The following is a 72089-nucleotide window of genomic DNA, read 5'->3' as shown; positions in this document are numbered from 1 at the left end:
AACTAACATTTATTGTGAATGTAAACGTCAACAAAGCGTCCTCAATACGGCTTGATGCTGAGTTACTGCGTTGTACATATGGACGGAAGCTTCTATGCAATCCTATACCAATGAATCTGGCGAACTTAATCCACATGTATATTAGCGTGGGACACAAAAAGACATTTTACTCCTGTATACTTTTTGAGTTCCATTTTGGCCCCATATCAACTGTGCAAAATTTCAGCTCGATCGGAGAAACTATATTTTAGCGCCAGCCATTTTAAGTTTTCATACGATTTAGTATGGGGAAAATCACTTCTTCAGAGAAAATTCGCCACAGGTTGCCCCTTAACCCCTAAAAATATATCGATGAATGATTTCTGTTGGAAATTTTACGAGGAACCAACTCTCCGAAGACCGCAAAGCGATCTGAGGCATGTGGAAAAAGTTATTGACTGAAAACTGAATGGCATGCAAATGCTGTTTAACATGTAAGGAATAACAATAAATAATAAAATCTCGTCATTTTATCGATCGGGTGAGGGCTAATAACTTTTTCCACGAACGTCGCATCGGTTTGCTGTCTTCGGAGGTCTGATTCCTAGTGAAGTTTTCTACAGAAATCATTCATCGACTTATTTTTAGGGATCTAGGGGTGACTCCTAGCAATTTTTCTTTGCAGGAGTAAAATTTACCCATAGTAAATCGTATGAAAAATTAAGAATGGCGGGCGCTAAAATATAGTTTTTCCGATCGATCTGAAATTTTGCACAGTTGATATGGGACCAAAGTGGAACTCAAAAAGTATACAGGAGTTAGAGTTTTTCCATTTTTGTATTTTCCCATATAAACCGTGTACCAGGCTAATGTATATGCTGTGCGAGCAGCTTTTATGCCACGAAGTCATAGCTCTTTTCTCGGCTCCTATATAACCACTAACTGAATAACATCTTGAGAAGGCGCTTTTTCAGCCTTTTCGCAGTCGGTAAATAATATTTATACGACATCCCCAAATTAAATAATTAGGTTATGGATACCGTGACGCAATACATGTGGAACTGGAATTATCACTTTTAAAATTGAATAATTAAAGTATTTGCCGCTACTTGGAATTGAACGTCCGATCTCCGTATCCACTGGTCCCGATGATGTCCTCGCTGCCACACTGCTATATATAAATAGCATAGAAAATAGCCCGTTTTGTTTTACTCCAGACAAGGCTTCATAATTGTGCCACAAGAAACCTTACCCAACTTCATCTTGCTGCAAAAGCTTGTGAAACGTCAAAAGCAATAATGTTTACATTGAACAAGCTGTGTGGTTGCGCCAACAGATTCTTCTTCACAGCTTCTAACTGAAAGAGTGTTCTTTAAACGGCTACGAAGCGCTGCTGTTTTGTGTTTTGGCAACATTACAAAACGTTCTGTATAAAAGCAGCTGTTTTAGTGGCTGGGACTCTTACTCGATTTGCACATCTTCCGGCAAATATTCCGGCATTGAATTAAAGTGCAATAAAAGCAACCCGAATAATTTCACAGCACAGAGATGGATAGCTGTAAAGAAATTGTGTAGTAGTTATAGGGTAATTCGCCAATTGTTGAACGGTTAGTACCGGCATTTTGGTTTTCGTTTAATTTTCCGTGCATAATTCCACTTTACTTGAAAAATATCCAGTGAACGTCTAGATCCACTTATCCCTTATACTGCCCATTGAATTTGTATTCCCTTAAATTCCATTTTCTTAGAGAAAATAGAACATTTGTATAGGAAGTCTGTAACCCAAATGTTGAACGCTTCCTTAAGCTAGCTCATCCTAATGTTGGACGGTTCTCGCTAATTGTTGAACGGTTGAAGCTTTGTTCGTAATTGATGACGTATAACCCGACATCAACCTATCATTCACCTGTTTTTATTTTGGCCACCAAACCCAACATAGACCCAACAGTTATCCGACGTGAGTCCAACAGTGGTCCAAAATTTGACCCGACATCCGATATTTTTTCACTCTGGCGGATTTTTTCCAGGTTTTTCGTGTTTTGTGCCCAGCTAGTCCAAGCTAGTGACAATTCATTTGAATGACAAGTAATCGCACATTTGAAGAGAGCTCTAGTGGGCTGAAACCATTTTAAACATGACTAGATGCAAAAATGGCAGAGAAGATTTGATTACAAGCGAAAACGATAGAAGAAAAGTACGCATTTAAAAGCCTCTGAAACTCTCCTGGAAACCCATGGGACCCACTCAACCCCCAAGAACACTCATGGGCGACCCTGAAATCCCTTGAAAACCGATGGGTTGCTCCTGAGTCTCCTGGAACGCCTAAAAATACTCCTGGGAGCCCCTGAATTCCTCTTGAACACCTCTGGAACGCCCTTGAAACCCATTGAAAACCACTGGAATCTTTCTGAAGCCCACTGGTACACCCCTAGAACATCCCTGGAACGCCCTTTAAACCCCATGGAATGCACGGTTAGGTAAAGTGGAAAAAAATTCTAGCAGTGATGCTAACATCGTAGGTTATGCCAGTGTTCAACAATTGGATCATGGATGCATAATGATAGTGTGATAAGAAAAATATTTTTTTTCAAATTAAATTACAATGAAAATGTGATTTTAAACCATGTTAAACTGTTAATGACATCCTTCTAGTTCTTGTAACTATGGTGTGCCTTTGATATTTATGGTCGATTTGCCCGCAAAGCTTATTTCGTAACAGCAATTTCTTAAAATTAATCTTAATAATTGTGCAGTTTCCGTGTAATCAGCGGTACAAAATTTTCAATCAATTTTTTTGACGTAAAATATGTATAATTTAGTAACTTAATTAGAGCAATATCGTGACCCACATGTATATGCATCTACATCTTACGTTTACGTTGGATGAAAATTACTTAAGTAAGATTTATAATAAAATATTCAGAAACTGTTCAACATTTGGGTAGTGTTCAACAATTAGCGAATTACCCTATATCCCGCTTGAAGTTTGTTTTGACAATAATGTTTACATCCGACAAGCCGTGTTCGTAAACCAACAGTTTCTTTATTACAGCTTCTAGCTGTAATGAAAGCGCGTAACGGCCTTTAAAGCTATGTTCACTTAGAATCCGGAATCATGTCACATTTTCTAGTGGCGCTCTCAATGAACATAATCATCATTATTTTGCAGCACTCTGATCATACACTAATCCTCTTTAAATGGTGAAAATTTCATCGATTTTCTTGCAACGAGTGAAAAGTTATTTCAGATTGAAGACAAGAGGAGGAAAATAATCTTGCACAAACACGTTGAAAATTTAGCGTGGTCAGGTACGACAGTCGCGAAAAATGTTAATATCGTCAAAACCATTATGTGTTATGTGCACAGATGTTGTTAACCATGGCAGAAGGAAGTGTCCTCGGAAGAAAATAGCTTGGGTTCATTGATAAATCTGCTTTGAATTTGAAGATTTGGCAAGAAGTTCGAACTCTGGGCATGGTTTTTTTTTGCAACAAGATGATGAGAACCAATTTATACAAGGATGACAGCCTCAAGAATCGCGTGCTGCTTTTCAAAAACGCACACAAGGGATATGTAGAGGTTTTACCTATTTTGTTGAGCTGCCATGACAGCCGGAGACGTTCGGTTCAGTGGTATCGTCACAGATGGGTAGTGTTTATCAATAAAAAAAAACACTCAAATTTCGCGTTTTCTCAATTCACTGAATTGCCCCTCATTTCGCAATGAAAAAAAGTTTGGCAATTTTTCTTCGGAATCCTAGTCAGACTAGTCAAGGCACTCAGGACACTGCATAGATGACCTGATTGTTGAACAAACGTGCGGAAGGGGTTGTTGCTAAAATTTACCACCGTTGTGCAGATTTTTAGAGAGGTCAACACTGAAAAAGTGAGAAAATTGTTGAAAAATAAAAATAAATAATTTCAATGATAGTTTTCCATGAAAGTACAATAAATAACCTTTGTTTTGAGAGCTTCACCTTTTATGTTTGTTATTCCATCCCTAAGATATACTTGATTTTGTCATTCCGGATTCTAAATGAACATAGCTTTAAAGCGCTGCTGGTTTGAGGATTTGTCAGTATAACGAATTGTACTGTATAGTAGCAGCTGTTTTGTTAGTGGGGACTCCTATTCGATTTGTTCAAGTTTTCACATCTTCCGGGAAATCTCCCGGAGTTGTAATAGAGTGAAGTAAAGGCAGCCCCAGTGACAAGCAATGGATTTCTGAAAACCGAGTTTGGTAGCTGTATGGTGCTTGATTTACAGTCGTGTATTATTATTTTTTATTTTATTTTATCTGTATTAACGAGATTTTTAGCCCTAGGCTAGTTCATCTCGGGACTCACGCTTTACTTCCCTTCCGAAGGAAGCACTCACATTTTTTTGTGAGTTTGTCGGGAGTGGGATTCGATCCCAGGTCCTCGGCGTGATAGTCAAGTGTTCTAACCATCACACCAGGTCCGCTCCACAGTCGTATATTAGCTTATGATTTATATTTGACTAGCTTCCCTTTTATTCAGTGTTGACTGCTTTTATTCGATGGTTACACAACAGAAAGCAAATGACTGAAGTTTATAGCGCTGAAAATGTTAGTTGGGACAGTTTATATTTATAATAGAGGACTGCATTTTCTTATATTTTACCGATTTTTTACCAAATTCCATTTTCAACACAGTTCTAGGAAACATCATAACTTTGAAGAACATAAATATATTTGAATGAATCAAAATTTGTTTTCTAGGTTAAGCTACAAACTAAAACAGAGTCGGTGGCTCACATGTTTTAGACAGGCATTAAATTGTGAAAACATTTCAATTTCAGAAATTAAATCATTTTTGTTTGATTAGGGGCGCACTTTCGCTGGAACTTGAATGCCTATAAAAACGAGACCTTTCTGTCGTCCGATTGCTTGACTCAGAGGTAAAAAACAAGAACTGTACAGAAATCGATGCTTCACCTCTTCATAACAATAATGGAGTAGTACGACATGCACTAAATACTAAGGATCCGGGCACTGCAACAAAATATCTAAATGCATACTATTCCTTCGTGTTCTTAGATATACATATCGTAAATCATCGACATAATGAGAATCAAAATCTGCGCATGAAATAACCAGTATCGACTACCACATGCTAGTAATGAACTTCGATCCAAATATCTTAATCAAACAAACCAGAAAATGCTGTCGAAAGGTTGGATAATGGTACCTGACCGAGCTGAGGGATGAAAGACATTATTCATAAAACGAATTAAATGGAAATTTTGTTTCATGCTCCGTACATCCTTTCGAAGTAAAAGTCAATTTTTCTAATCATGTACCTGTTTAACGATCAACGGCTAACATCTGTGTTCGTTTCGCACTCGCCGGGGTAGGTAAACGCCCCTTTTCAACAGACATTGTAAATCTTTAGCTACCCCGACGATTTGTCTGCCTCCAGGATGTGGGTATTTAAGGATAGGACTCAAGGAGTCCTTACCATTCGAATAGTGTTCTTTGAGCAGTTAGCATCGCATTGCAGTGAAGTAGAAGTTTATGTTTTTCGGAAGAAAATAAGTGTAAATGCACGATCAAGCAATGGAATACAACCAAGGATACATGTACGGCGCTATGCCTCAGGATTATTACTACCAATCGCAGAGTGGACAGATGGGATATCAGTTCCAGCAGGATCCAACGGCCTACTATCAGAATTACCAAGCCGTGCAGCAAACTCCGCAGATGTACCCGTCCGTCCAGTGTGGCAACACATTGGACTATCAAATGACTCCGGCCTTGTACGTGTTAAACCAGCAAGCAAAAATCCTGGAGAAATCGCTGCTGCCCGGAATGATTGATCAACCGATCAGTAGCAAACCGAAGCGAAGGAAGCAAAGGGGACCATACAAGAAGAAAAACGCTACATCCCCATCACCGGCACCGGTGATTGAGCAGTTTGAAAACCCACACGACTTAACGGTGCAAGGATGCATCAGGCGCAGGAACTCTTCGGAGGAATATGATGTGCAGATGTATCAACCGGTGACGAAGCAGATCAAAACGAGTGAGGATAGAACGATGGCGAATAGCAAGAAAGTGTCGATCTTCCGGTGTGTGGAGCTGTTGGCACAAAGCTCGGTTAACAGACCCTGCTAGTTGTGCTTCATTGAAATCAGACAATTTCTTTACTCAAAGAATTAAAATATGAGTGCCACGTTCCTTAGCTGCTTCACTAGTATATATTTATATAACAACAATAAAATAGTCAATTATTATTTCTTACACATAACATTCATTTTTATTCAATTTGAATATCCGAAAGATTTTACAGGGTGTCTACTCATAACTCAAAATAAAATTGCTTGAGTTTTACAGGTTTTTCCAGATGAAATTTTAAAAGTTTATAAGGCCGATACAAATATTTAATTTGTTTTATGTCACCCCCCCCCCCTTCAAAAATCCCAAAATATTGAAGGGGCGAAGAAAAAAACCTGGCGGCCCATGACTCCATTTTCAACAGAAAAAATGTTTACCAGCAACTATTTTTCAAATAAAATTCCTTGAGTTTTCCAGGTTTTTCCAGATGAAATTTTGAAAGTTTATAATTAAAAAAAAAAATAACCCAAATTTTCTAAAAATTATAAAGGGTGATTTAGGGTATCATCGGCAGGTTTGTTCTCTTCGTCATGAGGGATTTATGCCGGCCAAATTGCCCGAAACTTGATCATTTTCAGCTTGGTTGGGAAGGATTTGATGCCAACTCTGAGTTCAACAGGTTTCAAAAAAACCCCCATGACGAGGAGAACAAACTGCCGAAAATACGTAAGTTCCCCTACTCTTCGAAAATTCTTTCAAGATTTCTGAGCAAAAATCCTGGAATTTCTTTCAAAGTTTCTTCCTGGCTTTACGCAGGATTCTTTCGCACGAGATATCTGTTTGAGTACGTCCCGATATTTCTTGCAAAGGTTTTCCGATATACTTCTAGAGACTCTCGCTGGATTCCTCCTGAAGATATATCCAAAACTGTTTAAAGTTTCTTCAAGAATGTCATTGGTTGAACCTCGTAGCCATGCGGGTAGTGTCCGGGTGGATGAGGATTCGATTCCCGCTCCGAGCGATGAAATTTTTCACGAGAATAGCTTCTTATCCGTAGCCATTCCGTGTTAAGTTTCGTTCAATCGGTACAGCCGCCGGCTGAAGCCAGTGTCCATGTCTTTTTTAATGGTTTTCCGAGACACCTATCCATAAACTATTGGATTTTTACTGATAGTTTTCAGATATTCCTCTTATTTTCCTCGCGGAACTTCGTCCGCAGCTGCTTTCAGGATTCTATGAGGTTTTCAGAGTTCCTCCTTGGATGTCCTTAATATTTCTTCTCGGGATTACTATTACCTAGAACTTTTTTCGAGATGTCTCATTTTTTTCTCAGGTTCCTGTCGAGATTTCTTCAATAACACTTTGGCTGAGTTTCTCGCAAGATTTTATTTGAATTCCCTCGAATATCTCTCCATGAATTTCCTATAAGGTATTTCGTAAGTTATCTCAGGAGACATTCTGAGGAAAACCTGTAGAAGAATCCCTGCAATTACTTTGGGAGAAATCCCTAAAGGAGCATCCAGAATCTCGGGACAATTTCTGGTAAAGCTTCCGGGAAGAATTTTGGGAATAATGCACAGAATATCTGTAAAAACTCTCAGGTGGATCACTGCAAGAAATCCGGTACAACAACAAGAAACAGCCTGGCTCTGAAAGAATGCAAGAGAAGAATTCAATGAGAAATATTAGCAATAACTACTGTGGAAATTTCATAAGGCATTCTGGAAAAAAAATCTTAGGAGAAAATCCAGGGTAAATTAAGAAAAACTCTGAGAGACATCTCATGACCAACATCGGAAGGTATTTTCTGAGAGAAGTTCCAGGAGGTACTCCGAGAAAAATCTCAGGTAAAACTTCAAAATAAACCTCGCGAAAACTTTTAACAAATTTCTGTAGGAGACCAGGAAGAACATCTTGAAGAAAGTCCAAAGCAATGGTTTGAAGATATCACAGGAAAAAAGTAAAGAAATCTCTTGAGGGACTCTTGCAGTAAATTCGTGAAAACTCCTTCAGAAACCCTTGGAGGAACTTTATTATAAACCCCAGGAATAACTCCTTTAACAACTCTGAAAGACATTCTGTGAAGATCTTCTGGGGAAGTCCCAAGAGGAACACCGGAAGGAATCGGGTAAATTTTCCGTGAGGAGTGCCGAAAGAAATTCCACGATTTATCCCGACAAATATTCTTATAGAGCATTCGGGATAAATTCTGGTAGAAATCTTACGAAGATTTCTTTGAGCAAAAGACTGGAGGAACTCTGGGAAGAAATAGCATCCCCGTGAAAAACTCCAGAAGAAATCGGTTGGAATTCAGGAATCCTGGAAGGAATCCGAAAGTATACCTTTCCGGAAAAACTAAAAAAGGAATACCAAGAAAAATAGCGTCAAAAATGCGGAAGGAATTTTATAAGAAAACCTGAGAAACATTCCAGGAGGTATTTTTAAAGAAGTTCCAGAAAGAAATACTGACGGAATTTTTGGAAAAAATCCTTGTAGCGCAATTTCTATATGGATTTTTACTACCAGGTTCATACGACCCAATGTTTTTTTTATCGGAGTAAAATTTCCCTGAGTACTCAAGAAATTCCCTGAGTATTCCAGGTTTTGCCTGTTAAATAAAATTCCCAGAGGATTCCCGGTTTTCCAGCTTTTTCCAGGTAGTAGACACCCTGTTTTAAAACACATATCCACTTATCCGCGAGCGGTAATGGCGGCGGCGGGCATAACCAACCGATTCGAATTCTGACGTTTCTTGGGGATCGCAATCGGTTGGCGCCACCGAACGGTGGGTGAAGAGGTGAGGAGGAGAATGAAACTGTTTTGACTTTCCCCCAAGAAACGTCAAAATCCGAACCGGTTGGATATGCCCGCCGCCGCCATTACCGCTCGCGGATAAGTGGATACCACGGTACTACATCTTCTTCTTCTTCTTCTTGGCGTAACGTCCTCACTGGGACAAAGCCTGCTTCTCAGCTTAGTGTTCTATAAGCACTTCCACAGTTTTTAACTGAGAGCTTCCTCTGCCAATGACCATTTTGCATGTGTATATCGTGTGGCAGGCACGAAGATACTCTATGCCCAAGGGAGTCAAGGAAATTTCCTTTACGAAAAGATCCTGGACCGACCGGGAATCGAACCCGTCACCCTCAGCATGGTCATGCTGAATACCCGTGCGTTTACCGCCTCGGCTATATGGGCCCTAAGGAACTACATCCAATGGGTAAATTGTTGCACTCTGCTAAATCAGATTTTTTTTTGCATTACTTTGTACCGGAAAATCATAAATCCAAAGTCTCCTGTTGTTTTATTGTAAACGATAACCTTTTAGTTGCTACTTTACATGAGGTCAAGGATTCTTATTGAAAGGACATGTTATTGAAATGCACAGAATAAAACAACGCAAAAATGTATCATGGAGTGAAGGAGTTAAAATACAGCTGCTATAAAAATTCAAGAAGGTCAATCAAGCCATTCTGATGAACTATTCTTCTTCTTTGTGGTTCTACGTACCCACTGGAACTTAACCTGCCTCGTTTCAACTTAGTGTTCTTTAAGCACTCCCACTGTTGGTAATTGAAGGGCTTCCTTTGCCTGCAATGCATGAATTTGTATATTGTAAGGCAAGTACAATGATACACTATGCCCAGGGAGTCGAGAAAATTTTCCCGACCGGAACGTGAATCGAACCCGCCGTCTCCGGATTGGCGATCTATAGCCTTAATCACTAGGCTTACTGGAGACTCAAATGTTTTGCCTTTCTCGTACACTAAGTGTACTGGAAAGGCTATATGTTCACTCCAAAAATGACTTTTTTATAGAAGGCCCGGAGGGTTGAGTCACATATACCAATCGACTCAGCTCGACGAATTGAGGTGATGTCTGTGTGTGTGTGTGTGTGTGTGTGTGTGTGTGTGTGTGTGTGTGTGTGTGTGTGTGTGTGTGTGTGTGTGTGTGTGTGTGTATGTGTGTGTGTGTGTGTGTATCTGTGTGTACAAAAAACTCACATCACTTTTTGGCAGTAAACCTCAACCGATTTTAATGACCGACGGTTCATTCGACGCGGCATATAGTCCCATTGTTTCCTATTGAAAATGGTTCGGATCGTTCCAGCCGTTCCGGAGTTATGGCCATTTAGGTGTTCCGGATCGGTACCTTAGGGAGGGACCAGACATGAAAATGCAACAAACCCATGCATGCGACATATCAAACCACGGCATTTTTGATCATCTGATAAATTGAAAGCAGAAAAATAGTCTCAGACCATATCTGAACCGGTAGTGCTCCGGAACCGGTTCCGGATGTCCCGCCGGAAGTGGCCAAATATAAAAGAGAACCAAACCCATGCATGCGACACATCAAACCACGGCATTTTCGATAATCTGATGAACGGTAAGCAGGAAAATAGTCTCAGACCAAAGCAGAACCGATAGTGTTCCAGAACCGGTTCCGGATGCCTCGCCGGAAGTTGCCAAATATAAAAGAGAACTAAACCAATGCACGTGACACATCAAACAGCGGCATTTTCGGTAACCTGATGAACAGCTAGCATGAAAATAGTGTCAGATCATATCTGAACCGGTAGTGTTCCGGAACCGGTTCCGGATGTCCCACCGGAAGTGGCCAAATATAAAAGAGAACCAAACCCATGCATGCGACACATCAAATCGTGGCATTTTCGATAACCTGATGATTGGTAAGCAGAAAAATAGTCTCAGACCATATGTGAACCGGTAGTGTTCCGGAACCGGTTCCAGATGTCCCGCCGGAAGTGGCCATACACAAAAGAGAACCATACCCATGCATGCGACACATCAAACCACAGCATTTTCGATAATCTGATGAACGGTAAGCAGGAAAATAGTTTCAGACCATATCAGAACCGGTAGTGCTCCGGAACCGGTTCCGGATGTCCCGCCGGAAGTGGTCAAATATAAAAGAGAACCAAACCCATGAATGCAACAGCAGCATTTTTGAAAACGTGATGAACGGTTAGCAGGAAAACAGTATCAGATCATATATTAACTGGTAGTGTTCCGGAACCGGTTCTGGGTGTTCCGCCGGAAGTGACCACATATAAAATTGAACATAACTCATTCATGCGACACAACAAACAGCGGCATTTTCGATAACCTGATGAACGGTTAGCAGGAAAACACTATCAGTCCATATCTGAACCGGTAATGTTCCGGAACCGGTTCTGGGGGGTCCCGATGGGTGATTGCAAACTTTTTAAGGAGTGATGTGTACGCATATGGTCAAATCTCAACCGTTACATAGTAATTAACTTTAGATGTTTTTGACTTTGCTTGTCTCAAACTGGCTATAACTTGGAAATGATCAAACTTATCGCAGCTTTCTAACCCTCATTCGAAAGTTTATTTAATTTTCTATCAAAAACAGATCTTTTAATCTAATGGTTTAGTTAAATATCTTAGATTTCTACAGAATTTAAGCTCGAAAATATTGTTTTGCCTTTCTCGTGCACCGAAGTGTACTGAAAGGCTATATGTTCACTGCCATATATGGCGTCTCAAAATTCAAGATGGCGGCAAAAACTTCAAGACCGCAGATGTTTAATGGAGGTTTACGCTCTAAAACCATTCAATATGGGTGTATCTGATATGGGGAAGAAGTCTGGAGTCCAAAAATAGCGACCAGAATTTCCAAGCTGCTGGACATAAATCCTAAATGGCGGCTCAAAATTCAAAATTGTGGCTGTTGTTTAAGAGTTCAAGGCTCAAAAATAAAAAAAAAACCAGATATATGATATGATCTCTGATGCCATGAAATGGATTTCTGTTAAACGTATGAAAGTACGATATTCATCAACATGTCACTTGAGTTGTGTTGAAATGTGTTTTCGAAAGCACGAGAAAGGCACCATCACCGCTAGGTGGATTAATTAGGGTTTTTATTTGTATTTTAACTGTCTGCTAGGGTCTTCTAAAATCCGTTCTCAGGTAAGTACGCCCTCAAGACGTTCAGTTTGCTGCCTGGAGTTCTTCTCAATTCCAGTCACCACGCTAGTCCCGTTTGCTACGCTATTTCCAGTCGCCACGCTACTACTTAATCACGTTTGATATGAATTTGGGCGATTGATATTCACCTTCCAGTAAACCGCATTATACCACCGTAGTTCGGTGGTACTAGACTACGTGGACAAGGTCGGCTGACTGGATCGAGTCATCTAGCGAGTTTGGGACGTTCCCGAGAATGTAAGGAAGCAGCTACGTACCGAATTATGACTTTCGGACAAATGAATCGCACAGCAGAAGTTGCATGCATTGATGACTATTGCTTTATTCGAACATGGAGGATAATGTTTATTTGTGGTTACATTTAGATTACTTGGAGTACACAAAAAGCTGTGTAAGTATTCATATTTATGCATCTGCACTACATGTTGCGATGCTGCTTTAAGCAAGGACTAGGAAAGTTGAACCACTGAATAATTATTTTCCTATGCTGATTACCATGTGGGTGGCGCATCAATTGCATTGTTTCAGTTATTTTGTGTTTGTCATATGATTATCATTGTGTAACTCTTTTGTTGTATATGAGAATAGATTTAAAGTCTTACCGCGCCCGGAACGCAACGGAGCCCCTACTTTTCCTGATCCTTGTCCTCCGAGTCGTTTTCCCTCGCCATGAGCAATAGTTGTAACATTAACATAGCCTCAACCTTATCCAAGGGATCCAACACGCCGCGCTGGAGCCATTTCGGTATGGTGGTTCGCGCGTGACTGAATCCCAACTTATTTAGAATGTAATCTATTCCGTACGGTTCGATAGATTTACCTGCCCAAGACAACAGTCTGGAAAAATAGGTAAAATATGTTATGCAAGGAAAAGAAAGAAACACTAACATTTACAACATACCTAACAGTTGGTTCCAGATGCCATGTTTTGCAATTGAAGTGTCGCCAATCGGTCCGGATTGGCAGTTCAACGTCAGCCTTATCCACTTTGATATGAATGTTTTTCGGGTTGGATTGTTTCTCCTCCGGGGTGGTTCGATTGCCGTTCGAACCCGAAGCACCAAGATCGGTCAGATTGACCGCACTCCCGTTGGCAACCGACGCACTGGATGACGAGAGATCGTGCATCGAAGAAGCTCCTAGCTGGCAAGCACTTTTCACCGGTTTCAGTGATGATGAGTGGCTTTCTGGAGTGGGCGATGGGGATGGAGTGGCCGAATGTGGATTGGGTGATGCAGCTCGCGCACTGGTTATCGTGCCCAACTGGAATAAATGAAAACGATAATGATGAAACGTGAACAATCTACTGGCACGGTGCGGCGGCCACTCAAACGAATCGTTTGACGAATCCCTGTTATACACGAAAAAAAAAACACGCCGCTTTTTGCCACTGGCGTACGACAAATTTCCCAATAGCTGTTATTACAGAAAATCCAAACTAGGTGGCCACCTATCGCAAGCTTGCAAAAAATGCTTACCACTTTCTCCTTCTCCTTCAAATAGGATGTAATCAAATCATGAAGGAAGAAAAATGCATCCGCATCAACGGTAACGAAAATGTGATCCTCAAACTCGGTGATGAAACTGCATTCGACCACAGGTTTTTCTTCTAAAAATAAAGAGAACGGTTAATAGCTCCACGATTTTACACTAAATTCAGTGACAACTTACGGGCCGCTTCCGGGGTGCTAATTCCCTGCAGATGTTCAGTCTTAAAATGCAACTGGAGACTTGGCAGGGCAAATATCACCTCCCGGTTGTGATTCGGATCTTGAAGCTTGGGATGAGTCGACGCTCCTCCACCACCGCGAGCACGTTCGATCGAGTTTGTGTGGTGTTCCTTGTCACGTTCTAGTACCGGAAATCGATCGACCGCTGTATGAAGCGGAAATGATAACACAAAGGTGAAATAATAAGTGGAATTATCTAAATAATGCAACAACTTACCATCAATTTCACTGTTGGCGAAAGCGTAATGGAACCACTCGTGCAGCGTCTTGAACTGCGGTGGGAAAATGACGTTCCTCGACATCCGGACCACGGTGGCATTAGAGTGATGCTGCGACGGTTGCTGCGAGTTCATACCCAGCCCAAACGTCAACGTCTGGATGACGTGCACCTCCTCGGAACATTCAACGTGTTGTGCCTCGGTAGCGAAGTTGATACACGGTTCCTTCAGGCTGAATAGGGCCCAGGACTTGGACTTGAAGTTGATACCGTGGAAGCAAGCAAGGGAGATATTTTTCCCGTGGAGTTCCATGGTGCCCCCGAGGACGGTTCCAATGTTAGATAGAGGAACGCCAAGGGTGGACAACCAGAGACCCTTGGTTTGCTTGAGGGGCCGTTGCCAGTGGCGGTGGTGACGGGCATCATGGTGACTTAGTTCTCGTTCAGCTGCCGTCTGAGGCACGGACAGATTCTTTTTGGTGGACTCCTTGCGCCGAACACTGGATCGATTGTTAACAGTGAGGCGGGGTTCGAGATTCGAGAAAACTCGTTTGGATGATTTGAACTGCTGCGAGAAGAACTCCTCCAGCTTGTAGAACATCTTCAGGATATCCGCAGTAGTGGACTTGGAGATCATCATTTGTAACTGATCCCAGGATAGATCACCGTGGATCAAAATTATAGCCGGATAGTTAGTAGGCAGAGTATTACTAAAGTCATGGTCCTTCGAAAACTTCCATTCATCTCTAAGTTGAGCACTCAGGGAACTAATCCGGGTCATCAGAACGCTCGTTCCCATGTAGTCAAATTTCAGCTCCAATGCAAGTAGCTTGATGCCGACCTTATGATCAGGTTCACAACCTGGATCTTCTCGAATATGAATGAAAGTGTCAATCTTACTCAGTTCGATCGTTCCACCAACGATACCTCCTTTCGCATCCAGCGACGATCCTCCTAATCCCACCCCAATATACATATTCTTGTGACCTGTACTACCAATGCTCAACCTTCCATCACTTCGGAAAGCCTTCGTTAGCCAGACAATGTTACCCATCACATTTCCCATGTTCATCTGAACGTTCAACTTAGTAAAATTAACAGCAAATAGCACCAACGTTTCCCACGACGTAACCTGGTTCACATCCGACGGCGATGTGTTCGAATCCATGCTGGACGACTTCCGGTCTTTCAATTTCGCCGTCGTACAAGTCGAACTGGTACTTCCCAAGCTATGCTTCGGCAAGTCATCCTCCAAGCTCAACTTCAGTTTGTCCCGACTCAACGTCTCCGGATGATCCGGTGGCAGTTCTGTATCAGTTCCACCAGCTCTCATACTACTTCCGCCCGAAACGCTTTCCAAATCACACATACTGACCTGCGGTATGCTCAAGTCGCCCAAGAACATCCTTCGTACAATACTTCGCCGATACCAAGCCTTGGGGAAGGCCAAAATCTCCGTCAGCCGGCGCATGTCGTACTTGAACGAAGCCGAACCAATGTCCACAATGGTCGAGAATCGAATCACGGCCTTGGATTGGTCGGACATTTTCCGACTGATACCGGTTTCGTAATTGATCTTCTTCGACCGCGTGATGTGAAACTTGACGAATTCCACATTTATGCTAAGCGAATCCTTTCGTTCACTGTCCGCCAGTGGGCTAAATTGATTCGATTCTTTGAGGTTGGTTTTCTTGCCTGTGGAAGACAATATTATTGTCGATTGAAATGATTAAACTTCATAAACTTACGTTATATGATTGATGATTAAAAAATAGTTCAAACATCTATCAGATTAGGACAAAATAAAATAACAAGTTTACCTCCATAAGGGTGGAATATGTAGACGTTGAAATCCGCCAGACACCCGGTGACACTCAAACCACCTGCCGTTTTTGCATCACTTTCGCTCAACCCGATATTTGAAGGTACATCATCCTGCCGATTTGAGCTGAATATAATATCCAGACTGGGTAGTTGCAACATGCATTCCACTCGCGACACCGGTAAACAGGAGAAGCGGAATGTCGACGGTTGCATGTGGAAGTAGACGACCACATCGACGGGGAAGCTGGCATACACGGCATAGTTATTCTCCAACATTTGCAAGTTAACCGGATTCGATGGGACTGAGATCGTTTTTGATGGAATCGGTTCGAGTGTTTGTTCCAGGAACTCTAGGATATGCGGAGAAATTATGGTCTCTTCCGGAATGCTCTGCAGTGTCATCCAAGCGAACAGGGTTGCTCGCTTCAAACCGTGCCTGCTCCGAGTAGCTCCGAAAGGATCTCCTGTGCTCAGTCTGGGTGAAGCGTCGTCATCGATTATACGCGACTGATACTGCAATTTGACATCCAGACCCGGAATGTGGAATATGGTCAGGTCCACGAGAGCCGTGTGCGGCGAATACTTCAACCTGGCTTTCTCCTTGCTTCTCCTCGGAGGAATCGGACTGCCCCAATCGGTACCAATGCTTCTCTCTCGTTTGTGATGCTTTATGGTTGTACTCACACTTGTGGACATTTTCTCATCCGTGACGTCCTTTGTGTGCAGGACACACTTTCCAGATTTTACCAGTACCTTAATGTCCAGCTCAAAGTCAATGTTCGGTTCCTGTTGCTTCTGCGGATGGTTTGGACTCTTCTTTCGCAGCTCAACCTGTTCTCCGTCAATCTCAAGCAGGTCCGGGGTGTCCAAGGTCGTCAACGAAGATCCATCGCACCGCGGCCAATCGAACCCGGAATCGGAATATCCCGTTTCGGAGTCGGCACTCGGGAGCGAGGACTGGCGCATGGCTTCGGTAAATGTCACTCGATTGGTTTGACTGGGAATTTTGACCTTCAACGAAGCGGTTCGTGATGGTCCCGGGTTGGGGGATTCCTGTAAACTGTTCAGCAAACCGTCGTTACTGGCTATTTCTATGGTGGCTGTGGAGCATTCGCCTTGCTCTATGAGATCTTCCCGGGTAGGGGATGGAGCTATAAAGGACCGAGAACGGTTCGTGGATTTCAGCATGGTTTTCTTGAAGGATGGTCTTTTCCATTTCTGTGGAGAAACATGAAAAAAAGATTATCTTTCAGATGCCGTTTCGCTACAACATTCTCAGACCACTAGAACATCCTTGGAACGTCCCTGAAACCTTCCGGAACCCTCTAAAACGCCCCGGAAAATTTGCCGAAAGCGCTCGAAACATTTTGGAAAGTCTTTGACCCTTCCGAAACTTCCTGGACTTGAGATCCCCTGGAACGCTTCTGGAACGCTCTGAAACTCCAAAAGCTACTCTGAACCTCCCTGTAACGCCCTAAAACCTCCTAAAAACCCTTCAGGTACTTCCAGGTTATTCTTTCAATTATCTAAGAGATGAACTAGCTTCGAGCTGCAAATCTCTCTGATAAAGACACCTAACCTAATTCCCGAAACCCATAAAAAAAAAACCCATGGAGCGCTCCTGAAATCAATAGGAATACTCCTGAAACCTCTCGAAACCTTCTTGAAATCAACAGGAACACCATTGGAATATCCCTGATACCCCCTAGAATACCATTGAAACCCATAGAAAGTCCCTGAAACCTCCTGGCACTTATTTAAACGCTTCTATATCAGCCGTTTGAATTCAGCTAGCAAATTATTTAAGATCGATCAACAAAACGATTTTCAGCAACTGTTCAACATTTGGGTAGCGTTCAACAAATGGTGAACTACCCTGCTAGTAATCCAAAAATGGTCACCGAAACACATTTTCACCGATGACTAGGTATTTTCGCTGGAGGGCGTGATATTTGCAATACTTATTCAAAAGTCAAAGTCACTTGAAATTTGTTATAGGGTACTGGTTCCCTTATTAAGCATGTGGCTCCCATTTTCATCCTACGAAAAACAAAGGATTGAAGCGCTGTTTGTTTTGTTTCTTATTTTTGTATTTTTTGTTAGGAGTGAGCACCAATGAAAACAAAAAGAACGGAATCAATCGGTGTCGTAATCGCTTGTTTTCGAATAGGATGAATATGGGAGCGTGAGATTACTGATGGAACACATACCCTACGTAATTGCACTGTGAGTAGTTTCTTCGGGGAGTTCCACCAAAAAGTTCATGTAGAAACTGCTGGAAGTTATCATTTTATTAGATTTTTTAGAAATTATTTCCAATATTTTTACTACAGCAGATCTTTCAATAGCTGAAGTTTTCTTGGAAAATAAGTAATTTTCCAGTACCTTCTAAAAAGATTCTGCCAGGCAATTCTTTACGAATTTTTCATATAGGTATAAGATATTTGTTTCTCCAGGGGTTTAGCATACACTCCAAAAATTCTTCACGTCCCTATTACCTGAAAACATATGTGGTTTTCGTCCACCATACTTTTCATGTAAGAATGACATGATTCGAAGGTAAGGGAACTCACAACTGAGAGATATGTGGTTACCGGAAATTCATGTAAAACTTACATGGTTTGAACAGTAGCTTTGTTCTTATTTTTTATTCAATTTCTAATACTTTAAAAGAGAAATAACAAACACTGCACATAATTTAACTTTCATTTTATCCATTTTTATTCCAAATATGTATAATAGAAAAATTTGTGAAACAAAACTTTGACGGCAAAATAGGTTCAGCTCTTGGAAGAGTTTTATCAGGCACAACTCCAGTCCAGACCAGGTTTGTTCCTGAAAATACGCTATGTATTCGTAGTAGATATCTTATGAGACATCTAAAATCCAGCTAAGGATGATAATTTCGCGCCTAAAAGCTTAAAACTTAACTATTTATTATAAAAAGCAAGTAAATTGCGACGTCACAATGGCAAAGATAAACAAATCGACGCCATGTTGGCCACTCACGATGCAAAATCACTCATTATTTTTTGCATACCTGATAATCAAGTCACTGTTACATGAAATTAATGTCAATCTGACGTGACCCCAGGTGAGTTTTACATGAATCATGTGAAAGAAGTCAAAAGAGTGAAAACGCAAGTCTACGTGATTTTTCACGTCAATTGGACGTGAAGACTTTTTAGAGTGTAGTTTTATGAAAGGTTTATTTTCAATTTCATTGTTTGCAAGAAAAACAATTTCAGGAAATTTTAAGAAACGCTTTGGATGATTTCTGAGGCAATTCATGATTGAACTTCTTGAGCAACTCCTGGAATCATGGAGCAAAATGCAAAACAATCTTTGGACGAACTAGTGTTGAAATTATTCCATGACCCCTGCAAGAACCTTGGCAAAATCTCATTAGAACTCATTGAGGAATTCATATAAAAACTGGAGGATGATCTTGAAATATTTTTGACCGAATTTCTTGACGAACACCTGAAAGAACTAATGGAGAACTTTCTTTATGATAAATTATCAGGCGAAGTACTGGAAGGATTCAAAATTTAAAGGAGCCATTGGAGGAATGCCCAGAGGAACTCCAAAGGGACGTCTCAGAAGAGCTGGAACCGAACAATTCACGGAGGAATACCTTAAGGAATCTCCAGTGGAACTTTTGGAGAATTTTGAGAGTAACTTTTGGGAAAGTTCTCAGAGAAATCCTGGAGCCATAACCGGTGGAACTCCTTGAATAATTCTTGAACTTCCCAGTGGAACTGCTGCACAAATTTTCAGATAAACCCTTGGAGGGAAAAGGAACTTACCAGAGTGAATCATTAAGAAAACTTTTATAGAAACTGTTATAACCGATAATTTAAAAAAAGACATTCTTTCGTGGTAGGCAAGACGACCGACTGTGTCCATAGTCATAGAAGAACTAACTCCTGTTTATTGTTCTATACACTCAGATTTCTCAGTACTATATTCTGAGAACCCTTACAGTGGGTTCTCCTATTACAGCTAAGATAACTAACCACAACAGAAACTACTGTTACAGTGTTTTAAATTTGATAAAAAAATCTTCGTGTACATTTTTGGAGGAAAGCTTTGAGAAAACTTCAGTAAAAAAACCATGAAAAGCCTACTATGAATAACTAAATATTATCTCTGGAGTTAGTTAAAAAAAACTCCGAATACCCGAAAAAACACCTGCAATAATCTGTAGAAAGTTTTAATGATCCCCTGGAGCACTCTGAAACTCCAAAAGCTACTCTGAACCTCCCTGTAACGCCCTAAAACCCTTCAGGTACTTCCAGGTTATTCTTTTAATTATCTAAGAGATGAGCTAGCCTCGAGCTGCAAATCTCTCTAATATAATAAAGACACCTAACCTAATCCCCGAAACCCATCAAAAACCCCTAGAGCGCTCCTGAAATCAACAGGAATAGTCCTGAAACCTCTCGAAACCTTCCTGAAATAAACAGGAACACCATTGGAATGTCCCTGATACCCCCTAGCATAACCTTGAAACCCATGGAACGTCCCTGAAACCTCCTGGAACATCCTAGTGGCACTTATTTATACGCTTCTATATCAGCCGTTTAAATTCAGCTAGCAAATTATTTAAGATCGATCAACAAAACGATTTTCAGAAACTGTTCAACATTTGGGCAGCGTTCAACAAATGGCGAACTACCCTAGTAATCCAAAAATGGTCACCGAAACACATTTTCACCGATGACTAGGTATTTTCGCTGGAGGGCGTGATATTTGCAATATGTATGTACTTATTCAAAAGTCAAAGTCACTTGAAATTCGTTATACCTAATTGCACTATGAGTAGTTTCTTCGGGGAGTTCCACCAAAAAGTTCATCATGTAGAAACTGCTGGGAGTTATCATTTATTCTAAGATTTTTCAGAAATTATTTCCAATATTTTTACTACAGCAGAGCTTTCAATCGCTGAAGTTTTCTTGGAAAATCCGCTGAGCAGTTTTCCAGTACCTTCTACAAAGATTCTACCAGGCAATTCTTTACGAATTTTTCGTAGGTTAGATTTTAGATATTTTTTTTTCTCCATGGGGTTTAGCATAGTTTTATGAAAGGCTTATTTTCAATTTCATTGTTTACAAGAAAAAACAATTTCAGGAAATTTTAAGAAACGCTTTGGATGATTTCTGAGGCAATTCATGATTGAACTTCTTGAGCAACTTCTGGAATTATGAGGGAAAATGCAAAACAATCTGTTCGCTCACGAAGCGAAGTTTCCAGTTTTTGCCGGTGATATGGTTTCATTTGTTCCTGCGGCCTTCTTCAGTGGGAAGAGCCGGCCAATCTCCGTCCAGTGTCCTCTGGACGAACTAGTGCTGAAATTATTTCATGACCCCTGCAAGAATTCCTATATATGTAGTAGCACCTTGGCAAAATCTCATTAGAACTCATTGAGGAATTCTTATAAAAACTGGAGGATGCTCTTGAAATATCTTTTACCAAATTTCTTGACGAACACCTGAAAAAACTAATGGAGAATGTTCCGTCACACCGACCGAACTGGCAGCACGTCACCGCAGACGGTGACTCACGTACAGAAAAAGACTATACTTTGAAGTTTATACTCTTTGTTTATTTCCGTTTTTCTCTTCATTTTCCATTGTCTTTCTTTGATCGCTGAAACGAGAGCAGAATAAAGTAAAAGTATGTACAGTCCACACGCGTTTTTCTACTAGTCCCGACATTTTGGTCCTACTACGCCGGATTTTCGGTAAAGTTTCGGTCGGTTTCGTAAGTTTCGCGGTCGGAATTTCGCGTACATGACTTCTACACCTACGAATGAATCGGATTTCGCGAAAGACGTTTTCAGTACGCCGGTCGGGAATCAGAAGCGGTCGCAAGCAGAAAAGCAGCGCTTGAAAAAGATGGCGGAGGAGGTTCAGGCTGTAGTGCAGCAGCGGGGAGCTGTCAAGGGCAAGCTCACGCGAATCAAGAACGCCTTGCTACGAGCCCAACAGGAACATACTACTCCGGACGAATATCTGCTCCGCACGCACCTGAAAACAATCGACGCTGCTTACGAAGAATTCAACGGTTTTCAAAACAAGCTCTATGCTTTGGCACCGGCGAATGCACAAGAGCAGGAAGAGAAGTACGTTGAATTCGAGGATTTGTTCAACGAGCTTCGAGCAGCAGTGTGCAGATTGTTGGAAGGCACGAAACGAGAGGCAATCCGTCCCACAACAAACCAGGATGTTGTTCCGATGCAAGCTCCCGTCCAGCAAGTGCAACCAGTTCGAGCGTCACCTCTGCTAAACACCCCGTTGCCAACGTTTGATGGCAAGGCTGAGAACTGGTTCCGGTTTAAGGCCATTTTCACCGACGTAATCAGCAAATACCCGGGGGAGTCCGATGCTACAAAACTGTACCACCTGGACAAGTGTTTGGTCGGCGATGCTGCTGGCGTGATTGATCAGCAAACGATCAACGACAGCAACTTCGATGCAGCCTGGGACTACCTCACGGAACGCTACGAGGATGTGCGAAAGATCGTCGACATACACGCAAATGGATTGCTCAACCTAAAGGCGATGACAGCTGAAAGCGGAAAGCAATTGCGAACGTTGGTGGATGACTGCAAACGTCATGTGGAGGCACTCAAATACCACGAATACGAGGTTAGCGGACTTTCGGATGTTTTGTTGGTCAACATTCTGGCGTCGAAAATCGATTTGGAAACACGGAAGCTTTGGGAAGGTAGTATTACGCACGGAGAAGTACCCACATACGAAGACACGACTGCCTTTCTCGTCAAGCGATGCCAAATCTTGGAACGGATCGAATCGAATACATCGGCTTCGAAACAGAAGAAACCCGCTACTACTACGCCGTCGAAAGTTCCTCCAATGAAAGTGACATCCCTCACAGCGTCGGCGGAGCTCCGGTGCAACTTTTGCGAAGAATCCCACAACAATCATCAGTGTAAGGAGTTTCTGAAGCTGAATCCCAACGAGCGTTTCGAGAAGGCTAAGCAGGCGAAGGTTTGCTTCAACTGCTTGAGGAAAGGGCACATTACTGCGCGGTGCTCTTCTGCGATGTCATGCAAGATCTGCAAAAAACGGCACCACACTACCCTTCATGTGAATGTTGCTACTCCTACGGGTGCTGTTAGTGTGCAGACACCTACACCAGCGCAGAATGTTCCAGATACCAACGCAAGTGAAGCTGCACCGAGTGTCAACACAAACATCGCTACGACGCCTACGATTAGTGCTTCTTGTGTCACCTACCAACCGCGGGCACTGCTCTGCACGGCTATCGTGAATGTTGTCAGTGAAGATGGAGTAATTCAACCGTGTCGCGTCCTGTTGGATTGCGGCTCGCAGGTCAATTTGCTCACCGAAAAGCTAGCTGGCCTGTTGCAAGCAAAGCGGCAACCCGTGGAAGTGCAAGTGGTTGGCGTTGATGGTTCTACTACGAGGGTGACAGCCGCTGTGAACGTCTTCGTCCAAGCAATCAACAACCAATTCAGGAGCAAGATCGAGTGTTTGGTGATGAACAGGATTACCGGAACGATTCCGTCAAGTTACGTCGATATCTCCAGCTGGCCGATGCCATCTGGTGTGCAGTTGGCCGATACGTCATTCAACCGCCCTCAGCGGGTCGATATGCTCATCGGTGTTGGCCATTTCTTCGATCTCCTCAAGAGCGGCAAATTGAAGCTTGCCGAAAAATTGCCTTTCCTACAGGAGACAGTGTTCGGATGGGTGATTGGCGGTCTCGTGGATCCTGTATCGCGCAACTACAAGATGGTCCGCTGCAACGTGGCGGCACAGGAACAAAATCTGGAGAAGCTGGTTGAAAGGTTCTGGGAATCCGAAGAAGTGTCTACGTCTACAAGGCTATCGCCGGAAGAGATGGCCTGTGAGGAGTATTACAAGCAAACTACTACGAGGGATTCCGAAGGACGCTATGTGGTGCGGCTACCATTTCGAACCAACATCGATCAGCTGGGAGATTCGAAACAACATGCTTTGCAACGGTTTGGGTACCTGGAGCGAAAATTCAACAAGTACGTGGAACTCAAGCAAGCATACTGCGACTTTATGGCGGAGTACATCCGACTCGGCCATTGCCGGGTCCTGAGTGACGTGGAGGATTCTTCGGATGGCTACTTTCTACCGCACCATGCTATTTTGAAGCCGTCGTCGTCTACCACGAAACTACGCACTGTTTTCGATGCATCTGCGAAAACATCGTCCGGCCTATCGTTAAACGACGCGCTTATGGTAGGTCCGACCATACAAGACTCCTTGGCCGACATATGCTTGAGGTTTCGTATCCATCCCATTGTGTTCACCGGGGACATTTCCAAGATGTACAGGATGATCACCGTTGCTCCGGATCAAACCAAGTTCCAGCGAGTGTTTTGGAGAGAGGATCCTTCCGCTCCGTTGGAGATCCTCGAGCTCACGACGGTCACGTACGGCACCGCTTCTGCGCCGTACATGGCAACACGAACACTACATCAATTGGCTCAGGACGAAGGGCATGCATACCCCAGGGCAGCGAAGATACTGGTTAAGGATTTTTACATCGACGATGTCCTGTCTGGATCCGACAGTCTGGAAGAGGCTGTTGCAATACGCGAGGAGTTGATTTCACTACTACAAAAGGGAGGTTTTGTGCTGCACAAATGGTGCACAAATTCTCCAGAACTACTAGCGTCCATTCCAGAGGAGTCACGTGAGCAACAGGTCGCTTTCGAACAGCACGGCGTCAACAACATTATTCGCACTCTCGGATTACTGTGGGACCCGTCCAACGACCAGTTGAGGTTCCGCATCGCTCCACCTGACCATGCTCAACAAGTTACAAAGCGCTCCATACTGTCTGAAATTGCGAAAATTTATGATCCGATGGGCCTACTGTCACCAGTGGTGGTGGTAGCCAAGCTGTTGATGCGCCAGCTGTGGAGATCTAAGATTTCGTGGGACGAAGATGTACCAGCGCCACTTCTGGAGGAATGGAGGCGCTTCCGAGATGGTCTGCAAGTGCTACAAGATTTGAAAATCGAACGTCTGGTTGTTTCGCCACGAAGAGTTGCGGTTGAACTACATGCCTACTCGGATGCGTCGATGGAAGCCTTCGGAACGTGTGTGTATCTACGAAGCAGTCGTGAAGATAATACTGTCGAGGTCAGACTGTTGGCGAGCAAATCTCGAGTGGCATCCAAGGCTACGATTCCAAGGCTGGAACTATGCGGCTTCCAACTTATGGCACGGCTGGTCAATCAAGTTGAATCGGCACTTCAGATAAACTTCGACCGCAAGGTAATGTGGTCAGATTCGCAGATCGTTTTGTGCTGGGTACGGAAGGCTCCACATCTGCTCAGCGTCTACGTCGGAAATAGAGTTGCAGAAGTACAGGAACTTACGTCGTCTTACGAATACCGTTACGTGCGAACAGAGGAGAACCCTGCGGACCTCGTATCCCGCGGACTCGAAGCTGAGAAACTAGTTCGAAGCCAGTTTTGGTGGAATGGACCGGCCTACCTACGTCAGAATATCTACGAAGAAGAAGATCCAGGTGAAGTGGAAAACCTACCCGAAGTTCGGGTGGCAACTGTTACTACCGTCAACGATGTGCCGATCCTTTCCAAGTTCGGCTCCTTTAGGAAGCTTCAACGGGTAATGTCGTATGTGATTCGTTTCGTCAACAAGGCAAAGGGAAGGCGAACTACTGGCGACGATTCGAAGTACGCTACAGTCACAGAAATGAGATTGGCCCTGACCGCAATCATTAGGATGGTCCAGCAGCAGCAGCTAGGTGTGGAAATGCAGCATATCAAGAAGCTCCAGAACAACGCACAGGATGAACGATACGTTGGACGACTCCGAACACTAAATCCTTGGATCGACGACAGTGGAATCCTGCGCGTTAACGGCAGAATCAAGTACGCAAATGTAAACTACGAACAGAAGCATCCGCCCATCCTTCCTGCTGAGCATCCAGTTACGAAGCTGTTGATTCAAGCCATCCACAACGAGAATCTTCACGTGGGTCCCAGCGGCACCCTTTCGATTATCAGGCAACGGTTCTGGATCATCAACGGTCGGAACGCCATCCGCCAACAACTCCGAAAGTGTATCCAGTGCTTCAAGGTCAAACCAGCAGACACGAAGATTTTCATGGGGGACTTGCCAAGCTACAGAGTGACACAAGCATATCCGTTCCAGCGTACGGGTATTGATTTTGCCGGGCCCATCTACGTTCGAAAGGGGCATCCTCGGAAGCCAGTGTACGAGAAAGGATACGTAGCACTCTTCGTGTGCATGGCGACGAAGTGCATCCACATCGAGTTTGTGTCGAACCTGACTACAAGTGCGTTCATAGGAGCCTTGCATCGCTTCGTCAGTCGTCGTGGATTACCTTCGGACATCTTTAGCGACAACGCCACGAATTTTGCAGGTGCGAGCTCGGAATTGCACGAACTCTACGTCCTACTACGTCAGCAACAGACTATCGAAGCTATTGAGGAATTCAAGATGCCGCGCGAGATAAACTTTCAGATAAACCCTTGGAGAGAAAAGGAACTTACCAGAGTGAATCATTAAGAAAACTTTTGTAGAAACTACCGTTACAGTGTTTTAAAGTTGATAAAAAAATCTTCGTGTACATTTTTGGAGGAAAGCTTTGAGAAAATTTCAGTATAAGTTTTTGAGGAATTTTCATAAAAAGCCTACTATGAATAACTGGATATTATCTCTGGAGTTAGTTTTAAAAAAACTCCGTAACGAATACCCGAAAAAACATCTGCAATAATCCGTAGAAAGTTTTAATGAAATTTCCAGAGAAACTCCAGAGTAACTCCTACAACTCCTGGAAGAAATCTCTGATGAACTCCAAATGGAATGTTTATAGGAACTCCTGGATAAATGTCTAAAATTATCGAATAAACTGAACAACTACGATTTTTTTTCCAATTAATCCTTACCTGAAGCATATCGCGTCGGAAGTACTTGTAGCATATCGCTTGCAGTCCCTGCAGCCGCCTTTCCTCGTTCTCGATCGTTTTCGACGAAGCACCAAGCGATCGAAGGTCGTTCACCGTCTTCGTCTGTTCAGCGATCTCATTTTCCATCAAAAGCGACCGCTTCTTGGGATCGAGCGTCGTGTCGAATAAGAACGGCGGCAACGAATCAATTGATTTGCGACCCTTTCCACCGGGATACTCTTGGGAAGCTCGATTCTCTTCCGATTGATCGGCATCATCGCTATCCGGAGTGTCAGAGGATATGGGATCTTCGTCTTCGGAACCGGTCAGCATGGTCAAAGTGTGACCCAGAGCGGAGAGTTGTTTTCCTATGTTGATGTCAAGGTGGATATCTACCCCTTCCATTTGCCATTTTACGTTCAGGAACCACTTGGCGTTGTCCGGGTGCTTTGCTGCAATCGTTCGGGAGCACACTTCGTATGTTCCGTCTGAAACCACGCAGAGGTTCATGATGTTCGAGTCGTTCATGTTTGGCTTCCAATCGTCCAGGGAGGAATCGAAATCCTCGGCAAATCGCAAACAGAGACCAACGAAGCGTCCCTTGGACACTAGGGAACCACAACTGCAGGCGGAAATAATTGTATTTTCGAGGGTGATGACTACTGCCCGTTTCTGTTCGAAGTCGTTGACCGATCGGTTGCCCCAGTGCTGCGGAGGTTGGTTTAGTGGTAGACAGATTCCCATGTCTTCGACCGTCAGCTGAAGGAAAAGTGTGGACAAATTTGCGGTGGCCAAGTGTTGACTTAGTTTTTCAAACGGAACTTTCTCGAAAACTTGCTGAGTCGCCATCAGAACCTCTTTGTTGAGATTGGCTCGCTTCTCTGTCCAGTATTCATATGCATTTTTGTAGTTTAGCCAAACCAGGATGGCTTTGTCTACAGCGATTGGTTGCACGTAGATCAGTGGTCGTTTCAAAGTGATCAAGACCAGTTCCTTGTCTTCGTTCAACATTTCATCCTGGAAAGCATTCCGAAGGCCGATTGTCGTGTTGAAGAACGCATACTGCTGGAATTCCGGCTCGGCTTCGTCGAATATGACGTTTTTAATTATTTGACCCAAAGATAGGTTGAGATCGATTTGCGCTTTACCAAACAGTTTGGTATTTGCTCCTTCAGCTAGATTTTTTACACGATTCGAGAGGTGCAGATCTAGCTGACCGGTTTCAAACCTGACCGCCGAATTGCACGGGGTAGTCGCAGTAAGCTGTATTCTTTTAACACGGATGTTCAACGAGAACAGCAATCTCTTGATATGCTGCGCTCCGTTGTCTTCTCCATCTTCCAGCCAAATGGGCACCGGTTTTTCTCCTCCGTATACTTTCTGAACAACTTCGTTGACCTCCTTCATGAACACTTTCTGTACAAACACCAAATGGTTCAACAGATCAGTTGACAGACATCGCTCGAACACTCCTATTTCAGCCGAAGCGGACAGATAACCTCCCTGTCGTAGCACAACCCCGTCGATTGGGGCTTCCTCCGACGAGCTCTCCGGCACATACTCGGCGCTCACGTGCACCGGTGGTAGTGCAATGCACGCCTCCGACGGCAAATTGGCCTCCGTGGCCTGCACTTTTGTAGTGAAACTCAGCGAATGATTCGGGAGGTCCACCGTGAACTTTGCCTTACTGCCCGTAACCCCAGTTGAAGTCACGTGATCCATCTTGTACTGCGCTTGTAGCGACGGCAGAAGTGCGGCCGTCACCGACAAGCTTTGGAGGATCACGTTGAACTGCATCACCAAGGGTTGCAGAAGACCGCTTGGATTCACCGCAGTCGCCTTCGTCGTTGCCGTACTTTGTTTTCGGGCAGTGGGCGCCTTATCACGGGACTCGCGTTGATGGTTCATCGGAGATTCGGGTTCTTCATTTTGGCGGGCTAGCCTTCCGGAAGTTCTGGTGACGCGTAATTCCTGTAGCGTGGAGGAAATCTGCTTGGATCCTCGGGTCATCATGCCGTGCAACGCTACAGGGTGCTGCGGGATATCGATGTTGACGATACCAATCGAGAGCAGCCCGTTGTTCTTGTCCTTTCCTTTGCGGGTTATGCTCGAGTACAGGGTTTGGCTTTTGCCGATGGTCACTTTGACGACGGTCCTACAATGTAGATGTTATTTGAAACAGCTACAGATTCGCCTATATGGTTATACTTACTGCTGATTGGGAGGGACACCCTCCAGCAGCACAATCATGGCCCGTCCAACCTGACCAGTCAACGAACACTCCAACGATGCAGGGCGGGATTTCTTGCGCCATGTCGTGCTACAATGAAGCGCGGTTATTTCCGCCTCCAACTTCAGTCCGCTCAAGGTGGCGAGCAGTCGTGTACGATGGATTTTCGCCACTCCAAACACCACCAGCCGTGTACGTTCTTGCGCCACCATACCGACATCCTTCGGTAGTGGTGTACCCGATCCAACTTCATCATCATCCCGATTGGCGGAGGACTTAGTTTCGGGCAGAATGTTATACTTACGAGCCTTGAACTGTCCAGCGGCATCCGGAGATAGTGATACACTGCAAAGTTGAAGAACTTTAGTACACTTCAAAATCGTTTAACCAACTATCTACTCACCGATGAGAAATGGTCTTCGTTTCCGGCATCGCAGAGTACAGATCCAACAGGTGGTAGATCGTCTTCCAGCATTTCGGTGTGTCGAGCATGCTGTGGATCGGTCCAGTGAATGTCGAACGATCGAATGGAGCGGTAATATCTACAAAAGCTTCATTAACATTGGGCCCTACAGGGGTTTGCGCAGGAGGAGGGAAAACCAATAAACAGATAGGATCGTGTTGAAATATTGTATTTTCTAATGCTGTTTAAAAAACGAAACCAACACACGTAACGTTTATACATAATATCACAAACAAACAAAATGAAACACAAAACACAACAAATGATAATACATCGTCTGACTGCACCGCCTTATTGATAAACGTTCAAAATTTCATTCAAATCGGTTGACTGGTTTCCAAGATATGACTGTTCAAAAATTAGTTGTCTAAAAACAGTGTTTTATCAAAACGGTTCTTACTTTGTGAAAGATTGACCAATCGAGCTCAAATTTATATCAATGATGCAAAATTCAATTTTTTTTATGTACCGTCAAACGGGGTGACTTGCAACACTTTTCAGCTTCAATCAACAAAAAATGTTGATTAAACTCAATTTTAAAATTCAAAGTATTTGTAATAGTTTTAATAGCCAGCCCCTCTATAAAATAGGGTGAACAACTTATAGATTGATTTATTTTTTCATGTTGAAAAAGCCAAATAAGGTCGTTTTTGATACAAGACGTCGTGCGGGGTGACTTGCAACACCTAATGTAAATCCCTTTTTAAACAAGCAGATACATATTTTTAGTTACAAGCATATTTTATAAGTATTGTTGCTACTATTGGAATATCGTTTGGGCTAACATTCATATTTTTGCATTTGTTTTACATAGAAAACTGAATTGTGAATTTTTATATGGAAATATTAAGCTCAAAAACACCAAGTTACTAATTGTTAATTTAACATAAGTTTTAATGTATTTTTCAGTTCATATGATGATCCTCCAGACTTTTGTTGGTGAATTATTAGTAAAACAACAATATTTCGTTTTTCTGGACTTTGAATTGTTAAGAAAATGAATGTTGCAAGTCACCCCGTCTTGGTACAATATTTCAAAACATATGAATATAACAAAGATATTGTAATATTTTTATAAAGTAAAATGAAAATTCATATAGCTCATTATGTATAGAATCCGCATATAGAATATTATTTTTGGGAAATTTTGTTTTCATTCTTTTGCAGTCAACGATTCGAGGGTCACATTTTTGTTACTTTTTCTGACTAATGTTAAATTTATGAATATTTTGTTGGAACTATTTTAATAAAAGTAAAAATCGTGGCTACTACTCAGACAATATGTGCACTTTATAGTTCAACTGAGTTTTGGAATGTAAACGTCCTATTTTTATGTTTTGTTGATAAACATAGACACAAGTCATCAAGTGTTGCAAGTCACCCCGCCGTTGCAAGTCACCCCGTTTGACGGTACTGAATGATAAGTTACAGCTTGTTGAACTTTTTTGTGAGAGATGAAAAAGTTGGTTATCCCAAACATTTGTGCCACCCTCTGTACTTCTGTTCAGATAGCCAGGCTGCTATTGAAGCACTTGCTTCGGCCAACTCTAGGTCAAAGATAGCTATCGCTTGTCGAACTCGAATCGAGGAGCTGAATTCAGCAAACGCTGTTCACCTTGTATGGGTACTTGGCCATTCTTCTTTCGCTGGAAACAAATTGACTAATGAGTTAGCTCGCACTGGAGCATCACATGACTTCATTGGCCCTGAGCCAGCTATTCCGGTATCCAAGTATTGGGTAAAGCTTTAGATTGACAGCTGGGCTGCCACTCAGCACAAACAAAACTGGAATAGTTTGGAGTCATATCGTCAAACAAAATTGTATTTTACCACAGACAAACAGACGTAAAACTCTTCAAAACGGCTTGGCACATGCATTTAACGATCAATTCAAATTTCATTTGATTTGCGCGTTCCACCAGAGGCGCTAGTGTTCGATCGCTTTGACGTTTGCCAGTGTACACTTTGCTGAATGATGCAAACGAAAATTACAGGCAATTTGTGTAGTAGTGTGCGTGTCAGCAAAACGTCAAATCGAAATCCATCATGGCCGACAGTGGCACGCGCGGTTCTTCCAACAGGTGGCAGTGTGCTCATGAAAATGACACCGGGCAAAAGTTTTTGATGAATTTCTGACTTCTGAAACCTGAATCTTCAGGACGTTGACTCGCTGTGGTATAGAGCTATAGGCTCTCTTTAGCTTGCAGATGCAAATCATAATTCGCTGTGTGTAACACGTTGATTCTTTCGGTGGCCCTCGGCCCTCTACGAGCACAAGACGTGGATGTTAAAAGAGGCAGCCTGAGTAGTTTTCGGGAACTTTTGAGAGTACAATATTGTGACCATTTTCGGTGGAAAACTGAAAAATCGTGCGCAGCGTAAACGCATAGATCACGAATTGTATCAAGTGTACATAAGTGAAAGTAAAGCTACGCTTCAGTTATCAAGATATTATAAATATTAAGCAGTCACATACAAAGTACAAGCAAATGATAGTCAAAGCTTGTGAAATACCGTTACGCACGAGTCATGGTTATTGATGTTTACTGGATTTAAGGTTAGTAAAAAAATGGAAAAACAAACTTATTCACAGCATGATAGAAAAACAATAATTTTAATTCAACACAACACAAAAGATGGACAGAAACCGATGGAAGATGTTTTTTTTTGTACTTACCACCATACGTGCTGGACAATCCACCGGTCAGTGAATTCTTCGCCTCCAACGAAGTGCGCGAGAGAGCATCGGCAAAGGTCAAGGCCGTTGGGCTAGCCTTGATCGGCGTCTGTATGGTTTCGTTCAGATTCGTGTAGCCCAACTTACCCTTGACGGATTTCCCGGTACTTCGCAGTTTCTGGGCAAAACTGTGCGGTCGATTGCGGGAACTGGGCGATGGTGTCAGCGGGATCAACGGGCCCAGGCTTGGCATTTTCGAACGACTCACCGAATGGCGCAACTCGTGCCGGAACGGAATGTCTTCGTTGAATTTGTCGTACCGTTCGTCGGCGCAATCGAAGATACTGTTGTCGATGTGCGCCATCAGCGGTTCGTTCAGGGAACCCATCAACGTCGGATCGTTCATTTCCGATGCTGGAAAAGGGAGACAAAAATGTGTAAAGAATTAGAATCTTTTAGGATGTCATTACGATCTCACAAAGATCCCCCTAGATATTCACAGCAATGAAAGAACAGTCAAAACTTACCCAAACTGGATTCGTCCTTCAGGGGTGCACTTCTCTTGCCATGTTCCGGATGATCGCGCATCTCGTTCTGGGCGTCCTTCACATTCTGGTACATGTTGGTGATCTGATGTAACAGCCGTAGCAGTGGCATGTTCACTTGCTGCGATAGATAGCGTACGTTCAGGCTGAAATTGATCACCGTGCTGGTGTGCTTCTTCAGTTGGCCTCTCGAAACGTACAGCAGGTGCTGTTTAGCATCATCGGAGAATCCGTCGGTCATTTTCAGCAATTCCAACTCGACTCCGACGTGTTCGCAGAGGAAAGCCGGTTGCTCGGTCGGCATTATCAGAGTGAATTTACCGTTTCCTTTCTTGGTCATTTTGGGCTTCGGTTTCTTGGAGTCACCCGCTTCGCTGACTACGATGTCGATACGCATGGTATCGAAGGAACAGACCAACGATAAATTCGTACCCAGGCTGTCCAATGACGATACATCCGTATTGGACACATTGTTGATCATCTGCTGGGGCATCACTCCTAGGCATGTGAGCATCGGTTCGAAAATGAGATGGGCATCAAGGATGCGGTTGTTTTCGTTCATGAACTTGATTGAATGAATCTCCGGACGGTTCTTCGATGTTTGACGTGCAGTCTACAATGTTAATGAGAGAAAATGTCATAGTTCGTTTGAAAGTAGCCAAGAATACGCGTTAGTCAAACAAATTAACATTTGGCCAACCTATTCCCGGGTAGAGGCTAATGGCAAACAAAGGACAAAATAATAACTGGTTTTGCCATCATATCTCGTTTTGCCATTCTTCTGTTATTATGAAAAACCTCAAATGTCAAATCAATAGCAAAATATACAATCATAGCAAATCTTGCAATTGATATGTTATTCATGAATAATGCTAAATAACACATAAATAACAAAAAATTACTATCATGGCAAAACTTGCAATTTAGCATCTTTTATAATGAATTGTATAAAATATCAAAACAATAACATAATTTACATTCCTAGCTAAATTTGCCATTATTTTGATATTGTGAGAAATTATTTATAAACATTAGGCACCATAACATATTTTACTCTTAATATACCATTAACTATTATATTGTATATTTCAAGCATAACTTTTCAATTCGACGTATCTCGCAAAAGTAAACAAATCTGGATTCTCAGCTGTGTGTTTGATTCGCAATGGATTCTATTTGATGCACATCAATTTATGTTAATTTAGAGCTCAAACAATTAACAGAAATAGCTCATTTTACCTTTCTTCTGCTACTTTGAAATAATAACTGAATCTACCATTATTTTAAAATAGAGTTTGTACAACTAAACCTACCATTATTTTGATCGCCACATAAACAGCTAAATTTGTTCTTATTCTGTTATCAATAACTTAAGAATGTCATATTTTGTTATTCACCGATAACAGTTAATTTGGGTCTTATTTTGTTATCAATATCTCAAAAATAACTTATTTTGTACTTCAATTTAATCCGCATGCTTTACCATTACTTTGTTATTACAATGGCAAAATAAGTTATTTTTAAGTTTTTCTGCTACCAAAATTTTGTTATTATTTTTGTTATTTTAACTCTTATTTCAAACAAACAAATAACACATTTTGCCATTCAAACATTCTGTTTTAATGGTAAAATTTGCCATTCTTTTGCCATTAAGCTCTACCCGGGTTTCCACTTGGCTTGGTTGGCCTAAGCAAAAATCGAGAATTTGACATTTGTAGTGGGTCCGTAGTTACCATAATAGGTCAGCCGAGGACCGACCCGTCAAGAGTCCGACGGCACACTTATTGCCATACCGGTAAGTCATCGGATAGACAGTACAATTTAAAATTAATTCTTCTCCCGCTCTGACATTCATGCACAATGCGCACGACATAGACATGTAGAAGCGTACCTCTTTTTCCATCCGAAAGAGATCTGAATTGTGAAAAGGAACAAACCATGTGCATTAGTGGAATTGAGTTCAGTTGTACCTTCGAGGGACGGAGATGGTTAAGTGGCTCCGTAGCTTGGAGGAAAAATGCGCCCGTTTAGAGAATTGGGAGTCGTGGGTTTGATTCCTACCGGAGCTCGTGAATTTCTTATCGTTATTCAAATTGTTTTGTTTTCTTCAAATTCAATTTGTTCATCAAAAACGTGTTTCAGTTATGTGCATGGATGTTAAAGCAATCAAACGTTACGTTGTAACCCAAATGTATTCTAATTAAGATTTTTACTTTCATATGGAGAACTTCTATCTCTAGTTTACCACATGAGAACGTAGTGTTTGCAAATTTCAATAAATCAAATGTCGAACTCGCGTATCATGCCTCGAGCAAGTGTGCTTGGCAACAAAACAATAGAATACGGGATTTAAGGTGCATAATAGGATGGTGAACTATTTTAACGAACAGCAGTGTGATTACTGCAAATTTGTTCACTCGATCAGTGGATTTGTTCGCAGCTTCGGCAACTTTGTGTGCTTTCGGCTTGTCGAAGTAAATATGAAACGACTGCTACTTTAGAACGATTTTGTCAAAAATAACACTTTGGATTCATACGCGGACCTGTGTCGACATCGCTTCCAATTAACTAGCACAGATGAATGTGCTCTCACAATGAACTGTTCATGTGTTCACTCGTTTAACTTTTGAGCGGACCCGTAATGGACCGATGTAAGTATCCATTCGTTTGACTTTTTAGCGGTACTGTGTTATCTAGGTGGCCATGGAAATAAGCTCATTTTCTATAAAAACGGTACCGCCAAATGAATGAACTCGTGCACTCTCGGGTCTTCTATAATACGGTACTATCCCGATCAGAAAGGCATAACAAAAATGTAACAAAATTATATCAAAGGTTGATAGATATATCACTGTTTGTTATATTTAGATATATTTGACAAAAATGATTTGAAAACCTGATTTGATTATATCAGAATTATAACAAGGTCAGTTATAATACAAATAAATTTATTTTGATCATCTTTATGTGAACATTATAACAAAGTCAGTTATAGTTTTGAAAATGCCGTTTATGTCAAATGAACATTTTACAGGTGGTGTTTGGTACGTAGTTACGCCGCTGTGCGGTGCTACTGTGCTTGTAAAATGCAGTATTTTTGACAAGTTTGAATCATGATCCAGACCTTTAAGAAAGCTCAGATAGATTCATGGTCGATGTTTTGAGAAAATGCTTTTTATTTTTCGAAAAATGATGACGGGTGCTTAAGCTATAAGATTATCAGTATCTTAGTGATGAGGCCACAATATTTAGGTCCTTGGTGAATGATTCTATATAGAATCGCACAACAACGTAGATAAAAAAAATAAAAATGAGTCTCCCAGCAGTTGTCATTGTACATAGGTGAGCCACACTAGAGTATCTAGTCAAATTGATTTCCCAACGTATGCAGTGATTTAACCCTCCTAAGATGTTAGGTTTTTCGAAGCACGATGGCACAGTGCATGTTCAGCGTGCCTGTCTGGGTCATATTGACCCCAACATCTAAGGTTAATGCAACACTCATATGAAGCTATAATAAATGAGGCAACAAAATGAACATGAAAAGGATGACTTTCATTGAAACTGTTAACATTCCTGAAGTAAGTTTTAAGTTTCAGAATCCTTCATAGGTTTTGCAGTTTGTAGTCCAATTCAAGAGTATTTTAATAAATTATTCTGAAATTAGAAGTTCAATCAATGTTATTGAATTAACATGATATAACTGGATCTATTTGTCGTTTGCAAATTAAAATCATCTTAGTTTTTGAAGAATTGATTGATAACAAATTATTTGTGAAGCTTTGAAATTTATATCTAATTTCATCACACCATGTCGTTAGTCACGTTTCATTGCCATGCAATTAACGTCTATAGAAATACAGCTTCTTACCATCTGCAAGCATGAGGATAACTTTCAAAAATGATGGATGGCCGTTGAAAAATGAGACTAACATCAATGGTCCTGAAACCGATCCTTGTGGCATTCCCGATAGAATACCGATCGGACTTTAATGATTTCTTTTAACTTCCACAATTTGAAAGCGGTTATTCAAATAGGATTTACTCAATGAACCAGAATCTCAACTGAAATCAAATAGGTGTGATAATCTGTGCAGTAGTTCAAAATGAGAAACTCTGTTAAAAGCTTTTAAAAAACCATTCAATAACAGAAGGCTATTTATTTTTTACCAAAATGTTGATGGACATCGTCATGAATTTTGAGCAAATTTCGAAGCATATGCCGAATATGTGAGTGGGGGTATTTCTTGTTTAAACTATTTTTTGTTGTTAATTTTTGTGCCATGTAATGTAATGTTAAAATTGTGCTTTAAACACTTATTTTCTTATTTCCCAAGCCATCTAAATCTGACAATCACTAGAACTGCACACTAATGCCACGAAGCGGTGAAATTTCCAACCACAAAACTACTGCATAACTTTGCCATAGGCAGGAACATCCTTGATGGTGAGGAACAGTAGATAATTATTTAATAACACATGTCAAAATGTTCTAATTTAATTACTCACTAGCACCAACAAAAGGTGAAATTGTACACAACTATTTTCACTGATTAAGAGTCATTAACTATCCCTCCAGTTTGCCTAGTGGTTAAGGCTATGGATCGCCAATCCGTAGACGGCGGGTTCGATTCCCGTTCCGGTCGGGAAAAAATTTTCGACTCCCTGGCCATAGAGTATCATTGTACTATACCGTGTGTGCACCTAACTTTGCGCAGGTCCAAACTTTGCGCATTTTTACAAAATAACGAAAAAAATAACTAAATGTCAATATTTTACACAGTTTAATCATTGCACTAGCATTGTGTAAACATAAACACTATTTTAGGAATATTTAATTGTTATAAAATCTTTGTTTATGCTGATTAATAAACAAAAAACACACAAAAATGTCAAAATTTGCATCGCCTTAACACGGGCGCCAAGAATTAACTCTACTAAGAATCAACATTTTCCTCGATAAAACTGTACAACGATAATTAATTTTGCAAATAATTGACAGAATAGATGCTATTCTAGTAATATCAATCACAGTTCGTGTAAAATTTTTCATTTTAATGAGAAAATAGGGGTGCGCAATGTTTGGAACCATTATTTGCGCTGTGTTCCTAATTTTTGCGCACTTTCAGTAAATGAATATTGCACGTGAATACATGACTTATGAACCATTTACATATTATGTAACACTAGTACTGACAGTTTCAGGCCTCCCGCTTCACAATGTAGCAGAGTTTGTATTGAAATTAGTAGAAAAAATATATGAACCGTAGCTTTATGGAAAGCACTCTGTAGATAGAGTGTGACGTAATTTGTGAACAGTCCTTCATTTGGCTTTTCCAGTGGTCGAAGTTAGGGACGATTCAAATGTTACGTCCGCCATTTTCCAGGATTTTTAGACCCCCTGCCCCCTCTTGTCACGCTTTATCGCTAATATTTACATGGAGTATCACATTTTATCAGAACCCCCCCCCCCTTCCTAAACGATGGACGTCATTTTTGAATGACCCCCTATTGTCCTACCAGTAACGGTTACTTCATTCTCCGGGAAGTTTTAATACATTTAATCCGAGCCACGTTTTGCAGGATGGCCACTGAAAAATCCCTTCTGAAGATATTTTGAATTGTTCACACGGTAGTATGAAACGCGAACGAATTTAAGAACCCCTTCGTTCCCCCTCCCTGCTAGGACAAAATATTTTAATGATGATCACTTAAGGACACAGTATCTCAACATCTCTAGTTTAAAGTATTTCAAAGTATTAAATAATAGTATTTTTGATGACTTTTTGTGCTATTTAGAGCATGCGCAAAGTTTGGCACACCATGCGCAAAGTTAGGAACAATCGAAGATTTTGTGCGCAAAGTTAGGAACAAGGCAATGAAATAGTTTTTATATTTTAAGTATTTTTTTGATTAATATTATTATTTTTTCTCTAGTGCAGGCTCAAAGTAGGGTCATTAGCCTATCGTGTGAGGAAATCGTTCATGAAATATTTTGTTCGTTTGTATTTTTTAGAACGACTTGAAGTTTGATTTTCCTTAACTGCGCAAAGTTTGGTGCGTACACGGTATACAAACTCATGCAATGGCAGGCAAAGAAAGCCCTTCAATTAATAACTGTGGCAGTGCTCAAAGAACACAAGTTGAAGCGAGGCAGGCCAAGTCCCAGTGGGGACGTAGAGCCATAAAGAAGAAGAAGAAGAAGAAGAACTATCTCTACAACTTTGATTGAGAAACGACATTTATTTCTGGTCTGAATCATGATATGAAACCAAAATGCAGAACAAATTCTTGAGTTACAATTATAACTTAATTATATCAACTTTTGTTATTATATCCTAAGATGACGTAATTGCGATCAATTGTATCAAGAACACTTAAATGTGACGTCATATTTTCTCTCCCCTGTACGTTGGACAAATGAGTCTATTTATAGATCAGCCGTCAAAACGAAGAACCACTTGATCATATACCGCCCTTCACTTCAAGTGCTGCAATGGCCTCATTGATAAAGGCGCCGGATTGCAGTTGAAGGCTGGCATCCTTGGTTCGATTCCCGTCTGGGTGAGGGTTTTTTATATACTACGTACGGCAAGTTTTTTATACTAAAAACTTTTTGCTAAAAATAAATAACACTCTAAATAAAAATTACCCAAAAAAATGAGTTAAAATTTACCCAACTCAATTTTTACCCAATATATTTATATCTAATTTATAACAACATGTGTTATAATTCCAATATTTATTATATCTCACGTTGTTATAAATTTGTTAAAATTGTATCAACACCTGTTATAATTCTGTTATGGCTAGAACAATTTTAGTTATATTTTTTGTTATTTTAACACCTAACCGGCGAATTTTATAACTCATTCTGTTATGAAAAATCTTTGAAATAAATAACTCAATCGGTTTTAATTTTGTTATGCCTTTCTGATCGGGATCCATTACACCGATCGCAACTTTTCTATTGCTTTGCATTTGATTGAGCTGATTTCTCATGAAAGCCTTTGAACAAACTTACCCTTTGCGATCCCTTGTGAAGACCACAAGGGGAACCTCTTAATGGAACTCTGATTTGCCAAGCTCAAAAATAATATAGGATAATATATTTAGATCCTGAGTTCATACATACCTCCTGTTTCATCTTGTCGTGGTTGTTCTTCGAGTTGCCATTCTGCTGCTTTGCCATCCACGAATATAAATCTTCTTTCTGGTTGGGCGGCGGAGTCCACGGCTTGTCCATCGAATCCGATGAGCTGCACACCGACGGCAGCGAGCCCTCCTTCAGTGCACCATACTCAATTTGGGGATCATGCTTGTCGAAAATGATCGGAAACATTTGCATGCTAGATCGCGACGACGGTGCTGCCGGAGGGATAAAACTCTTTACCGATGACTTTTTCCGCAGTTTGTTCGAGTTGTTAGTACTGGGAGAGGTGTTAAGGGAATCTCCTAGCTTAGTTACGTGGATCTGTACCGGTTCCTCTGGCATTTTGATAACTGTTAAGTACACGGAACAGGAAACGCAATATTCGAGATAGTATCGTTGTACTGAGAGGTATGCAACTACAGACAAACGTGGTGAGATCGTTTCTCTGTAATTTATACCTTTTTCTAAGAAAAGTTCTTATTTTACTCAAACCAAAACCAACAGAAACCAACACGTATTCGGAAGCCATAAAAATATGTAAAACTTAAAACGGAAACATCGACACAAAGAATGTGAATATGCCGGACACAGATCAGAGAGCTAAACAGAAAGACAGATATGCGGGAATGTGCGAATTGTTCAAGAGTGCTGTGAGGATGAGTGGATAAGTACAAGGTAAAATTCGTTACCATGATGCAGCTGCGAACCGGCTGCTGCTGCCATCGAATGGGGATGTGCCTGGGCACTCTGACCCAGCAGCATTGTGCGCTCGTTCTCTTCATCCATCAAAGGATGACTTTCAATGATACCCACCGGATAGTTTTCGGCATCGATGTCATCCGTATCTTCCGCATCCTACAAGGGCAAGGAATAAGAAAAGCAAAGTGGTATTTGGCGCGCAAATGAGTGGTGGCGAATGATCAAGGTACAGGTGGAATCTCGGAGGGTGGGTTGGGTACTGTTAGGGTTAGAAACAGGATGGCCGATGAGGATTAGGGTTAAATGATTAAAACGACGAAGATAAAGACTGTTTTCGAATAAAATAAAAAGACCCGCTGTTACTTATAACTTTCAAGTATGTGGGCAAATGAAGTTTTGACTGAAATTAGCTAATAGTGCAATATTCTCATTGTCAAAATTCCATTACAATCTTTCAAGTGGTTATCGAGATGACCACTCGATATCATTTTTATATGTCTTTTTTTCGAAGACAGTCTTTATTCTGTACGACTCTGGGAGGTATGTTTGCATGAATGTTAGAATGCAAAATTTGAGCCCTGTTGTGGAAACTCAGAAATGGGAAACTAATGTTTAACTGCTCTTCATAACAAAACAGAGCACAACCTGATCCGATTTTAGTGAGGGCCCATCAAACTAAAATTTTAATTTTGTAAATAAAATTTCACAACCAAATTCTTTTTTTTTCAAAAAGTAATTTTGCCTTATTTGATACCGAGTCGGCAATGGATAACAAGAATGATATCTAGATCCAAACGATTCCAACTATGCGTCAACGGAATCACACATAGATAACAAAATGAATGATTTGAATGTTTGTTATTTGTTGGCGTGATTACGAAAGAAAGGTTAATGCGTATTTGAACTATTCCAACTATTTTCTGTTTATGTTTTCAATAATTTTGGTTATTCACAACGAAGCCTCTCCGATCCAAGTACAAACAAATAGCGCGCGGACACACCAAGTGGCACTAGAGACACTGCGAACTTTCGTTTCTACCTAACTTGCATGTGTCTGAACTTACCCCAAATCGGTTTGTATCTCTGAAAGAGGAGAGCTTTTAGTGGGTATTCAATGGCGGGTTCAAAGTCAAGGGTTATGTTTGTTGAGTTTATGTCTTTATGTATCGGAACAAAAGGGATATTGAATGATAGCGGTTCGGCGATGAGGAGGAATGATCATGTGCAAAGTAGTAATGTTTGGTTAGCTGGTCGCTAAGATACTTACCTCATCTTGTGGCAATGCAAAAGTAACACTGATGGGATTGTTCAGCTTGCCCTTGTACTGATGCTCAAAAAGCATCGGATTATAGAGAACGTTCTTCCATTGGCGACTGAGAACGATTACGGCCTGCAAATAATTTCAAAAGAGAAGTAGATTATTATACTAATGCAGTGAGCTCGTTCCAAATCATACTTTTTTAACAAAAAATGTATTTTTTTAACCACTGTTCAGTAAGGTGGCCCACACTTATATGAAAAACAAAAATTTCGAAAAATGCTAAGTCTTACCTCCTCAATCAGTTGTTTTGGACTCCCAGAAGCTACGTTCAAAATTTGTGCAAAATCGGTTGAGCCTAAGGGGGCGCTCAAAACGCTTGAAGTTTGTATGGGAAAACTTGGCCAAATGTATGCAGAACTTTTAAGTTTTCGAATTTTGCCGCTAGGTGGCGCTGTAAGCGTTCAATAATCAGACTCTTTGGTATTATTGTAGTTCTGCTATTCTGCTATTATCAACGCATCCCCTGGCTTTCGCCCATCTGCGTTGTCTTTTCACTAGGCAATACGTCTACCAATTGATGTTTATGGGCTTGCCGGACCAAGTCATGTAGCTAAGCCAAACACCCCACCTACAACTGTTGGGTAGGCACCATTGTCCCACCCACTGGTCTTTTACAGCTAGTTGTAGGTGCATGTGTGCGTGTAAGTATTGGAGTGTGTGTGTTAGTGTTGGTGTATTGTAGGCGCCAACTCGTTCTAATCCACTCTGATTGCTAACACCCTATTGAACCATTACCCTTAAATCTGGCAATCTATGAAATAGAATGAGTTAAGCGCCTGTAGTCAAGTAATCAAACAAGGAATATTAGTATTAAAGCGAAGATACAATGAAGCAACGCCCCGAATCTCGAGAGCACAGACCCCAAGAACCAAATGATAGGCTGTGCGAACAGTCGATCGACTGGTCACCACCAGTGAATAACCAATCGAGCAAACCCTCCAGCACAAACCGCCACCAGCTCTCCCGATCTGCGCCCAACAAATCCGAGGCACAGCCCAGCTATAGCTTCATCTTAAAACCAAAATCTAGATTGCAGAGCACAATACTTCCAAATATATTATATTAATATATTATATTATATTACTTAAAAATCTTTGATACTTCCCAAGTAACCATGCAGCTCGGGCCGCAAATCACGCACAACACGTCACAAATAAGACAAACACTACCCCGCCCGTACAACCGAAACCGATCTAGGGTAGAGAAGGGTCTCTTTCCACTCCAACCCGGACTCAACTGCACCCACAGGGTAGCGCACCCCACACACACTGCACTCATGCATCCATCATGACCCGAGCCGCACGGTCACCTGGGTTGCTTCTATCTGCATGACCTCACCCAACCCGTAACGCAGAGTTTAAATCCCTCTCTTGCACTACAAAGCAGTCCCTCTTCCCAAAGTTTGTGCGTAGTATAAATGAGATTATAAAGCTGAAGAAATCGGCACCAACACAACCGCCAACAATGAGCACTCAATGGTGTCGGCAGAATTAATGACGAGCCCCTTAGTCCCAAACCCAATTATCCTACACTACCCAAGTAACCACAATGCTGAAGCCATACACACTGCACGTACGAAATACATACAGAAGTACCCGCACCGCCTAAATAAACCACCAAGGCCGAACACAAGCGAAAAACCACCACTGTTGAACCACGACTATGCCAGTATGTATAATCGCAATTAAACAATCGTAGATCCATTCCCCGCTCCTACTCAGCCGTAACGATCCATAGCAATGCTTGTCAATATATGCACCCATACACGCAACACCAACAACCCAACAGTATGGTCACTTGAGTATCCCTGGGATTTTGATTACATGATGGTCAGGGATCACAGCCATCAAAACGTTCCACACTTTACCAGGGCTTGCGACCTGTTACCATGATGATTTCCGCTATGGGAAACCATGATGGCTAGCGGTGTTAAACTCTTTGGTATTATTGTACTTGACTATGTATATGCCAAACAACTTTGTCGAAGACCGCAAAGTGATCCAACGTCTGTGAAAAAAGTTATACCCTAGGAAAAGTGAGGATAAACTTTATTGTTATTTTTTCAATACCCGTAAAGGAATAATATCAATAATAAAATCTCAATACTTTGCCTCACTTTGCCTAGGGTATAACTTTTTTCACAGCCGTCGGATCACTTCGCGGTCTTCGACAAAGTTCTCTGGCATATAGTCACCTACAATAATACCAAAGGGTTTGATTATTGAACGCTTACAGCGCCACCTAGCGGCAAAATACGAAAACTTAAAATTTCTGCATACATTTGGCCAAGTTTTCCCATACAAACTTCAAGCGTTTTGAGGGCCCCCTTAGGCCAACCGATTTTGCTCAAATTTTGAACGTAGGTTCTGGGAGTCCAAAACAACTGATTTAGGAGGTAAGACTTGGTATTTTTCGAAATTTTTGTTTTTCATATAAGTGTGGGCCACCCTACTGTTCAGTGACACCGATTTATAAAGTCGTAAGTGCAAATATAACTTATTATATGGATATCGTAATCTTGGCGGAAGTTGACCACTCTTCCTCTATTCTTTTGAATAAAATCAAGTACAATGCACATGACTCCGAACAAATATTATTAAAATATGTACTGAGTGGATCTCTTTCATGTTCCGTATACGAAATTCTTACAAGAAACTGCTACATTTTGTAAAAAATGCTCAAATGGTCAAATTTGAAAACTTTCAATCCGGTACGAAGTTGGTCATTATTACCTATGATTTATTGAGTTTTTCTATGCATTTCAGAACAGTTTCCTCGTGTAGTCCATATTGCCCCGATCACCCCTATCCCCTAATAGAAAGCACGAACTCACCTGTCTCAACGTTCCCAACTGCGGCACGTACTGCTGCTTGAGATCATTCTCAATTTTGCTCACCGTTTCCTCCAGCACGTACTTCTGCAGCATCGTGCACAGCAGACAGCTTGGATCCTCTTGAAGCGTCTTCGCCAGCGGAGTGAACATTCCCGGGTATCGACTCTTCAACGGCCGATGCACGGTTTGTCGTTCCCAAGCGTCGGCCATCAGCGCCACCAGCACAGCAGTCCGTCGGACGTACATGGCCCGCATCATGGCAACGATTTTGATGGCGAACCGGTTGCTCGGATTCATCCATGCAGTGATAGCAGGCGACGCCGTGCTGAGCAAATTCCAATCCAAGCGGGAGTAGTCAATCTTCCGCGTGATCGGCGTCCTAGGTGGCGCCGCAAAATTAAACCAAACTGTTTTGAAATCGATGACGCACGACGACGTCTTTCCGTTGTCATTCTTTGCCGTGACTAGAGAGCGTTCTCCAGCGATACCATTGGAACCGAGATTGTCTTTACCCAGGTCCGGTTCGTCAAGACGCGGAGATCTGGTTTCGCTTGGTTTGTCTTTCTGCGATCGGGATTCATGAACTGACGAATTCTTGTCTTTTGGAGTACCTGTTTTCGGAGTCGAGGGCTTCTTGATTCCTATCTTGGCTAAAGCTTCGGCCGATACGCCTGCTTCGTTCAGCAGTGTTACCAGGTTAAGCGGATTATTCCCGGTTATGCTACTTTCATTGATTTCTGTTTGGTTTGGTTCCGGTGTAGGCTTGAGGGCTTCTTCAGCATTCTCAGACTTCTCAAACTGTGACCGCTTAACAATCTTTACGCTAACACCTTCCAGTCCACACTCAAACATAATATACCCCATGCCGGAACTTCCGTCTATGGTGGGTTCTTCGGGAATCTTGGTGCAATCAAACATTGCTCGGCTTCTGTGCGCAGGAATAGCAGTAATAACGATCTGTGAGTCTTGAGTCATGACCACCGGGTCATTCTTCAGTCTTCTCAATTGAGCATGTGCCTTTCCAACATCAAGCGTAATAATGAGCTCTTCCAGTTGCTTCTCCGACGTTTCCAGCAGCACCGGCTCGCCTGGAATGTTATCCGGACGGGACTGGGATGAAAGATGTGCTAACAAGGCTCGAGTTCCTCGGATCAGTCCACTTTTCTTTAGCCCTCCTGTGCGTACGGTAGGTTGCGTATAAACAGTGTGCATTGAAGCTTTCGTGGTTTTTCCCAAATGAAATCTAGTGGATACTCCTTCGAAGCAAACGGCCAGCAATGACGCACAGCTAAGTTCCTGTACATTATCCAACGCAGCAAATGATATTACTTCCTCGATCACAGAACTCTGAATCAAAGTCACGTTGACCTTAGGCAGCACAACCAAACCCTGCAACTGGGTTGAAATACTTTCTTCGTATACATCGGTGAGAACGGGGCCTCCCGGTCCTTGGAGGTTACGCTCGGCTGTGGAACGTTTGGAGTTCGAGTGAACTTGTGACCAATAGCTCAATGATTGGTCACGTTTTAGGATGTTGACGGCTTCAACCTTGCGTACGCAGGATGCATGGACATCGTTTATGATCGTAAGCGGATGCAGGGTAGACAACGTTGGGATCAACGATTCGATCATTCTGTGGGAGAATATAAACAGGTTTTAGTTTTATGTACGAATGAATATCGTGAAAAATAAATAGGTGGGGTGTAGTGAACAAACGATTATTGGACGCCCTTTACACGATTTCATGGTACAACAATTGAAAAGGGTAATTCCAAACAATATCCGGGTAGAGAAAATAACAAAATAAGATCAAATGTTGCCATTGAAATCGAACTGCTGGCAAAGCATGTCCTGATTTTAGGCTCAATTTGGCAAATTTTTATTAACAAATCCGACGAGTTTTACTTATTTTACATAAAACACATAAAATGACCTGATATTTTATGCGGATACATTCCTATTAAACTGCAACAGCTCGAATGAAGAGGCAGGCCAACAATCAGCTTATGAGTCACATAGCAAACCATCTGTCTCGGGTTCCATATATTGATCAACCATCGAGTAGGCTGTGGATGTCAAACCATAAAATGTCAACCCACTTGTGCCAGAAGGATGAATTTTCTGTATTTTATAGTATTTGTAAACATTTATTTAAGTCCTCAAATTGTTTGTTCTCGCCATCACAACAGCAGAAGACAAATGGCTGAACAGAACCGTGCTAACCAGTACCGTGGCGATAGTTATATCTACGATGCCGATTCAGACTCAGACTACGGAGAAGATTCGGCTTACGGTCACCATCGGAACATGCGTGAAGATACACGAATCAATTCGGCAACGACACTCGGAGATATTGTAGATCTGAGCAGCTTCAGCGATGGAGAAGTATCCCTGGCATTATCCATGCTCACAGAGCACGAACTTGACCGATTGGATCAGTTGGTAGATGACGAACAGGCCGATGCTGACAATTTCATGGTGAAACGACACATCAATAACGGCCATAAGACGAAACGAGAATGTCAGGGAGACGCTTGTGATGGGTCTTTGGAAAGGGAAGAAACTCGAGTGGCAAGAGATGTTAACCATGAAAAGAACCAAATTGCTTCTTTTAGATCATGGTTCTCGAGAAACAAAAGCACCAAAACCACGACAAAACCTACGAAGAAAACCGTGAGAACTACGAGAAGACCTTCAGTTAGAACTACGAGGAAAACGACGGTGACTAAACCAACTAGAAGAATTTCAACTCCTAGGATCAATAGGGGAAGAGCGAAGCAAAAGTATTTGGGCGACAATGACAACATCCTACGCTATGGAAGAAATAACGATGCTAGACAATTCATTGACAGTAATGTGAGAGAAAAGATAGATTCACTCACCAATAAAATCAAAAGAAGAGGTAAGTGGACAGAAATACATAAAAATTCATGTAATAACGTTGTCAAAATTTTAGCAGACCAAGGCGAAACAAGTAAAAACACAAGAACAGCTCATTCTGTCCCACTCCACACAGGGATGGCCCGGTACCGTCAGGATGCGGTCATTCGCCAGAAAAGAAGTTCCTTTGCGCCGGAATCGGGTGGCACTTTGGATGATTCGTTTCCTCATCCCCGGGAAGAAACGGCATCATTTCACGACTCAATGGAACCTCTCGTCCGTGTTAAGCGAGGCCCTTCTGGAGTATAGCATCTTTTGGCTTATGTTGGTGTACTGTGTTATATTTTATATGTGCATTTTTGTCTGCAAATAAAGCTTATTATAATGTGTAACGCCCGTTTGTAGCTCGGGACTGATCTGTTGGCACGTGTCAAACAACTTTTTCTTTCTCACAAGGTTTATTGTAGGTTATAGGATGTAGGTTCTACTTCTCAGACTTGATAGTTTCACTATGGTTTTAACCTCTCTATAAAGGAAGAAATCAATGGAATACCAGAGCACTTTCATTCTATATGTATTCCGCAAGTTTTTTCAAGTAAGTTCGGCTATGTTGGCAAGGACAGACAATTTTATAACACTAGCAGAATGCACCGTTAGCCTGAAATGAGCTCTTATTTATCTTTACCAGTATTCTAAGATCGATCAACAGATTCGATGAAGCCTGCTTGATGCTCGATGAAGCGTGCTTCCTGAATAGAGTACGCCAAAACTTGAGAGATTTGTTGAAACACAAACGCTCTTACGTTGATGCTGTTAGCCTGGCTCCCTTCATGTAGCTCAATCTCAGGCAATAGGAAAACGCACTCTTTGACTATGGTTGGCGCTGATGCCACTAAAGTTCAGCCTATTGGACGCAGTGGCTTAATTTCCCCAACAGGGGAGGAAAAAAAAGGTAGGCGCTGGCGATGTTTACGAGCGTCAAATCACCTTCGATGATTTTTTTTCTGTATAGGGCACTGCATGAAATTCTGTCCTTCTCTTTCACTCTTACACAAATATTGTAAACAACAAGGCCAAGAAACGTCAAAATCCCATACAAAATCAAAACAATGCAGTAGCCTATTGGCCCGTCAGGAGACCTTGATCTAGCAAAACAAATAGAGAGATGGGTAGATGATTCAAAACTTCAAGGGTTAGGCTGTAATTTCATTCGAGTAATGTCTCGGCTGATGTCCAACCATTATTTTAACACACATGCCTTATATGCTTACCAAGAATTCGAACATGGCGTAAGCGGGTGCGAAGAGCACCGTGAGCCAAACAGTCATTTGATTAATTGTGCAACTGCAATTGTTTCGGATCAATCACGGATTTTCAACCATATACATGTGAAGTTAGCCTAAGTTAATCTCAGCAGACACTTCGATTTACTTATGGCTTTTATGATTTTCCAATCCACTTCAAATGTATCTTACCGTTTGAAATGATAGCTTTTTTCAAAATCTCTCACCTTGTTCACATTTATTTGCATGTATTATTATCAGAAATCGTGTCAAAACGACTGTCCAAATATAACTAGAACTACCATTCACAGTGTGACATCATCGCACTTACCTTTGAAGACCTTCCAGAAGCAGCGGCGTCAGCATCACATCCACCTGTCCTTTGAACCGAATCACCACCGAATTCCGAGTAGCTGTCTCCCCTTGCGAGCTTAGGAACTCATTTTCGTGTTCTTTGTGTTCTTGTTTCTCGAAGCTACCGCGTACCATAACGCTGGGATCCCACGGATGCGGTTTGGGCAATGTGGACATTCCACCGGATGTCGATGACTGCTGTTGACTGCACCCGTCATATCGGGAAATCACTTTCACCTCCCGCCAGTGGGAATAGTTGTCAAAGTGCGGAACCAGTCGACCCCCGATGTAAACCAGCCCGCCGTCTTCGTTCTGCTGGAACAGAGGCATCGAGAAGGCATCCGCTCCCATGGGAAGCGAACAGTGCGACCAGTTGGAGCATCGAACCTGCGCCAGATGGGTGACGTAGCTGGCCATTAGCAGCGGCGAATCGACAATCGGCCGGTTGATTTGCATGTGCAGGTTGACCAGGGTGATATCCTCTTGCGAGGAAAGAGCCGAGATGAATGAACTCGAAGAGAGCGAATGCGATTCAGACGAATCATGAGGGTCCACCTGTCGGAGATGTGGAGGGTTAGTGATACTGTCTTGTATAAAATGATTGTGTTTGAGCTACTATAAGGCAGAAGGCGTACTTTTAATGAACAATTGGGTATAACAATATTAATTGAAGGCTAAAGCGTTTCATAAAAAAGCAAATGAGTCAGTCAATTTGGTAGTAGAGCTGTGGCAAGAAACGTTGCATTTCGATATGGGATTTGTTTTAAGTACCTATTCAGCTTTTTTGCGTAAATTGGCGTCGAAAGATCTTTTGTAGCGAGTGCATACCCGACCCCGATTATGAAAACAATGGCAAAAACCGCTAGTAATCTGTAGGTATTCTGGCAGAATTTATAGAATACTAAGCTTTTGTTATCTGTATTAACAGGATTCTTAGCCCTAGGCTATAGGAAGCACACCAGTTCGATGTTTCACCAGTTTGTACAAAAACGAACTGACAAAATTATACAAATTGACTTCTATGTGTGTCTCCCGGACATCTAGCAGTATCGTAAACGCACCATACTTAGCGCACTTTTCAAAAAATCGTTTAACAATATTGCTGATGCATACCTAATGCAATGTTTTTCCACTTTGTATCGCTAGAGATTGTGAACATATGAGAAAATAAAATTGGCTTCAAAGGAGTGGTTATCATCCAAATGCGCAAATTTAGGTGCCTACACGGTAATATTACAAATATAATAAAAAATTCGTAAAAATCACGCGAAAATGAAGTTATTTCAGCACTCCGGTGGGAATAAGACAAACTCTTACAAAAATCGCGAATAATCCGAATAATCCGTGTTCCGATAAAAAGTTAGATAAGAGAAATATGATGAACACATAAGATCAATTTGTAAGCACATTGCGAGGTAAAATTGATGATGTACAATCGCTCCAATCAATGGGTCACACGTCTACCAATAAACTGCCTTCGCCAAACATTCCTCAAACGAATCAGCAGCTTCAGCTCGTCGGGGATTTCCTTCTTTTTTCTACGTGTAGCGACAGCAGGCGTCTTGAAGATCGTGGTGATTTTGCCGATTGCAAAAGTCGATTTTCTCCGGGCGATCCAGATCGTTGATCATCTGTCGTAAGGTCGACTTCCATATCGACTCAGCGTTGAACGTGAAGGTTACGGGCAGGTGGACCGACGACAGTTCGACGTGTGTAATCGGCCTCGACATCTTAACTTAAATTTCGACGTGTGTAATCGGCCTCGACATCTGCATTCAGGTTGTTGGAGATCACCAAGTCCAGGGTAGGAGGCCTCCCTCGCCCAGTAGGAAAGCGGGTGGGAGTCTCCGGAGCGTGTAGAAGTCCGTGGACTCATACTCTTGGTGCATGATTTGTCCTGCTTTGTTGGTTTTGGTGTAGTACCATATCATGTGCCACGCGTTCATGTCACCCATCAGAAAGAACGGCTGGTCGATGGTGCACAGCTGGCGAAGCTGGTCATCCCATCTAAACTAACAGAGAGTTGCTCTATGATTCAAACCGGGGTATACTATAGTAATGCCGACAGCTTAGATCGCCCGCATCGAAGTTACCAGCTTGGAGTAAGAAATTCTGTTTCTCACCATAATCGCTACTCCTCCCCCAAGGATGGCATCCGGCGAGACTCGATCCGCTCTCACAATAGTGTAGTTTTTGTGATACATTGAGATGTTGAGTTGGAGCCAGGTTTCCGTGATCACAGCGATGTCGATTTCGTGGTTTCCAAGGAATTGGAAAAATCCCTCAACCATGTTTCGGATAGAACGGCAGTTACAACTCAACACCTTGAGTAAGCTAAGATTGATCATTGCAGACATACTTGATGATTAGCTCCCTAAGGGCGAGGAATTGCATTGCCTTCGATTGGCAATTCTAAAGATTAGTGAAGAGCTCATTAGCGAGGCACATGAACTCCTCAACGGTGTAAACATTGTTAGACGATCCGGGCTGGGGATTTCCCTGGACGACTTGAGAATACGAAAGATTCGTTCGTAAAGCTTACTACCTATCTAATAAATGTTCCATCATAACGCAAATCTGGTATATCAGTAGCAGAAGCTATTTTGTACAGATGTTACACAGTTTCCAAGCGACATAAGGGGCTGTTCATAAACCACGTAGACTTTTTGGGGGAGGGGGGGTCTGGCAAAAGTCTACGCTCCATACAAATTTCAAAATTTTTGTATGGACAAAAGTCTACGAGGGGGGAGGGGGGGGGTCTGAGATGGCCAAAATTTGGTCTACGTGGTTTATGAACAGCCCCTAAGCGATGCATAGATATGATACGCACGCGAACGGTTTATACGAACCTTAGCTAAGTAGAAAGGTTATGCCCAATACGAGAGATTTCGCTCATTAGACGACTGACTGCGGTCATTTTTGTTAGAACTCAAAGCGAAAACTTTTTGAACACAACATGGGTTATATCAACAGAATGTGTAACTTGAAACTGAATCAAACGAAACGGAAACAATGTCGATAATGGAGAGCAACAATAAAGAGTTTATGGAACACAAGCGCCACTACACACAGAAACTGACTAGTAATGCTACTCACGTCGTAAACCGGTTTGAAATGCCGGAACTCGGGCCTTGGGGAGATATTACTGAACTTGCGCAGAGGTGTAGCGAGCCCGTGAATCCGACGTTCCTCGTCGTTCTTGAGGCGGGCGATCAATGATTGATTGGTTGATTGATATTTGGAAGTGGAATTGATCGTTTCGAATGGATTTTGCATGGCGTGATAACATAGAGGCGATTTTTTTTTGTCATTGAACGGACATTACGTGATTGTTCAATGATTGCGTTTTTATTTAGTGGGACGTAGGCGTAGAAATAAGAAAATATTGTCTATTAATCAACTTGCTTTTGAGCTAAGATTTTTCTACTTGTTCGAACTATGAAAATTCATGCAAAGTCCAACTTTTGATACTAAAAGTTTATCTGATTCAACATAGTTCATGCATTCAATAATACCCAGTGAACTACTTACCAGCTCTGCCGTTGATTGAGGCCTCATCGGAAGGCTGCGATGCTCGGGGGTGTGAATCTCGTAGTCACTACGATGTGTCGAAAGCTTCCCTTCCATTTCGTTAGGCCCTACGATGCTGAGATCGGAAGCAAACCGCTTCTTTGGAATAACCGTCGAAAGGTCAGTAGCCTTCAGGCTGGAACTGCGTGAAGCGTGCAGGTCTTCGTCGGCGGAAAAGAACGCCTCCGAAGGATTCTCCGATGTTAGCGATACCGTCCGTTGGACATCTCGTATGATGACTTCCTCCGGCGGCACTTTGGGACTCAACGAATGTTCTGAGTCTGACTCCAGTGGGTGCGGCTGAGGTGCCGAGTGGGACAGTTCCGTGGGTTCCTCCGAAACACTGACCGTGTCGTCTCCCTGGAAGTACTCCATTGTGAGACGCGAATCGGAAGCGCTTGTTTTCGGCGCCTGCACTTTGATGGCCTTTGGCGTGAGCAGACGGGACTCCGAATCCTGTCGCATGGAGGTACATATTTTAGGATTGTTCGTTTTCGGACTGGACTCGAGCAAACGATAGTATGGAACGTCATGGGATATGGTGTTTTGTCTAGAAATCAATGATAAAATTTAGTAAGATGGTTAAGACTTTTTGAGTCCCACTCATATCGCACTTACCTTCCACTGGTGTACGAGAAACGTCTTCCCCTGCTTCGATCGGCACTAAGTGGCGACCCGCCGCAATCCTTTTCCTTCACCCTTTCCAACGAGGATTTTCCGGACTTGTCACCACTGCCGCCGCTTCGAATCATCGTGCTATTGGGTGACACATCACACTGCTTCGGTGCCATGAAGGCTTCGTGCTTCGGCGGAAGCGGAGATTTGGAATCCGCCGGGCAGTGGCGCGTTGTCCGTAGATTCGGCTTTCCAACGTAGTCGTAGCACTCCTGCAGCGACACCGGTTGCATACTGTAGGGCGGCGTGTGAAACACCAGCTGATCCTCGTGGAGCAAACTTTGACCGAAGCCATATTCACGGGGGTTCGGGTGAATGTGATAGCGAGCAATGTTGATGAAGTCTTGGAGATCTTGAGCAGACGGTTTAAAAAATCGCGCTCCGTTCCGATTAGATCCGAAGAAGGCGCACCCGCCGACACAACCACAACGTATCGGATCGCTGGTGTTGGCCCACAGGAACCACAGTTTTTTGTTTCGCTCGTCGTGTAATTTCAAGTAACTGGAAGTTGAGATAGGAATAAGTTATAAAGGTATAATTCCAGAAGACACAAATGAACTGTAGATCAATTCGCGGCAGATTTCTAGAAATTCCGCTTGGAGAAACTCAAACATGTAGTTGTCTAGCTAAATTCTTATATCAAACCTTTGAAAAATCTAAAGGAGCCGTTCATAAACCACGTAGACTTTCTGAATCTCTGAAAACTCGTCTACAATCCTGCATGGAATTCAAGGTAAAATTCCGGATTTTTTTTATGAGTCGCAGAAAGAATGACTTGGAAAAATGAAAGAAATTGTAAAACAATTCGAAATTTCATAAACTTGTAGAAATGCTTAAATTAAAAAAAAAAATGTCCTTAAAATTTAAACGCCAATTTCTTTATTTCCGCTAACTCGTTGGTTTAGTAAAACCTAGTTCAAGGCCTAAGCGAAGGTGAAAAATTGGCCCTAAGAGTTAGGTACCGTCAAACGGGGTGACTTGCAACACTTTTCAGCTTCAACTAACAAAAAATGTTGATTAAACTTAATTTTAAAATTCAAACTATTTGTAATAGTTTTAATAGCCGGCCCCTCTATAGAATAGAGTGAACAAGTTATAGATTGATTCATTTTTTCATCTTGAAAAAGCCAAAAAAGGTCGTTTTTGATACAAGACGTCGTGCGGGGTGACTTGCAACACCCAATGTAAATCCCTTTTCAAACACGCAGATATTAATTTTTAGTTTCAAGCATATTTGATAAGTATTCTTGCTACTATTGTGATATTGTTTGGGCTGACATACTTATTTTTACATTTGTTTTTACATAGGAAATTGAATTGTGAATTTTTATATGGAAATATTGGGCTCAAAAACATCAAGTTACTAATTGTTAATTTAACATAAGTTTTAATGTATTTTTCAGTTTATATGATGATCCTGCAGACTTTTGCTGGTGAATTATTAGTTAAACAACAATATTTCGTTTTTCTGAACTTTGAATTGTTAAGAAAATGAGTGTTGCAAGTCACCCCGTCTAGGTACAATATTTCAAAACATATGAATATAACAAAGACTTTGTAATATTTTTATAAAGTAAAATGGAAATTCATATAGCTCATTATGTATAGAATCCGCATAGAGAATATTATTTTTGGGAAATATTGTTTTCATTCTTTTGCAGGTAACGATTCGAGGGTCACATTTTTGTTACTTTTTCAGGCTAATGTTAAATTTATTAATATTTTGTTGGAACTATTTTCATAAAAGTAAAAATCGTGGCTACTACTCAGATAATATGTGCACTTCATAGTTCACCTGAGTTTTGGTATGTAAACGTCCGATTTTTATGTTTTGTTGATAAACATAGATAGAAGACATCAAGTGTTGCAAGTCACCCCGCCGTTGCAAGTCACCCCGTTTGACGGTACCAAATAAATTCAGGGAAGTGGCTAGAACAATCACTTACTTGTGCTGCACCAAATGCAGGCAGTGCTCCGGAATGGGTAGCGCTGAGGCCGCTTCGATAATGATCGGCCCCAGCGACAGGCAGCCCACCTCGAGCCACGGTTCCGTCGAGTCCATGTCCTTCTGGCTGTTCCGGTTGGTCGAGTGAATCGAGGCGTAGATTTCCTCCTTCTCGCGCCGGAAGTGGTCCGATTCGTGGCTCCTCCGGTTCGGCAGCGACCCATACTGGTCCTCTTTGGAGTCGCGCCGGTGGCCGTGGTACGATGGCATTTGCTGTTGCTGGTGCGATTCGGACATCTTTGGTTTCGGTTTGGTGCTGGGCGGGTCGTCGGCCCGTTTGTAGAGCGGGTTCGTGTCATCCTTCGGGTCTGATTCATGCTTTAGGGAGTTTTGGTGACGGATCTTGGCCGATCGGTTGCTCCCAGTTGTGTTGGTGTTACTGTGGGAGTTTCCGTTGCTGTGGCTGAAGTGGCCGCCGGTTGAGACAAACTGTCGCAAGAGAATGGTCGGGATTAATCCCGTGACGCCAGATTTTACCTGCTGGCCGTGGAGGTTGCAGGTGGCAATTCGGATGGGGGAGATCCATGTGTGCATTGCTGTGCCGTTTTCGATGAGATAGAAATCTACCGCGTCGATGGCCACTCGGGTCATTCGATACTTGATATCCTCGGTCGAAGGGCAGCGATATTTGGCATCTTCCTTGGTATGGGGGCACACGTTGGTAGGGATCCCATGATGGCAATATCGAATTGTTTTCGGCGATTTGAGTTCGTTTTCCGAATCCATGGTGAGGAAGGCCAAGGTCTCCAAACCCGTTACCACATTACACAACTGAGGCAAGGTCATTTTACCGGATAGCTTTCCAAGTTGGACCTCCAGCAGCCAAGCATATTCCAGAGTCTCTTCATCTAGCTGACGACCTTCGTTGCTGAACATGGCATGCCCTCGAACCTGCACAGCGGACAGCAGTAAGTGTCCTTGCTTCAGATGCTTATCCTTCGATGGTCTTATCGAATTGTCCGATGAAATCAGAAACGATGGACTCACTAGAACCTGGAGTTCCGTTTCGTGGAACCGTTTCTTCATCTCAAACCCTAGTCTCTCGATCAGAACCACCGGACATGGGGGATCGTTTTCGTTGCAATTTTTAATCACGTGCGCCTGCAGATCGTGTATTGTAACATTCACTATTACCTCCAGCGGTCGGTACAGCCGAGGATCGAAACGTTTCGGTTTCTCGTCAGCGTTACAGCTCGTCTCCGAAACCGATTTGTTCGGATCGTCCTTGGAGCTTGTCGATTTGGCAGTGGTTCCGCTGCGACCGGCCGTACTTGATTTGGAATTTGAGTTTTCCATGTCCGTGAAGGATTGATCCTCGCCGAAGATGTTTTCCTTCAGATGAATAAAATTCCTCAGAATAGCACCGTATGCGAGCATTACGGAGGATCCAATCTCAACGTCAACCGAAACCTGCGAAAAGAAATAAGTTGTAGAAAAAGCAAAAGTGTGATTTTTTTTTTGTGTCAGCACTCACCTGATCCGGTGGCAAACTGGTCGGGTCGAACCGCGGTTGTCCGGCGTCGTTCCACGTGATGGCCGGCGATTTTCGCATCTTGGGTATCCGCATCGGGCTAAGAAGAATCTCCTCCTTCTCCGGTGTGGTGATGTCTGCCTGCGGGTCCGGCCCTAGCGGTGGCATCGGATGATAGAGGTACTTGATGGAGAGCGCCACGATGGGAACGCTCCAGCAGTCGATCCATCCGGCGGATCTCTGACACACTTTGCGCCATTTTTTGCCTAGAAGGTCGGTGCGCTTCTTGACGTTGCCGTCGCGGGTTAGAATGCGGGCATGTTTATCCAGAGCGACGAGGATCGGTTTGGTGCTAGACTGCTCCGGGAGATACATGCTGAGATCGAGGCCTTCGCCGTGGATCCAAAAGACGATGGGGATCTTTAGGGGAAGAAAGTCGTCGAAGGGGAGGGTGAAACTGAGATCGAAGAGATCGCCGCAGAAGGCGAGGTGATGGTTTTCTTGGTTGGTGCTCGAGCAGTCGATCCAGTTGAATTCGTTGCTCAGCGTGATGATTTCGAACTCCTGCAGGATGACTCCAAACTTCCAGGTGTAAGGAACGAAACTGAGGATGTCGGGACGGGCTTTCGAGGCCCAATCGTCGATCAGATCCGTGAAGAAGTATTTGTGGGAGTATACGATGTAGGCGGTCGCTTTGGTGCCAGTCAGGTTTATGGTCCACTCCTGGTGATCATTCCAGCGAACTGGATAGTGAACTTTGACGTTGAACTGAAGCGTCTCGCATTCAGCCAGACTGCGGTATTGAAGACTGGTCGTTGCTTCGACGTGCAGTAGCTGCCCGGTGACTTTGGTTGTAAAGCCATCTTGTAGCGTTATCCAAGGAAGTGTGACCTCCAGGCAAGATCCGGCGCCAATGTTTACGTGAACGGCGTTTGTTTCCTTGTTCTTCGAGAACAGGATGTCGATTGTCGCTTCATTGAGAGTGCACAAATTGACGTCGAAGGATTGCATTTCCCGGCGATCGCCGGGTTTTGGTGGCTTTGTGACCTGCATGGCTTGATAGTCTGGAGGGAAGAAAAACTTGAACAGATTGTCCCTCTGACGGTCTGCCCAAGGTCCATAGCTGAAGTCGGTGCCTTTGCCACACTTGATGTCGATTCCCCAAACGGGAGGTGATGCTTCAACTACGTCTCCATTAGCAAGTGTCAATGTCACCGGTTCTTCTGGAACAAAACCAGCTTCATCCATGTAGAAATACAGCTCCATGTTGTTGGACATCATTACTACAAATCCCTCACCCATGTACCTAGGAGGTTCGTCAACCAATCCGGTGTATTTTGGACTTGGAGCGAGCAGAACCTTCGCATTCTCCACCTTTGCCTTGACAAAGTGCATGAAGTGGTCCAACTTGGACACTGCTGGTTTAGTACTGTAGACACAGTGAGCTTCCTCCACACAAATCGACAGCGTCGTCGGGGTAAGTCGATTCCCGAACACGAACCTTCCGGAACAGATGTCAATCTTGATCACCGGTATCAAATCTCGCCAGGTTGTAGCGGTCATGGCTTCCGGCCGCGGCTTCTTCAATTTCGTGTGCTGCTCGTTGCTTTGTCGCTGATTCTCATAGTTCATCGCCTGCTCCTTGAATCGCGCGATCTCCTCGGCACTCATGTTTTCCGTCGGGATCAGAACCGAAGGCTTCAGCCCAAATGTCCGTTCCAGCTTCGCATACAAATCAGACCGGTTGTAAACATGCAGCTCGAACCCATTCAACATAATCGACAACCTCGTATCCGAGTGGGACAAATCCTCCGACACGTCCTTCGGAACGTACGATCGCCACCACCGGAATATGAAGTAGCCATCCTGGACGCGAACCGTGTAATCGTACGTAACATAAACGAAATCCCGAAACATAATCTTCCCGGCCAGCGGATTCACATTGAGCGAGCCGATCTTGAAGTAGGCCCCTCGCACAAACAGCCGATTCACAAGCTTCGTGATAACGTAACCGAACAGCCGCGAATTGTAGAACGTGATGTACACAACCCAGATGATCGAGGTGAGCAACGACAGCAGCAGCCACACCTGAAAACAAACCATAAGGCGCAGACATTGAGTAACTTTCGCTTCCAGAAATCCATAATTCTCATTCTCACCATGTTCTTGTCCAGTTTCATGTCCTCGATCGACTGCGTCGTGTTGAATTGGCCCATGCTCAAGTCCAGGTCCAGATCGATAAGATCTGGCCCCTCCGACACTTCGTAGCTCATCTTGATGACGCGTTTGTGTTGGTCGGTCGATTGGCTATATAGTCACAATCCCTGTAAAATGAGAACGCAAGCGTATAGTAAAAGGGGCTATCAAAAGAGTGATTAAAATGTACGTTTATAGCAAATAGAACAAAAAAATGACGACGCATTACGCGATTTGCGGATTGCTCAGAAGTACGCGAAATACTGCTCTCTACAGAGGTTTCCAAACGGTGTGGATCGCCAGTCACTACTGCTAATAAATCTAGATTGAATTTGAGTAAGGCCAAAAGTAACATGATCAATTCATCTTCATCGACTCTCTCTTTTCATCAAATTGAAGTGACAAGATACAAGTTTGATTGTACTTAGTACATCTTCTAAGAGTCTTCCACTGCCGTGAATCGCATATCAGTCCCATCTTTGCTGGATTTTCTATGCAAATGGGACATATATGCGATTCACGGCAGTCCATGTCTTTCGCTGTTCCGGCTCGATAAGCGCCCGTGCCTTCGCGTCGTTTGCTTATTAAAGTATTATTCAGTGAAATTCCTCATAGAGCTTCCCCGTGGCGTATTCAACTTTAATAGTGTTAGAGGGAAAACGTTTCATCACAAGTTATTATGGAGAGTAGGCTACTATAGTACCGTCATTGATTTTTCTTACGAAGTTCTTTGCTCGGCGTGCCGCAATGCAGAAGGACACGTAGGAGCTTTCGTGTGTAGAGTGGCGCGCGCCGAAGTTGAAAAGCTCTTTAGCTGTGTGTAGAAGAGGGATGGTACAGTCCGTACAATGAGAGTAGGCAAATAGGAGAAAAACAGGATCAAACACGTAACAGTCCACTAGGAAGCTTTGCGGTGTAAGGTCGTCGCGAAGACGAGAAATGTAAAAGTTTTTAATAAAGTGCATTCGTTTAGTTTAATGACGCGTAATTATTCCAACGCATCTGAAATTCCTTCCGGTGAAGACCAACCCTTTAGCTATCGTTGGAACATTTTGGTCCATCCGAGCCGGATGTAGTGATCGGTTTTCCCGGATGTTTCGGAAGTTGTTGCTGTTACGCGTGTGGGAGAAGAGCACCTAGTGCAGAAGTGCGGTCCGTGACCGGAAAAGGAAAATGATTATGTCCGTGGCATAGTGTAAATTGACTGCATCGTACGCAGTAGTGCGGCCCGTGGCCAAATCGTGGTAATCAGAATAGCCCGTGGCTATAAGCAAAAACTATGAAAGCTGTATATTGTGCGCGTGACACAATCGTGTTTTAAACATTTGAACGCACCGTGTGCGTGGTTCGGCTTAGGCCAAAGAAGAAACATTAACATTACCCTTGAACGTGTCCTTAGCACGTGTGCACAGTAGTCTACAAAGCGAATAAGACAGTGTACCAGTGATGCTTGTACTAGATCGTACTAGAGTGAACAAACATGAGCGATAGTGAAACACCGCGGGGAGTGTTGCAAACGATTTCGAAACGAAATATTTTGGAAGCGTTAACCGGATCGCGAAGTGAGAAAGTGCCACCAGTTCCATCGGTGGCGGAACAAAAGATTGCAAGGCAAGTGTTGGAGAAGAAGAAAATGATGGAGTCGAAGCTAGAAGTGTTGTCGGATCGGCGAGATCTGATTACGGAGAGGCTGATACGGATGAAGGAGTCGTTGAAAGGAGATGGCATTAACATACATTTGCTCAATCTTCACCTTGAAACACTGCGGCGGTGCGCGGATGATTTCGATAAGATTCGTGTAGAAATTTCCGCACTGTTGCCAAAGGAACAACGAATCATAGCACGCCAGGAGTATGAGGTATTCGAGGACATCCATAACGAACTTTACGTTGACTTGCAAACACGGATTGCCCAATCGCAAGAAGCAAGTCGCATAACTCCAGGTATGTCAAATAGCTTAAGTATTCCAGGCCCTCAGCAACCGATTATCGTGCAGGCAGCTGCCCCTCAATTGCATGCTCCGTTCCCAACATTTGACGGGACACCGGAGAACTGGTACAGCTTCAAGAGCCTCTTCAAGAGTATCATGGCAAAGTATCCGAACGAAACTCCGGCGATGAAGATATTGCATTTGCGCAATTCCCTCGAAGGCGATGCCAAAAGCAAGATCGATCAAAACGTTGTGAATAACAACGACTACGAAAAAGCCTGGAAGATTCTCGAGAACGCGTACGAGGATAGGCGACTGATATTGGATACGCACATCGACGCTATCTTAGGTTGTGCAAACGTCAACAAGGAGAACCGTGGAAAGTCGATTTCGGAGCTCGTTGAAACTTGCTCGAAACATGTTGATGCGTTGGAAGGCCACAGCTATCCGGTCGAGGGCTTGGGAGAGCTGATTCTGCTTAATGTCCTCTACAAAAAGCTCGACAAGGAAACGCAGGAGCAGTGGGAAATGAAGGTACCTAAAGGAGAAGTACCAGAATACGAGATGTTCATCGAATTTCTTCGTGAAAGAGGACGCGTTTTGGAGCGCACAAATCGTTCCCAGCAGCAGGTACAACAGTCAACGTTCCAACCAAAACAACGATTTGCAGTAGCTGGTCAGAGGGCGTCAGCACAATCATCGAAGTCATTCGTCCAAACGGTTACGGAAGCGTGTCCGTGTTGTCAGGCAGAGCACACTATCTACAAGTGTCAGAAGTTCCAGAATATGGATTTCTTGGAACGCAAGTCTGTTGCTGCGAAAGCAGGCTTGTGCTACAATTGCTTGAAGCAGAGACATCGAGTCAACGACTGTCAATCCGATCAAGGGTGCAAGGTCCAAGGTTGTGGTCGGAAGCATCATAGCCTCTTGCATCCCAACGATGAGGTTCGCCAGAATCAGCCCGAAACGCGATCTCAGTCTCCAGCAGCGACGGATAAAGACAGCAACCCAGCTCAACAGGAAAGAAGCGGTCCGTGTGCTACTACGATGTGTGCACAGATTGATCTAGCGAAGCGACAAGTGTTGCTGTCAACAGCAGTGGTTTTGATAGTAGGACATGGAGGAGTTCCCGTCAAGTGCCGCGCACTGTTGGATTCAGGATCCGACAGTCATGTGTTATCGGAGAAACTGGCCAACCAACTGATGCTGAAGAAGAACCGTATCGATATTCCAATCAGCGGTCTCAATGACATTCAAACTAAAGTGAAGTATGTAGTGTCAACACAAATCCGATCTCGGGTTAACTCTTACACGACAAGCGAGTTGGATTTTTTGGTCGTACCGAAGATCACATCGAGCCTTCCACTGGTGGAGGTTGATACCACATCCTGGAAGATTCCTGAAGGCGTAAAGCTGGCAGATCCATCATTCCATGTACCAGGAGAAGTGGATTTGATAATCGGCAACGAGATATTCTTCGACTTAGTGAAGATAGGACGTCTGAAATTAGAAAACAGTGCAATTACATTTGCTGAAACGGAGCTTGGCTGGGTCGCAGGAGGATCAGTGCAGGTAACGAGAAGTACACCCCGTGCACGAATATGCCAGTTCAGCCATCAAGAGCGGAATCTGAATGAAACTATGGCAAAGTTTTGGGAAATCGAAGACGTTCGCCTCGGTTCTTCATTGTCGGCGGCGGAAGCAGCGGTCGAGGAGCACTTCAAGGAGACTCATGCAAGGGATGAACAAGGCCGTTACATAGTGCGACTCCCATTCAACGACAAAAAGTCTCAACTTGGTGATTCTTTCGTTATGGCGAAGAAGCGCTACGAACGGCTGATGATCTCCTTAGCAAAAAACCCTGAAAAGCGTATGCAGTATGCTGCGTTCATGGCAGAGTACATTGATCTTGGCCATATGAAGGAGGCAGATGATCCAAGGGAAGCAGGTTACTATATACCACACCACGCGGTGTACAAGGCGTCTAGTTCAACGACGAAGACGAGAGTTGTCTTTGATGCTTCGGCAAAAACAACGTCCGGAGTATCACTGAACGATACTGTTATGGTTGGACCCACCGTGCAAAGTGACTTGGTTGAGGTGATAATGCGTTTCTGTGGACATCAAGTGGTATTAGCAGCCGACGTTCCAAAAATGTATCGGCAGATCGGCATGCATCCGGACGACTGCAAATATCAACGAGTTTTGTGGTGCAATGATCAGAACGACATGAAGGTATTCGAGCTTCAGACAGTAACGTACGGCGTAGCAAGTTCACCGTACCATGCAACGAAGGCGTTAATGCAGTTGGTGGAAGACGAAGGTGAGGAATTCCCGTTGGCATCAGCAGTCATCAAGAAGGACAGTTACGTAGACGACTTCCTGACTGGAGGAGAATCAGTAAGAACAGTGATTACCACCTATCAAGAACTTTCGGAGCTGCTGGGTCGTGGCGGATTTGGCGTTCATAAATTCTGCTCAAACAGTCAAGATGTCTTAGCGACAATTCCAAAGGATTTACAAGAACAACAAGTGAGCTTCGAAGAATCTGGAGTCAACAATACCATCAAGACTCTTGGTTTAATTTGGAATCCATCAGAGGATTATTTCGTATTCCGTGTCCAACCAGTGTCCGAGAACATATCATCTACAAAGCGAGAAGTATTGTCGGATATCGGTCGCCTCTTCGATCCGTTGGGATTTCTGGGACCAATAATAGCTTTGGCGAAAATGATCATGCAAGATATTTGGCGTCTAAGGCTGGGTTGGGATGAGCTTCTTCCGGATGCGTTACTACACCAGTGGAAACAGTTTCGTGATGAACTCCCAACAATCAATCAAAAGCAGAAACGGCGTTGTGTGGTTCGGGAGAAAGCCTCTTGGATTGAGCTACATGGATTCAGCGATGCATCTAAGCGGGCGTTCGGCGCAGTAGTCTACATTCGAAGCATAACATCAGACGGTATAGTTGAAGTGAAACTGGTTGCAAGCAAGTCAAGAGTGGCACCATTAAAACCGTTGACAATTCCACGTCTGGAGTTGTGCGGCGCTAAGTTGTTGGCAGAGTTGGTGCAGAAGGTTACAACGTCCATGGCGATTCATTTCGATGAGGTCAACTTGTGGTGCGATTCGCAAATTGTTCTGTGTTGGTTGAAGAAGTCTCCGTTAGCGTTGAACCAGTTTGTGGCCAATCGAGTGGCGGCTATTTTAGAGCTCACACCAGGCTGCAGTTGGCTATACGTGCAATCAGAGCAGAACCCTGCAGACATCATATCAAGAGGTACGATGCCAAACGAATTGGTGCACAACGATATGTGGTGGAACGGACCGTCGTTGCTGTGGCAATCAGCTTGTAAGGAGCAAGACCCTGAAGAATGGGATGAAACAGAACTGCCGGAACTTAAACCAGCGAAGTGCTTGGCAATCATCAGCAAGAACTTGCCAATTACTTTCGATCGTGTGAGTGATTTCCGCAAACTACAAAGAGCTTGGGCGTACGTGATGCGGTTTATCAACCTGAAGAAAGAGAAGAGAGTGATTAGTGTAACTGCAGAAGAAATGCGAAATGCGGAAAAAGTGATTTTTCAGTTGGTACAAAAAGAAACGTATAGTGAACTTTTGAAGCAATTAATGTCGAAGTCAAGCAAGCGACACAATTTGTCGAATTTGGCTCCGTTTATTGGTGAAGATGGTCTCATCCGCGTTGGAGGTCGTCTAAAGTATTCGGCGATACCGTACGAGGGCAAGCATCAGGTGTTACTCCCAGAGAAGCACCACGTAACGGAAATATTAGTTCGAAAACTACATGAAGAAAATCATCACGTCGGACAAGGAGGACTATTGGCAATAATTCGAGAGCGCTACTGGCCGGTAAAGGTGAAGTCGGTCATCAAGAAAACGATTTCCAAGTGTCAAGTTTGTGGAAAGTGCAACCCGATCCCAGGAACTCAATTCATGGGCAACATTCCGGAGTCCCGTGTAAACCCCGCACCAGTGTTTTCAAAGGTTGGAATTGATTACGCTGGCCCTTTCATGTTGAAACTGGGAGGAAGAAGTCCAAAGCTCTACAAGGCATATGTGGTGGTATTTGTTTGCATGGCGATCAAGGCAATCCATTTTGAAGTTGTCTCGAATCTTACTTCGGACAATTTCATAGCTGCGTTACATCGTTTCGTTGGCAGACGCGGTCTGCCAAGTGATATATACTCGGATAACGGAACTGCCTTTGTGGGTGCCAACCATGAGCTTGTGGCCCTGAAGCAGTTGTTTGAAGATCAACAGCATCAACGAAAGCTCGAAGAGTTTTGTGCAGTGAAGGGTATTTGCTGGCATTTTATTCCTCCGAGAAGTCCCCATTTTGGAGGCATATGGGAGGCCGGCGTCAAATCCATGAAACATCATCTTAAACGAGTTGTCGGCGAAACCAAATTAACATTTGAAGAACTGACAACATTTTTGGCGCAAGCAGAAGCAGTATTGAATTCTCGGCCATTGATTCCAGTGTCCGATGATCCCAACGATCTGTCGGTTCTGACCCCGTTCCATTTTTTGATCGGACGATCGGGACTGACAGTACCGGAACCATCTTACAAGGACGTAGGACGGTTAAGCAGGTGGCAACATATACAGTCGATGCAGCAACACTTTTGGACGCGATGGTCCAAGGAATATCTACATCATTTGCAAACCCGACAAAAGTGGAATAGCGCTGTGCAGCAGATCAATGTTGGTGCGCTAGTTCTGCTGCTGGACGAAAATCTGCCACCTCAGCAATGGAGACGAGGGCGGATTGCAGAAACTCATCCTGGGGACGATGGAGTGGTCCGTGTGGTGACCGTCCATACTACAACTGGCGACTACAAGAGGGCGGTTACAAAGATCGCCTTTTTACCATCGGTTGAGATAGAGAACTCAACGGGGGGTGAATGTTAGAGGGAAAACGTTTCATCACAAGTTATTATGGAGAGTAGGCTACTATAGTACCGTCATTGATTTTTCTTACGAAGTTCTTTGCTCGGCGTGCCGCAATGCAGAAGGACACGTAGGAGCTTTCGTGTGTAGAGTGGCGCGCGCCGAAGTTGAAAAGCTCTTTAGCTGTGTGTAGAAGAGGGATGGTACAGTCCGTACAATGAGAGTAGGCAAATAGGAGAAAAACAGGATCAAACACGTAACAGTCCACTAGGAAGCTTTGCGGTGTAAGGTCGTCGCGAAGACGAGAAATGTAAAAGTTTTTAATAAAGTGCATTCGTTTAGTTTAATGACGCGTAATTATTCCAACGCATCTGAAATTCCTTCCGGTGAAGACCAACCCTTTAGCTATCGTTGGAACAAATAGTATAAACAGGTTTTAGCATAAATTCAATACTGTTTGTTTAATAACCATTCAATTATTTTATTCCTTTATGCTAGAATTTAAAAAAAAAATTCTACAGCTTCTAAGCTAAAAAAAAGTTGAGATCCTCTGTCGTAGCTAGCAAGCAAAGCGACCTTCGTCAACAGCGTCAACCAGTGCTGTATTAGTGAACAAAGAGCATAAAAAATCCTTCAGCAAAAACTCAACGATGAGCGCCGAGCGTCCTCAATCAACATACATACTAGGAAGGAATCTAGTGCAAAGGTCAACGAACGCGTCTCTGCGCTGATAATCCAAAGCCGCGAATCAACTGGTGCTTCTGGTTGTGCTCGTACGTTCGCCCGGCACGACAATCAATCAGCTGATTGCCACCACAAGAGTGGTGGTGTACAAACGAAAGTGAAACGCGGCGGGACGCTTTCTTTCGCTTGCGTGAACAAACGTAAACAAATTCCTCCCAACCACCCACTGGCCGAAACCCAAACAAACTGACAGCATTCCACCACCCCACCCACCCGCAACAGATGTTTGTTATTGAAATCAGACAGGAAAATTACAGCCTTTTTGCCAGCCAGGAAAAATCGATTTCTGACGGGAAGACCTCGCAAATCAATAATGACAAAAATGGCTCTCTTCCCAACTGCGTACATTACGTATTTCTGTAGATAACCTGAACGATTGCTCACCAAACTAATTTCCTCGTTACGATGCAATAAGCTTATCACTAAATCCATCCATTATCAGTGGAATTAGTCATCAATCAGCTCCTTTCCAAGTAGAAAATGACCTAGACCCACCCAAACACGACCTATGGAGTTGTGTAATTTTTCACCCGCTGAAACTCGCACTGAACACGCACCGAACTGTTGAAATTTATCTCCCCCTTGTTACTCACCTTCTTAACTCACTAAAGAACGTAAAAGTATTCCATGAATCTAAATAAAAAGCACAATTTTCTACGAAAAACTAAACATCACAGATTGATTTGCAAACACGATCGCCATCTTGTTTTTTCACTTTTGACAGATCCGAACGGGACACAGACTGGGGTACAGACGACGTTCTTGCCAGAAAACAGTTTTTTCACGTTAATTGCCTAAAACCCACATTTATGTCAAATTTATTCATGAGCATTGCATCTTTATAGTGAAAGTTACATTTTTCATCTAACCAGTACAGCAAATAACCCGTATTTCCTTCAAAATCTCGTTACAACCACCATGCTGTCGGTTTTGACAGATTCAGTCTCGTCGTTATCTGTGATATTTGTGCTGGTAGTTGGCTGGCAGTCAACAGACAGCCAGCTGGCAGTCGGCTGGCAAAATATACCAGATGAGAAAAAGGGCTGTCATTCGGTATAAAGTGCCGCATGGGCACCAACTCACAGCACGGCCAATATTGGTAAACATTGGTGGCACGAAACCGATTTCGGCTTTGTTAATTTGGATTTAATCTCGTGTGCAAGCACACCAGCCACTGAATTCGTACTGAACTTGTACATTTCAACCGAACCCATGGCAAAATGTGACTATTTTCATTCATGAATTTCGGTTTGAAATTTACGCAAGTATGACGTCATTTGTTTATGTTTACATCCATGCCGGTTTGTGCTGTCAGGTTGTGCTGTGAGCATAGTTTCAGCGTTTTTGACGCGAGATGGCAGCAGCAATTTCTAACAACAGATGGCACTGATTGCTCGTTTCCCAGTCGGTGAAATTCGTCATGAACTGTATCGCAGTCAAGGTGGTAAAGTTGAGTAATTTGCGCGCAATAATTAGGTGACAGCACTGATTGCTCTGAAAATCACGTGGTGGTGTCGGTTGATGACGGTTGCATCGTCCGGTGGAGACATCGCGTTATCCACACTGAGAAACCAAAGTACTATCTTTAAAGGGTGAAAAAGTACCCACTTTGAGAGTAACTAGGTGAACTCTTAAAAAGAGTAAACGGTCTTTACTCTTTAAAGAGTAATGCCAACAATCAATATGAAACTGGAGAATTTGTTGTGACGCCAGTCGTTCCCCCAGTAAGTTCGCCCAATACTGGTGTTTCTGACGCCACGCTTTCAATGTCAGTTTGCTCCGCCCATCTTTATCGAAGCAAGACTGAGTCCACAAATCTAGTGACCATGACAACAAGAAAAAACGATTATTTATTGACACATTCCAGGAAAGAAAAAAAACAACATTCATCTTCTTTTGTTTTTTTTTTTATAAGAAACTTGCTGTTGCTGCCAACGGGAACCAGCGGGCATTTGTGGCTGTTCCAGGGGGAATAACATTTCATTTTATAACCAAAAAAATCCGCTTATATCCGTCCATTACCGACGCTAGCCGTGGACCCTATGTTACAATTAGCGAAGTAAATTATCGATCAGATCGGAGTACATCCAAAATTTAAAAAATAAAGTATCATAAATCGTCGACCTATGTCTATGAATTCTATAAGGAGAAGACAACTAATCAAAATGATCCGTGCAAAAAGATTGTACAACTATGCAGACTGGAAGCGAACCATAAACGTCGAGATCACTGAGCTCTTGTTTAACCCACACGGTTATCAACGCTTGAAGGTATTGTGTTGCTAAATATTTATGTATAAAAATCAATCTGTCAGTTGACACTGCGTCATTGGGCAATCTTTCTCGCTGTCATGGTCACTAAATTGGCGAACTCAGTCTTGCTTTGATGAAAACGGGCGGAGCCAACTGACATTGAAAGCGTCGCTTTAAGAAAACCAGTATTGGGCGATTTTACTAAGGGAAACATGGGGGAAAAACTGGCGTCAGAAATCGAACTGAATTTGTTCCTGACATTTATGTCTTAGTATTAAGTCTATGGTAATGCCCTCATACGTCAGTTCAACGAATAATTTTTACCCATTATCCGCAATAAACCCGGTTGAAAAAAGGGTAAATTTAACTCTCTTTAATTTTCTTTTTTTTAATTTGGATGAAAAATGAAAACGGTAAACACAAGGCACAATTTAACATAAAAACAATTTTATTTAAGCAAAAATAGATATTTTATCTTGTATTTTATAATTCGTAATGTAATAAATATTAAATTTTTGTGCTACTATCGCTGCTGAAGGGGGTTGGGCGGCGGCTAGAAATCCTTCTGCTACAACTTGCGCAATCCCGTCGAAGTTCTGTTTCTTCGGAAGTCCTGCAACAAAACCACAATATTTCTGATGTAAATAATCATCACAAACAAAAGGAAAACGTTATTATACTTACTCGTTATTATTTGACATAATCCTTAACTAGCATAACCATGGGTTACTACGATAGGTTTCACAACACTCCTCCTTAAGCCAGTTATGCGATTCCCATGGCTCCTCGATTTCGCTCCAGCTTGATTCGTTGAAGCGGTTTTGTTAATCCGTCAGCTACTTGATCTTCGGTGTTAATATAGTTGATGTTTATTATCCCTCGATCCAGTGTGTCTCGGATGTAGTGGTGACGAATGTCGATGTGTTTCGTTCTTGGAGTGTAACCGCCGTTCTTGGCAATACAGATGGTGCTCTGGTTGTCACAGTAGAGGTCTATCGGTTGCTTCATACCAAACTGCGACATCAGCCCATGCCACCATGAAGCCTCTTGCACTGCAGCAGATAACGCCATGTACTCAGCCTCACAGGTGGACAATGCAACGGTTGGTTGCCTCTTACAGCTCCATGATACCGCTCCGCCTTGCAACAGGAACATGTATCCACTGGTTGACTTCCGGTCATCCGAGTCAGCGGCCCAATCAGCGTCGGTAAAACCACGTATCTCCTCGTTACCAGATGTTGAGTACTGCAACTTCATCGTTGACGTTCCTCTCAGGTACCGCATTAGGTGCTTGACGGCCTGCCAGTGACTTGGTCCGGGATTGGTGTTGTACCTACTCAGTTGGTTGACGGCGAACAGGATATCGGGTCTGGTGCACTGAGCAAGATACATAAGGCACCCTACCGCTTCCTGATAAGGTACCGTAGCCATTTGTTCGGCTTCTTCTTCGGTTTGCGGTGACATTTCCTTCGTCAGTTTGACTGCGGTGTTCATCGGCGTTGATGTGGGTTTTGATTCTTGCATCTTGAAACGGGTCAAAATCGATTGAATGTAGGCTTCTTGATCGAGCGCTATGCCATCCTCCGTACGCGTAATTCGGATCCCCAAGCAACTCTTTGCTGGTCCGAGATCCTTCATGTGAAACATGCTACTCAGCTTGGCCTTGATTTCGTTCTTCATGTCTTCGTCGTTGGAAAACAGCATCAGGTCGTCCACGTAGATTGCGACAAACAGGATCTTGCCGCCACTGAACTTGTAGTACAAGCCCGGGTCGTACCTCGAAGGCTTCAGTCCAAGCTTCTTGAGGGCTGCATCTAATTTCGCGTTCCATACACGGCTCGACTGCTTCAATCCATACAGGGCTTTGTTCAAACGGCACACCATTGGCCGCTTTCCAGGTTGCTCAAAGCACGGGGGTTGCTGCATATAAATTTCCTCGTCCAGGTCGCCTTGGAGAAAAGCGGTGACCGCGTCCATCTGGTCGACGAGAAGGTTGTGTTTGGCAGCAAGCGCAAAAAGGTACCGAAGAGAACTGTGACGAACCACTGGCGAGTAGGTTTCGTCGTAGTCCACCCCCTTTCGCTGAGAGTAGCCCTTGATGACTAGTCGTGCCTTGTAACGGTCGATGTTCCCGGCAGCGTCGTGCTTGGTCTTGAATACCCACTTGCACTTGATAGCCTTTCTTCCTTCCGGGAGGGTTGTCAGAGTCCACGTGTCGTTGTCCATGAGCGCTTGATATTCATCACGCATTGCTGTCTTCCACCGTTCGGAGTCGTCACGCGTCAGTGCATCCTGATGGGTGTACGGATCTTCAGCCGCTGCTGAAATCCTGGCCTCGGAAGTGGACTTTGCGATCCCGCTGAACTGACCGTGGCTCTCGGGTCCGGTGGCATCAGTTTCGTCACGTGAAAAAGGAACCTCGCTTCGGGATGTTGTACCCTCGTTGGACTCACGCTGGTTTCTGGGTCCCGGGAGAATGGTGTTTCGTTTCTGAGAAGGAAGGGAACTGGGGAGACCTTTCGTTGGAACTACAAAATCTTTGTACTTGCCTGGAAGTATGTGCTCCCGACCGCTGCGCCTCGACACCTCTGACCTAGGTGGATATGAGTTTTGTCGCGGTGGGAGCACGGGGGTCAAGTTGATCACGGTGTTGTCAGCATCTTCAACTTCACTCAGGGTCGCGTCGTTATCATCGGAGGTTTCATCGTTGACATCAGTGAAGAATTCCTCGTCCTCGTCTTCGCTTGGTACTTCCTCCTGGACTTCATTTGGCGATAGGGATACCACCTCTTCATGCTCCATGAGAATGATTTTCCTGGTCTGACCTGACGATGCTTGAACTGGGACAATCTCACCTTCATTGATGAAGTTCACCTCCCGACTGATGGTAATCGTCTTCGACTTCAGGTTGTACAGCCTGTACCCCTTGGTTTCCTCGTCGAAGCCCGTCAGAACGCATTCTTCGGATTTTGCGTCCCACTTCTTGCGTTTTTGTTTAGGAACGAAGACCATGGCACGAGTTCCGAAAATCCGAACATGGGACAGATCCGGCTTCTTGCCAGACCATGCTTCATCCGGGGTGACATCATGGCCTTTGGTTGGAGAACGATTCAGCAGGTAC

The 72089-nt window shown here is 43.1% G+C and overlaps 3 protein-coding genes across 10 annotated transcripts; 2 read left to right on the top strand and 1 right to left on the bottom strand.

Moving 5' to 3' along the window:
- Positions 1 to 12330: 12330 nt before the first annotated feature.
- Positions 12331 to 67451, bottom strand: LOC109428220 (bridge-like lipid transfer protein family member 1). 7 transcript variants are annotated; one of them, XM_062851542.1, is made up of 23 exons: positions 67310 to 67451; positions 59095 to 59259; positions 56939 to 59023; positions 55406 to 56874; positions 53403 to 53960; positions 52746 to 53334; positions 52311 to 52412; positions 49192 to 49769; positions 44698 to 46330; positions 41811 to 41933; positions 41608 to 41626; positions 39827 to 40194; positions 32674 to 33304; positions 32147 to 32560; positions 29410 to 29575; positions 28989 to 29351; positions 26777 to 28931; positions 15801 to 17022; positions 13981 to 15675; positions 13705 to 13908; positions 13512 to 13642; positions 12935 to 13296; positions 12331 to 12870 (listed from the first exon to the last, which is right to left on the bottom strand). In XM_062851542.1, the coding sequence occupies exons 2-23, from the start codon at positions 59206 to 59208 to the stop codon at positions 12660 to 12662; spliced, it is 15192 nt and encodes a 5063-aa protein (XP_062707526.1). In that variant the 5' UTR covers positions 59209 to 59259; positions 67310 to 67451; the 3' UTR covers positions 12331 to 12659. The 7 variants fall into 7 exon arrangements, with proteins under 7 accessions (XP_062707526.1, XP_062707528.1, XP_062707522.1 ...); XM_062851544.1 differs by having other exon boundaries at positions 39827 to 40059; XM_062851538.1 differs by lacking the exon at positions 41608 to 41626 and adding an exon at positions 40534 to 40699.
- Positions 46702 to 48405, top strand: LOC115264000 (uncharacterized). 2 transcript variants are annotated; one of them, XM_062848792.1, is made up of 2 exons: positions 46702 to 47599; positions 47657 to 48405. In XM_062848792.1, exons 1-2 carry the CDS (start codon positions 46810 to 46812, stop codon positions 47884 to 47886), a joined length of 1020 nt encoding a protein of 339 aa, XP_062704776.1. In that variant the 5' UTR covers positions 46702 to 46809; the 3' UTR covers positions 47887 to 48405. The 2 variants fall into 2 exon arrangements, with proteins under 2 accessions (XP_062704776.1, XP_029714182.2); XM_029858322.2 differs by having other exon boundaries at positions 46704 to 47599; positions 47654 to 48405.
- On the top strand, positions 60612 to 65993 carry LOC115264003 (uncharacterized). The gene has a single exon (XM_062848085.1). It carries the CDS (start codon positions 60612 to 60614, stop codon positions 65991 to 65993), a length of 5382 nt encoding a protein of 1793 aa, XP_062704069.1.
- Positions 67452 to 72089: the final 4638 nt, after the last annotated feature.

This window comes from Aedes albopictus, chromosome 2 (genome assembly GCF_035046485.1).
Source record: "Aedes albopictus strain Foshan chromosome 2, AalbF5, whole genome shotgun sequence".
In the NCBI taxonomy this organism is placed as follows: Eukaryota; Metazoa; Arthropoda; class Insecta; order Diptera; family Culicidae; genus Aedes; species Aedes albopictus.
The sequence above is the reverse complement of the archived record's forward strand: the minus strand, read 5'-3'. Positions and strand labels throughout refer to the sequence as shown.

Excerpts from the sequence above, each read along its gene's own strand:
- LOC115264000 (XM_029858322.2), top strand. The coding sequence starts at position 46,810 with ATGAATTTTCTGTATTTTATAGTATTTGTAAACATTTATTTAAGTCCT. Across the intron at positions 47,600-47,653 it reads CAATAAAATCAAAAGAAGAG|CAGACCAAGGCGAAACAAGT; the intron begins GTAAGTGGACAG and ends TCAAAATTTTAG.
- LOC109428220 (XM_062851538.1), bottom strand. The coding sequence starts at position 59,208 with ATGAGCTACGAAGTGTCGGAGGGGCCAGATCTTATCGATCTGGACCTG. Across the intron at positions 59,024-59,094 it reads TGAAACTGGACAAGAACATG|GTGTGGCTGCTGCTGTCGTT; the intron begins GTGAGAATGAGA and ends GTTTGTTTTCAG. Across the intron at positions 15,676-15,800 it reads CATATTCCACCCTTATGGAG|GCAAGAAAACCAACCTCAAA; the intron begins GTAAACTTGTTA and ends TGTCTTCCACAG.
- LOC115264003 (XM_062848085.1), top strand. The coding sequence starts at position 60,612 with ATGAGCGATAGTGAAACACCGCGGGGAGTGTTGCAAACGATTTCGAAA.